The following is a 72,089-nucleotide window of genomic DNA, read 5'->3' as shown; positions in this document are numbered from 1 at the left end:
CCAAATTTACCAAAACAACATGAGAACCAAAACATACAAAGCCTTTGAAATTTGCACTTCTCTGAAATTTGATATGCCTTTCTCCTACCCAAGAATGTTTACAAAAATGGATTGTCTTAAGAGAAATTGCTTTTAAATATGTGCACATGAGCAAGAACCGCATACAAAAAAATGTGCCTGTTGGGAGAAATTCACACTAAAATGCTGGAGAATTTTCCTCATAAAATGAGGATTTTTGTTTTTTTAAGAAAATTCACAAATTGCTGGATAAATGTGGAGAACTGAAATTAAGATTCAAAAAATGAGAAACTTGGGAGAACCAAAATGGACAGTTCCTTCCACCCCTTTTCTGTCATCAGCCCCAGCCAGCCTAGCTGACCTGTCCTCAAGCTACATTGCCTTTCTTGAGTGGCAGGTTATGACCTTCGTACTTGAAAAGTAAAGCACTCAGGAAGCCACCTCCCACCAAGCCCGACCTTTGGTTCATCATTTAATTGCATGTCTGCACTTAGACACCCTGCCTCACACATAGGGCTATGTGGGGGTGGTGTGGAAAGGGAAAATCCTGTACGCCCACCATGTCACTTGTCCAGGTGACTGGATCAGAGCTGGATCACAGCATCCTCCCTCCATTCATTTTCATGGCTTCTGTCTCCTCAGCCCTTTGTGAACCTGGCTTTCATTCACCACTAACCTGTCTATTCCTCTGACTTGTTTATATATCCACATATTGTTGGGGGGAGGGTTGAGAGAGTGTGTCTTAAATCACACAACCACCTGATTTACATGCACTCGGCCACGTGGCCTCTCTCTCCCCCCTCCCCGTTCCCTCCAGCTACACACACTTGCCTTTCTGGAGCTTGGCACCACCCTCTGTGTACATTCCTCACATTCTACCAGCGGCTTTGCTTATATAACCTTAAACTACAGAACCTCCCTCTCCTCAAATTGGTGAGCTGCAAGCTTCGCTTCATTAGACCATGTGCTGTCCTTAACCCCCTTCCATCTGGGCTTCCCATATACAAATCTGTCCTCTGTTCCACTGGTTCCTAGCACTTGCTACAGACAGATGCTAAACCCTTCACATCTGCACTGCTGCTTCGCAAAAGAGCTTGTGAAGTGTAATACCAGCGTGTACTGGCGTTATGAGCCTCCGTACAATTTCATTCCTTTTCACAACTTAAAAAACAAAAGACATATGTTGTATCCTTTCTGAGTTTCATCTCCAAACTCAGACAAGACACGACAAAAACCTCAACATGCGTCTAACACAATCTGAAAACTGTTCACTTACTGCGATGGCAACTGGCCATGTTAAAATGTCCCTGACAAGGAAGAAAAGCATGTGGACATTGAAACCAATGGAAGGTAAATTATAAAGGATGACCAAGTAGAAAAAGCAGCAGCGGGGAGACAAAAGAGGGTAGACCATCTTCTGCCCTAGGTAGCACAATCCCGGCAGGGCTTAGGCAGTCCCTCTCTGCCAGACTATTCCACCCCCCCATAGGATTACTATTCCGATACTTCCCTTGCAAAAATTCTGTTTGGTTAATATTAACTTCTGTTTGATAAATAAAGGAGTAGTTCGCCCTCTGAGACTCTGGCAGGTTTGTATTTTAATTTAAAGCTGCAAAATGCATCACTTGACAGAGTTTCAAAGCCCTGACCCAACCTTTACTGGAAATTTCAGTAGCAAAAACAATGAGGATTCTCCAAAGGAATCCCCTGCTTGTCTACATTACAGCAAACACTGTTAATAATCTGGCAAGTTTATGAACGTTTGTTTCACTTAAAAGGGGGAAAGTCCCAAATGATGGTAGTGCTTCATCAGAAAGCATTTGCAGGGACTGAATAATATTCAAGAAACTGGCAGAAACAGTCTCTTCATATTTATTAGGTCCAGAATGTGATTCCCCCACCCACCCCTGTTTAAATTACACAGCAAAAGCTGCATGGCCAATCCACTTGCCAAATGATTTTCCATGTGGAGACATTAGGGCGACCAGTTGCACATTGCCAAATACATACATACATACATACATACATACATAGTACCTTGGGTTAAGAACTTAATTTGTTCTGGAGGTCTGTTCTTAACCTGAAACTGTTCTTAACCTGAAGCACCACTTTAGCTAATGGGGCCTCCCACTGCACCGCCACTGCACGATTTCTGTTCTCATCCTGAAGCAAAGTTCTTAACCCAAGGTAATATTTCCAGGTTAGCATTGTCCGTAACCTGAAGCGTATGTAACCTGAAGCGTACGTAACCCGAGGTTCCACTGTAAATACACACACACCCCAAAAAGAGGGCACATATTTGCTTAAAAATTGCTTCTCATTTATAGATGCAAATTTTAAAATAATTACTATAATTTAAATAAAAACTACAGTGGGTGAAGCTGTGATTGGGTTACCCACTCTAGGTGCTAACGCCTGTTGGACAACTTCAGAGCCCCTAATGCCCTCCCTTCTCATTGCTTGTTTGTCTTTAAACCAGACTTGGACCAGGGAGCCTTGTAAATAGAAGAACACCTTCAAATAGAGGGTTATAACATAGAAGGGCCACACAACCACCCTAGGCTATGCTGTAGCAAAATGAAGGCAGGTGCATAACTACTATCTAAGTTACAAAAGTGCAAAATGTAAGTTCAAAAATGGTTTTGGAGCTGCAGGGCTCAGACAGGCACATGTGGTCAGCCTGCAAGCATGTAGCGCTACAGCTTCCTGCTGGGGCAGACAAAGAAAACGATATCACAGAGTTCTCTTTAGAAAATGTGTGAGCCTCAGCCCCTTCGTGTGCCCATCTGGCAAAACATGAATTGTTGGTTTATCCCACATTTTGGCCCCCTGGTGGCTACACTATAGGGTGCCACAGAGGACTGTCTTCGCCCAGGTGCTATTTACCGTATTTTTCGCTCTATAACACGCACCTGACCATAACACGCACATAGTTTTTAGAGGAGGAAAACAAGAAAAAAAAATATTCTAAACGAAACAGTGGATGTATGATTTTTGTGGTTCATGCTGTGGCCACAGACATGTGATCTGACGGTGAGTTTGGGGTAGCCCAATGCAAAAATCCGGAGGATCCATGTGGATCCATGCTTTGTAACCACGTTTTTGCACCACTGCGGCCCCAGGCAACAGTGAGTGCGTGCTATGTGATCTGATGGTGAGTTTGGGGTGACCCAGTGCAAAAATCCTGAGGATCCATGTGGATCCGTGCTTTGTAACCACATTTTAAGTGGGGAGGAAAGGAAAAGCACTCAAGGGACAAGAAGCACGCATGGGGTGTGTGGAGAAGGATGCTGCTAATAATGCAGAAGAGGGGTATAAGAGAAGGCTCCTCTCCTCGCCCACTTTGCTCCTTTAAAGAAAGCAGGCTCTGCTTCTCTCCCTCCTCCCCGGCTCGCTGAAAAACTTTGCTGCTATTTAGCCAGCTGAGTGGGGAGGAGAGAGGGACAGAGAGCCTGCTTGCTTTAAAGGAGCCAACTGGACAGGAGCCGCTTACACTCGTTATGGAGCAAAAAATACGGTAATTATCAATATGAAGCCACTGGGAGCAGTCAATAGGAGATTCAGGATAAGGTGCCATCAGTATGCTAATGACACTCAACTCTGTACCTGTCAATCAGGAGATGTTGTGTAGTCCCTGACCCCATTGCCTGGACACAGTGGTGAAATGGATGAAGAAAAACAAGCTGAGCTTGAATCCTGGAAAGATGAAGGCCCTGTGAATAAGTAGCTCCCAGGTCTGAGAATTTGATCAGTTCCCTACCCTGGATGGAGTTTCACAGTTTCAAAGTGCTTCTGGATCCAGCTCTGTCACTGCAGGCTCAGTAGTAGAGTTGCCATACCTCTGAAATGTCCCGGACATACCCAGAATACTGTATTCAAATCAGTGTCCGGGCAAAAATCGGCTAAATATCCTGGAAAATCCGGACATATGGCAACTGATGCCAGCAGTGTCATTTTTGCTCATTTTCCTTTTTAAAAAGCTTTTAAAAGCCAATTTCTTTGTGATTTTGCAAAAATAGCTCAACAACATTGGGGGGCGGGGGGGGGAGCCTCAACAACTTTGCCTCCCTGCAAAAATAAAACTCAACAACTTTGCCCATAAGGCTCAACAAGCTTTTCTGTATAGATTTTCACTTTTTGAAATATGGCAACCCTACTTAGTAGCTTCAGTGGCCATATGTGGCCTTTTACCAACTGCAATCATTCCTGGACCTAGTTGCAGTAGTTAAGGCACTGGTTATTTCCCAGACTGGATTACTGCAGTGTGTTCTATGTGAGGCTTCCCTCGCACTTGAACCAGAAGCAGAACCCGCACTTTGGAACTCTCTGCCTATTGATATCAGGCAGGTACGTTGACTGTACTCTTCTCGGAACATGCTCAAGAGTGTTTGTTTAGGCAAGGCTACCCGGATGCTTAGAATGATGAGGTCATTTTAATAATAATAATAATAATAATAATAATAATAATAATAATAATAAATTATTTCTACCCAGCCCATCTGGCTTGGTTTCCCCAGCCACTCTGGGCGGCTTTCAACAGAACATTAAAAACAAAATAGAACTTCAAACATTAAAAACTTCCCTATACAGGGCTGCCTTCAGATGTTTTCTTAAAGCCAGATAGTTATTTATTTCCTTGATATCTGATGGGAGGGCGTTCCATGGGGTGGGCGCAACTACCGAGAAGGCACTTTGCCTGGTTTTAGTAATCTGTTTTAGTATTTTAACTTTCGTATGTTTTAAAGCATGGTTGTGATTTTTTTTTTTCTTTATTTGGCTATTTTATCTTTTTGTAAACCACTTTCAGGAGAGATCACACACACACACACACACACACACACACACACACACAGACAGTGTATAAACTTTGTTAAATAAATATGCAAGTGGATTCTCACTTGCCTGTTTTGGATAAAGAAGAAAGAGTCCTGCAGCACCTTTCTGTCCAAAATGCAATCCTCTATTTAATCTATGCATGTTCAATGTTCCCTTAACAAGTAAAGATAAAATAGATGGACATCCGGAGCCTTTCAGGAACAGGGCTATAAATCTGAAGAAGGAAATGAATGTATATTACAAGATGCAGGCTTCAGCAGTGCTAATTCCCTGTTTTAATTTTTTAGGAGTGTAAGGGTGGTGATCTTCAAGAACTAGGAAATCTACAGAGATCTTTTCCTATAGGTTTAAATGTGTTCTTGAGGCACAGTGTGTGTGTGTGTGTGTGTGCGTGTGCGCGCACGCACGCACACACACACACAGTGCCTGCCTTCTGTACCACACAGTGCCTGCCCACCACTCAGCTAGATTAGCACAATAAATCAGAAATCCTGTTTGGCACCAACTGCCCTTCCATTACTGCACTTGCTCTGTTTAACATCTTGAGGACCATCCAATTTATCAGAGTCGCATGCATGGGATTTTTAATCCTTTGATTCTCCCCCCCCCCCCCGTTAACTTTGTTGTGAATATTCTACCTCACATCTTTGCTGGCAGAGGAACTAGATAAAGATAAATAATTTCAGAGAGTCCTTGTGACAAAGCTCCCAAATACTCCAACCCCACTCCTCTTTTTTATTTTTGAAGAGGGGGGCGAGGATGGGGGGAAGGGGGTTAGGGGCTGGGCAAGCTCTCCATTTCACACAGCCCTTAGTTCAAACACTGACACGACAGCCTGACATCCAAGGAAAATTGCCGCAGTATAACTGAGCTCTGTGATGCTCTCCGGAGCCATTAGGAAGATAACCATCTTTAAAAATAATATTTGTTAACTAGATGAATAGCCTATCCGTTATGGCAAGACTTTCTGTCACTGATATGCCTATCAATGCTAATTTCTATGCCAAAAAAAAGCAAAACAAAAGTAAATGAGAATTGAATTTCATGTAATTGTTACACAGATGTGGCAAGGTTGGAACGGTGAGGAGAAATGGGAACTTTTCTGAATTAGGCAAAGGAGACAAGCTTCCTTTCTGGGGCACTATCTGTTTCAATATCACTCAGTGATTCACAGATACTTTGCTAAATTCTCACTGAAGTTCTTGAGAATGGCTAGCCAAACTGACTGGCTGATTTACAGAAGTATTTATATACCACCTTCTCTTGAAAGAGAGGTGTGCAGAAATATGAAAACGTTAATGGGTGCTGTACAGAACAATCACTAAACTCACTGCCTGCTAAATAATTTTGTGAAGCTCACAGGCCTGCCAATGTAAAAAAGGCTTCAGAGGACATTTGAAAACCGTAAGCAAAGATGTGTGCCAAATCTCTTCTGGAATCATGTTCTGCAAAATAAATTGGCAATGGTAAAAGCCCAACTCTTGATTGTCAGGCCCCAGTACTACAGGGACAACTTACAACCAGTGGCGAAGCTTCATGCTCTGGCACTTGGGGGGCAGAATGCAGGCGGGGGCGGGGCTGGAGCGCATCCCGGGGGCAGGACACGCCATCCACAGGGGCGTGGTGTGCATCCTGTGGAGGCAGCATGCTGCCTGCGCGGGTGGGGGGGCAGCCGCAATGGCGCCCCACCATAATTGCGCTGCTGGGGGCAGTGCGCTCCCCCCGCACTCCTATTCTCCCGCCAGTGCTACAACAGCTTCTTCAGATGATCTTAGCGATCAAGATGGAACGTAAGGGCTCCAGGATATCCTTAAGATTTCCTGCACCTAAGTTGTTCAGCGCCTTGTATAGCTACACAAGAGCCTGAAAGAATTTTGACTTATGCCCCCATTTGATTTACCACTAGACATGTGCTTAGGGCCTCGAATTTTTAATGGGCTCTAAAGTCTTTTATACACACACACACACACACACACACACACACAAACACACCACACTAACACTCAAGCCACACATTTAAACCACTGTACTGCTTTTAACAGTCCCAGCTTCCCCCAAAGCATTCCAGGAGTTGTAGTTTGTTCATTGTGCTGCTGAGATTTGTTAAAACCTCTATTCTTCTTTGCAGTTCCCGAGTGGTTTAACAGTCAATCCTTCCCCTCAGGAAACTGAGAATTGTGGCTCTGGGAGGATGAATGGGGCCTCCTAACAATTCTCAGCACCCTTAAACCACAGCTCCTAGAATTCTTTTGGGGGGAGCCATGGACTGTTCAAAGTATGTGGGACAGGGATCCCTCCATTGGGGCGCCTGGCTTGTACGCCCTATAAATTGTGTGCCCAGGGCTCCAGCCCCCCTGCCTCCCCCCTATGCTACACACCTGTTTGCTTCATTCAGAAGATGCAGCTATCAAGAGCAAACCAACCATCACCATAACATAGGATTACCTGAAAACTCCAGGCTGGAGCTTCATCTTTCAGGTGGTTTGCAGAACGGTTGCAGAACTGTTGAGAATATACCGTATTTTTCCATGTATAAGACTAGGGTTTTTTTAACCAAAAAGTTAGTTTTAAAATTGGGGCTCAGGTAGTACTGAGGGGTGTTTTCTTAATTTGGAGTCCCCCAAAATGGAGTCTTATACATAGGGGTGTCTTATACAAGGAAAAGTACAGTATGTGTTTGCCCCCAGCAGTGGATATATCTAGTTTTCTGTCAGCAGAGATCAAGGCCGTTTTGAGAACCATCTTCTGTCCACTAAGCTCAGATAAAACATTGATTTGGGAGAATCCTGGAGTTCCTCACAGGTGCATCAAGGGTTCTTCCATGTGGAGACAAGTGATGGGACTCCCCTGTAAGACAACTACCCTTTCACTGCCTTTTGTCCCATGAAATATACAGCTGCAGAAGAGTGTTGGACCTTGTTCAAAGCACATATTCTCAGTGAGGCCCAACTGGCCTAGTCATTGCCGTACTGCGACAATGCCCTACAAACTTCAGGTTCATCCACACCAGGTTCATTTTTTGTATTGTAACATCGCTTTCCCTGGGAAAACCCACTGTTTACCACTGAATCAGAACAAATGTAAGTCTGCAGAAAACCCAACAGATGTTCATTCTGATTCAGCGGTAAACACGGGAAAGTGGTGGTACAAAAAGAAAACCCCCTCAGACCCATGCCTGGAAATCATGGGACCAACGAGAGTGTAGATGAGCCCTGACTGCCCACCCTAGAAGGCACTCCAGAGCCAAATGTTTGAAAACCGATGAGGAAAAATGTTACCTTTTCAAAGTTCATCTTAAAAGCAAGAGAGAGAGAGATTTTCAAAGTACAGTCATACCTCAGGTTGAATGTGCTTCAGGTTGAGCACTTTCAGGTTGCACTCTGCAGCAACCCAGAAGTAACGGAGTGCGTTACTTCCGGGTTTCGTCGCTCGCGCATGTACAGATGCTCAAAATGACATCACGTGCATGCGCGGAAGCGGCAATACGCAACCCGTGCATGCGCCGTCGAATCTTATGTTCCATTCAGGATGCGAACAGGGCTCTGGAACGGACCCCGTTCACATCCCGAGGTACCACTGTATAATGTTATGTCTCAGATATTCAGGGCAAATCCACACCATACACTTCAAGAATATTCAATGCACTATTAAAACACATGACTTCCCCCTGAGAATCCTGGGAAGTGTCATTTAAAAGTGCTCTGTAGCTCTGTGGGGTTGGAGGAACTACATTTCACAGGATTCTTTGAAGTCACATGATTTAAATGTGTGTGGAATACGCATCCATCAATCTTGGGAGCCAATGGAAGAGTGGTAAAGTCCCTTTACAAGGGTAAAGTCAAATCATTGGAAGAGTTACAGTGCTTGCTGTGGCTGTAGAGACCGATTCGGGAGAGACATGTTTCATTGCTTTTAGCATATGGTGTAGATCCACCCAAAACCTTAGCTTGCCACTTAAATTCGTTTCAATTTCTGCCCACTTGCCTCATCCTTTTCTTGGGAGTAGCTCAAGTGAAGTCAATGGACCTGTTTCTGAATAAGTCATATTGAGCAAGTGCAGCCTTGCTTCTTCAATCATTTGTCACCACCGCAAATAAGAATTCCTTTGCCACTCCAGCAGCCACCTGCTCTGGGTACATATATATACACTCCCCCTTGATAATGGTAAGACCTTCTGGCTTTCCAATAAATAGTTTATTGACATGTGTAATGAATTCTAGAGCCGAATACGAGGTTACTAAATGAAAAAAAGAAAGTGGCCGTCTAGCCACATTATGTCAGAGGGAGTAACAGAAAAACTGAATTATTTTGTTCCTATAAATACAGTTTAGCATTTTCTTTCAGGTTAGCTTCCCAATGACTAGCAAGGTTAGACAGACCCAACAAGACAATTCTATGGTAACAGCAAAAATATCATGCCTTTTCAAGACTCCCCATGAAAGAAAGAAAAAGAAAAAGCTGTCTGGTATTTGCCACAGAGACATTTAAAGTGTTGTTTTCTACTGGAGGTATCTGACGTACTGCTAAGACATATAAAATGCTTGGTACTCTTTAAGATTTGCCCTGCTTTGGCATATTTGCACAGTATAAAAACTGCCCTTTTAATGGAAAATTTAAAAATAACTTGGAAAACACAGAAAGAGCTTCAAAGAATCAAATAATTTAATTTCTGTTGGATAAGGTGAAGACAGATGTAACATTTTTAGAGCAGCGCAGGTGGTTTGAAAGCAATCTTGCCACATTCAGCAGTATAAATGCACTTTTTTCTCTCCCAGGGCAAACTCTAAAAAACTTGGACGTTGCAAGTTTCCAGTTTGGGCACTCTGGGGGCAAGACGGTTGCGGAGAACACCTGTTACATCACAGATCCCTTTATGGGACATCTGCACATTCCTGCATTGTATTACAGGGGGTTGGACTAGATGATCCTCAGGGTCCCTTCCAACTCTACAATTCTATGATTCTATGATTGCCAAGATACCTCACCCACAACCACCAGATATTTGCTTTGGTGTTGTTGCTATTTAATGTGATTGGTCATAAGGGCTAGGTGAAACAAATCAATACTACTTTTTAAAAAATAAAGTAAAAATAAAAATCTGTACGCTACAAAACAGGAGGTGTCTTCCAGATTTTGATCATATCTGCACTATACATTTAAAGACTGGGAGGGGAATGCGGGGGGGGGGGTCCTCTTAACAACTCTCAGCACCCTTAACAAACTACAGCTCCCAGAATTCTTTGGGGGAAGCCATGTCTGTTTAAAGTGGTGTAACAGTGCTTTAATTGCATAGTGCAAATGGGGCAATTGCTGGATTTCAACTCCTATCTGCCCGAACCTACATTACCAATGGGATCTGTAGTCCAACATCGGGAAGGCAACATGCTAACTAGCTCTGCTGCAGTTGCTAGCTGAGAAGGACCACTCACCACAGGAAAAGAGCAGGAAGAGAGGAACAGGAAAAGAGGGGCCATCGCTCAGTTGCATAGCCCATATTTTGCATGCAGGAGGACCCAGTTTTCATCCTTAGCACCTGCCATTAAAAGAATCGTAAGAGGCCTTATGACTAGGAGAGATAAGGAACTTAGTTTTTAGGAATGTAGGAAGCTGCTTCTTACTGAGTCAGACCTGTTGGCCCATCTAGCTCACTATGGTTTACTATGCCTGCAGAGGAGGGCGCAGCCGTGTACACGTGCTCTGGGCCTTGGAGGGCTATACTGGCTTGGAGCGCCCCCACCAGGGACCTGCTTTTTTTGGTTTGAGTTCATAAATTTATTGTAACAAGAGTGCCACCCGGGCATCAGAGAAGCTCTGTGTGGGCCTGTGGTTTATGATGACTGGTGTAATCTCTTCAGGGTTTCAGGCAGGTGTCCCTCTCAGGCCTATCTGAGGATACCAGAGATTGAACTTGATACCTTCTGCATGCAAAGCAGATGCTCTACCACAGAGCTATCCTGAAGCAGCAACAGCTAGTGGTTCCCAACGTGGGCAGTTCTTCCCCCTGGTGCGCGGTGGTGGGAATACTTAGGCGGGCACTAAGAGGCAAGGGGGTGGCAGGGGAATGTTGGGGTGGCAATTTAAGACTCCTGCTAAGTGACTTTAAACCAGACCTTGGGAAACTGGTATCATTTCATCAGGTCCATACACCACAAAAAGAATTTGCTGAACCGCAGATGTTATTAATGGGGTACCTAAGACTCTTGCAAACTGACTTTCAGACTTTGAAAAGCTGGTATCACTAGATCAAGTTCATCACTTTTGTTAAATGAATTAAACTAAATAGTTTTAATTGGACTTTGAATGAATTAATTGTTGCCATTTTGAATTGAAGTGTTACTACCTTACTCAGTAGGTCATGCAAACTGCTATTCAGAATAATGTTTTTTATAGGGTAGGGGGCACTGGGAATGAGTTTAGGGAACCAAGGGGGGTGGATTTACGGCTGTGCGAGTTATGTGGATGCACTGGGCACTGAGCCAAGGGGGCGCTGTCTCAAAGCCCGATAAGAGAAGCACTGGACTTTGGGAAGGAAGCAGAAGACTCTGAAAGAATCCTTGAGTCCTCCTTCCTCCTTCCTAAAGCCAAGTTAGCACTTTCCCAGCTTCAGGAAGGAGGTGAGATGGTTCTAGCACCTACCAAAGCCTCACACCTCCTTCCCAAAGCCGTGCCTCTTTACCACACTTTGGGGGCAGGGCCGTCTTTACCCGGGGGTGCAAGGGGTGCGGGGCACCCGGGCGCCGAATTCTAGGGGATGCCGGGCACCTGCCACTGAAGCCACCTAAGCTCTAAACTGTCTACCTGTTATGAAATAATAAATAATTTGGATCAAGCTAGAAAAACACTCATTTACCGAAGACGTGCCATTCACAAAAAAAAGATCGCCCTCCTCCCCACCCACCCCCAGTGTCCGCACTCCCCCCACCCCTTTTTTTCCTTTTTGGCTGAACTCTGCATGAGCTGGAGACGAACAAACTGAAACCATGAAGCAGGAGCTGCTGGCTTCAGAGATGCCCGCTGGCAACTGGCCGCCAGGAGGCTGCCGGGGAACTTGGGCGCTGTGCACCCCTCTTAGGCGCCTACTGGCTTGGATCACCATGCCAGACCTGCCTGGAGCTTGGCATGGATGGGGCGGCTTGGAGGGGGGCTCTGGCCACGTTGCTGCTGCTGCTGGCTGGCTGGTGCTGGGGGCCGGAGCCTCGCTGACCCCTCCTAGAGCCACCCCGCAACGGGCACTTGTGTTTCTTTTTCTTCCCTTCTTTCGTAAACAATAGAGAAGGCGTAATTGTGGTGTCTGACATAAGCATAATAAAAGTTAATTTGGGGGCTAAACTAAATTTGGGGGTGCTGGGCTGATCTTTGCACCCCAGCGGTGCATATCCTAAGGGCAGCCCTGTTTGGGGGACAAATTTTGGCCTCGCGCAGGGCGCCAGGGTACCCAAATCTGCCATTGCAAGAAGGGGCAGGAGAAAGTTTGGGAACCACTGGACTAGATGTTAGTCCCACACATGCCAGGTTGTCCTCACTGGGTGGCTGATGCTGATGCATACTGCACAACCATCCCGATTTGACCAAGACATCCTGGAATTATAGAAACCATCCCGGCTTCTGTTTGGATCCCAGAATGTCCTGTTTTTCAGTCCTGTACTCTCACGCAGGGGGACACGGGTGGCGCTGTGGGTTAAAGCCTCAGTGCCTAGGGCTTGCCGATCGAAAGGTCGGCGGTTCGAATCCCTGCAGCGGGGTGCGCTCCCGCTGTTCAGTCCCCGCGCCTGCCAACCTAGCAGTTCGAAAGCACCCCTGGGTGCAAGTAGATAAATAGGCACCGCTTACTAGCGGGAAGGTAAACGGCGTTTCCGTGTGCGGCTCTGGCTCGCCAGAACAGCAATGTCACGCTGGCCACGTGACCCGGAAGTGTCTTCGGACAGCGCTGGCCCCCAGCCTCTTTGAGTGAGATGGGCGCACAACCCTAGAGTCTGTCAAGACTGGCCCGTATGGGCAGGGGTACCTTTACCTTTTTTTACTCTCACGCAAGTCAGCTGACTACTGTGAGAGCACAGGACAAAAAAGACAGCCTTCCTATTTTCAAATCAGAGAGGTGAATGGGGAGCAACGGGGCAGGGCACCTCTAAGGCTTCCAATGTGTTGTGATGGGGAAGCTGCCACCACACTTCTTCCTCTTTGTGAGAGAGACTGTCAGGTCTGGTGCTGGGAATGGCAGGCCCCATGCGACTCCAGCCACTTTCTCTGCTGCTCCTGGCTGACCTCATCGCTGCCTCTGAGCTGGAGACCAACCAGGACCAGGAGCCGCTGCCACTGCCTTAGCAGGATCAGCAGGATCTGCTGCAGCCTGTGGTGCAGAGGCCAGAACTGCCCAGTGCCAAGGTGAGGGCTGAGGTGAGGGAGTAGAATACTATTAAGATGCACGTCTTTTGGTCCCAGGAGCACAGTACCACAAGACACGCATCCCAGTTTTCATCAGCAGAATGTTGGAGGGTATGCTCCCATAGCCTGGTGGGTCAACAAAAGAGGTTTAAAGACTGTCTTGAGGCAAATTTTTAAAAATGTACTATGAATACCAACAATTGGGAAACACTTGCCTGCGAGCGCTCCAATTGGAGAACAGCCTTTACCAAAGGTGTCATGGGCTTTGAAGACACTCAAACTCAGAATGCAAGGGAGAAATGTGCTAAGAGGAAGGCACGCTTGGCAAACCCTCAACATGATTAACACCCGCCCAGAAACCAATGTCCCCACAGTGGAAGGACATGTGGATCCAGAATTGGCCTCCACAGTCACTTACGAACTCATTGTTAAAACCGTGTTTATGGAAGACAATCTTACTCGGCTACGAATGATCGCCAAAGAAGACAGGTGGTACTGGGTGGAGCAAGGATGTTCCATGCCTTCCTTCCATGCCTTTTTGCTGGAGAAGCTCTGGGCCACAGCAAGCAGCTAAATGTTAGTCTCTGCTGCTATCAGAACGCTGATGTCATGAAGAGGCAGCCCTAGAGGATCCTGTAGCCACTTCCTCTAACCACAGACTTCCTGTGTGTCCTGAGATGCCCTCCCAGGAACCATGGAAAGACAACCTAAAACAGGGTTTCCCAAACTTGGGTCTCCAGTTCTAGCTAGCAGGAGCAGTGTTCATGGATGATGGGAACTGTAGTCCAGAAACAGCTGGAGACCCAAAGGGGAAAAACCTGCCCTAAAATAATGAAGAACTAACTAATTAAAATGAAAATTGCTTTAATGACAGTTGGATAAGGTGACCCTGAATGAAATCCACAACCATTGGAATGAGTGGAACTTCTACTGTGTTTGATGGCATTCTGCATATACTCAAAGCAGCTGACGCCTGCTGAATTGCTAATTTTAATATACAAAGTCGCTCAAGATAGCTGTGAATATTCTTTCTTTTAAAAAAATAAAAATAGTTGGATGTGGTAAAAGTCACTATTATTCTCAGCTAAATAGGAAAGATTTTTTACTTTCAAGTCTAAATATAGATTCCAGTGGAAAGCCTCATTGTAACTTGAAGAAATTTGCCAAACATTCAATATAATGTGAATAGCAAGATCTCTATCCAGGTCTGGTCTGGAAATGTGTTATATTTTAACAAGTATTTTGCAGTGGAAAAGTTCTCCAGTCACCATAGACTTTTAGTACCTTTGGAACAGATGTTTTGAAATATATAAGGAAGCAGATCACTATAAAAGGGACATCAAAAAGTTTTACCTCAAAGCTCTCCAAAGCATCCGAGAAAAGCAGGATTAAAGTACGTTATATTCCCTGCTATCTCTCCTTTCATCCCATTGCTTTCAAAACACGAGGATCCCTTTTAATTTCTCATCCCCCAGGAATATCATAGACTTATCTGTACCCTCAAGTGACTTGTGGTCCTCATGACATTATTTTGCATAATTTGGCAGAATTACTTAGCATAATCTGACAGGGCCAAGCTAAGCCAAAGATTAATTCACTGGAGAGAATTTCCAACACAGGCCATCTTAGTTGGCGATGGCTGGGGAAACGGATGGCTGCATTTGGTGTTGTTTCCACTGTATATGGCTTATGAAGAAACGATTTTCATTTGTGGGGCTATGAACTTTTTCTGGGCAGCCTCTCTAAACTGCAGTGGCCTTCATTGAGATCAAGGGCGGGGTACCTTTGCGGGCCCTCCAAATGTTTCTGGACTCCAATTCCCATCAGCTCCAGCCAGCATGGCCACTGGTGAGGGATGATAATAGCTGGAGGTCTAACTGGAAACCAAGCCTTATGAGAAACAGGTGAGGGAATTGTGTATGTTTAGCCTGCAAGAAGAAGGGACACGGGTGGTGCTGTGGGTTAAACCACAGAGCCTAGGGCTTGCCGATCAGAAGGTTGGTGATTCGAATCCCCGTGACAGGGTGAGCTCCCTTTGCTCGGTACCTGCTCCTGCCAACCTAGCAGTTCGAAAGCACATCAAAGTGCAAGTAGATAAATAGGTACCACTCCGGCAGGAAGGTAAACGGCGTTTCTGTGAGCTGCTCTGGTTTGCCAGAAGTGGCTTAGTCATGCTGGCCACATGACCCAGAAGCTGTACCCCGGCTCCCTTGGCCAATAAAGTGAGATGAGCACCGCAACCCCAGAGTCGGCCACGACTGGACCTAACCATCAGGGGCCCCTTTACCTTTATCTAGCCTGCAAGAAGAGGAGACTGAGAGGAGATATGACAGCCATCTTCAAATATCTGAAGAGCTGCCACATAGAAGATGGAACAAGCTTGCTTTCTCCTGTTCCGGAAGGTAGGATCCAAACCAATGGTTTCAAGTTACAAGAAAGGAAATTCCGACTTACCATCGGGAAGAACTTTATGACAGTGAAAGCTGTTTGACAGTGGAATGGACATCATCAGAAGGTGGTGGACACTCCTTCATTGGAGGCTTTTAAGCAGAGGTTGGGTGGCCATCTGTCATATATTAGAGTTTGGGTTGTTGTTTTTTGCATTTTCCAGACGTATGGCAAGCCTATCATGGATGCTGTAGTTGCAACTCCTACTCTGCAGGGAGTTGGACTAGAAGACCCTCAGGTACCTTCTAACTCTACAAACCTATGATTCTATGAACATCAAAGGTCCTCACCCCTAATTTAGACTCTTCCTTCTAAAATACCTTCAGATGCAACATTTTCATTTGAATAAGTACAAGCTGGCTGTGAGCATTTGTATCGCATTCATATTCTTTCATTTCTTTTTTTATTAAAGGGTTTTAAATATCTTGCAATATGAATGCAGCCAACAGCAGCTGTTTTTGCACAATTTTAATTCCCAGATGACAGATTTACTTGCAAGACGTCAGATGAACTGTTTCCCAAACTTCTGATAACTGAGACCTGTCCCTGCCCCCCCCCCATATTAAAATTGGAGGCAAAGTTTACTCTCTTCAGAAAGGTTTACATCTGGAACATGTAAGAGTAAGAACTACTCTTCCAAAGAGGAACCCCACACCCCCAAGGGCATTGCCAAGGGGGCAGCTGCCCCCTCATCAAGTAAATAAATAAAAATACTTCGCTGAACAATTGTGTCACAGGCAACTTGGTTCTGCCCCCCTCAACATAAAGCCAGCCCCTCCCCAATAAATCCTGGCTATGCCCATGCGCCTCCCTTTGTCTGTATGAATCATTGCTCTTGAGGAACCTCCTAATGGCAAGTACAAAACAGTGATTTGCACAGAGACACAACAAGCACCCATGAGGGCAGGTCATTCTGCCATGCTCCTGCCTTGGGACTTCCTGAAAGTACCCAACACATTCAATGCAGTGGTTGGGCAGAGTGAAGGCTGATTGGAAGAAGGCAAGAGCATAAGAAGCTGAGGATTGCAATGGTTCCACTCCCTAATGAGTAGCAGGTTCTAGAGCAGCTGTCACCAATTTGGTACCCTCCTAATGTTCTGGACCACAACTCCCATCAGCCCCAACCAGTCACTGTAGTTCCAACAGCTTCTGGATAAACAGTGAATACATCACTACACTCACTGCTGGAAGAGAGGCCTGGGCAAATCATGCTTTGGTAGCTTCCAAATTGGACTTCTGAATATGGTTCAGAAGCCTTATTTAGCATTGATGCAGCAGCTGTGAGAATGTGGGCCAGCTTCCCCAAGTTCCATCTTCAAGCAACCTCCATGGCTGCTTGCCAGGAAGGTTCAGAATGCTAAGACTGTTTGCATTCCATTTGGATCTATGTCAATTCTGTTTGTGTATTAACTTATGTTACTGTTATGCTGATATGCAGTTCCCTTTCTTAAACTCTTACTTTTTGATGGTCTGGTGACTAGATGCAAATAAAAGAATCTCCAAAACTGAAACATGCATTAGCTTCCAAGTTTGGGCCTCCTGCCTTCAGTGTTTCTAAACAGCACCTTCCCCTTTGGTTCGGGGGGTCTACCTTGTTTACCAGCACTACCCAAACCAACTATAGCTCTTTACTCTAGGTTCATGGCCAGAAGGCCTAAATTTGATACAACACCAGCGTTTGAAGAATGAGACAGAGAACTGGAGAATAGAATCCTTCCGATCTGGATTTAATCCTCAATTATAGATTTGAGGATGAGAGATAAAGTGGGCAGAGCCCAGTACCCAAATAGAGGTGCAGATCTCCACTGCACCCCAGTCTGCGGATTGATTGTATGATGAGCGGACACTGGCATAGATTAGCTGAGATAAGGCAACTGTCTGCCTCACACCCACTGCCATGTGTTCCCCAGAGGGCTGGGTTGTGTGAATGTGGCCAGGGGTGTGTGGTGGTGGATTATTATTACATAATAAATAAGCTGTGAGCAGTGACCCAGCAGAGGACCAGGCAGAGGCAGTGACTATATAAACTCCTCAATCTGTTCTGAACTTTTGCTGGATTTGTAGCTCATTGATGCTCCAGTTCTGACTACATCATTGATTCCGGCTCCAGCCTCTCCACCTGCTCCTGGAGAGAGATGCTTTTCTGTGGGATTTGCTTCTGCTCTAGAAGCTGCTATGAAATTCCTTGGACAGTGGTACAAAAATAGTTTCAAATAAAAACAAATGTGAAAATGAATGACATAGAAGCACTGTGGAGACCCTCTGTGACAGGATACCTTTTTTGCCGGGGGGGGGGCTCACTGGATCATTTTAATTTAATTAATTCCTTCTGGCACACTAGTAGTTCACTTGTGGCACCCTTGTGTGCCCTGGCAATGGAAGGGGGAGGGAAAACAACCAGAGACAGTCTTTGTGGCCCACTGATAAAATATGCCTTGGAAAAGCCTACCTGGGCATATATGAAATGCAGGACTTCTGAACCAGAAGCACTGCTGAAAAACGAGACACTCAGATCTTATGATTATGCCCTGAATTAGCTTGCTGACAGCACTGAGATCGAATCTCCCCTTTTTATGGAACAGTTCCCAGGCCAGACAGTTTGGAAGCTTTGGAGCCTCAAGCTTATCAAATATGTAGAAAGAACTGACACACCAAAGATCCTACTTACTAAATGGAGGACTCTCACACAGATTAGAAAAAAGGTTTTTCTCATCATCTGTTTTGAATGGTAGGAATGTAGCACTACAAAGTGCTATATTTAATTACACTCTGTGGATTGCTTCATTCCTGGAGGTGGATAATTCATACATATGGAAAGTTTTGGATGACGATTTCGCACTGAAATTGTTAAAATAACATGAGAAGCTTCATAAGTTTCTCACTGACAGACAAGACAGAAAGTCAGTTTGGGGCCATACTCCTTTCAAGTTCATATATGTATTTCTACACACATTGACAATTATGAATGAAGGCTCATCTACACTGCTATTTGTCCCGTGATTTCTAGGTCCAAGAGAGTTTTCGTTTGCCCTGCTGCTTTCCTCAGGAAAACCGACTGTTTACCACTGAATCAGAACAAACATCAAACTACAGAAATCCCGATTGATGTTTGTTCTGATTCAGCAGTAAGCAGTGGGTTTTCCCAGGGAAAACCATGTGGGGCAAAAGAAAAACCTCTCAGACATGTGCCTAGAAATCAAGCGACAAATGGAAGTGTGGATGAGCCCTGAATCTTACATTCATGAGAACTAGCAGCTCATGGCATAAAAAGCCAGTTACATTTCAGAAACAACTACGAAATGGAAATCCTCACTCTTGTCAACAGCCTCAAAACACAAGAACATTTATAAGGTGTCAAGTATTGTAGCAAAACAGTTCATTATTTACTCATACATTTTAATTACATTTATTAATTGCATAACCTATTTTTTAATTCATAAAAAGACCTACAAGGACAATTAAAGCTTAACATCCTCTTTAAAAATGAATATAATATCGAAACACTAAAACAACTGTATAATTCATAAGTAACACATTTCACATTTCATAAGCAGAATCTAAAGTTGTTGTGCCACTTTTCTTTATCAAAGTTCTTGTCTTCATTAAGCAGCATCTGAACTCTTGCTATGCTTATGCAGCCACTCTTAATTTGCCAGGAAGCTGAACTCCTGCGTGAAAACTCTTGTGTGCTCTCTAAACTCATCTGTTTCAAAGTTCATCTCCTGCTTAGACCAAAGCAACATTTAGAGCATGAAAACAATTGCTAACCACAAAGAATCAGTGGGAAGAAGAGTAACCCTAATAACAGCTGATAAGAGCGTTGTTCATGCATCAAGATTCATATATGATTTTCTTGTTGGCAGACCCCAAAAGACAGAATGTTTAAAGATACAAGTTGCCAAATGTATTTATTTAAAATGATGAACACATTTAGAAAGAATGTTAGTTCCAGAGGCAAAGCATGACAGGGTCTGCAAACTGTGATTGTTGGATTCTGAAAGCGTTCCTTTCCGTAAATTATTTTTAAAACCCCACAAAGACGGAGCTACACATTATCACATGGGTGACTAAACCCCAGTCTGGATGAGTGCCTTGGCTCCCCAAGTAATTTTTCTTACTCCCTAGAACCCCACAGATTTTAGTGGTGGCAGTGAAAACAGAGGAGGGGGGTAGAATTAAAACAGACATGGGGGGTGAGGGGTTTAAGCTTCTTTGCCCAGCTCAGAGCCCGAATGGGGATGTAAATCCCCTCCCCCAGCCATCATTTATATGGGAAGAGGAGCTGTTTGTCTTGTAGGTCGGGTGCAAATGTGTGCAATAGAGTGGGGCAGTCATGCCTTCTTCTGTTGTGCATGCTCAAGAGCAGGTGTGGGGAACCTGTGCCCCGCCAGATGTTGCTGAAATACAACTCCCATAATCTCTGGCAATTGGCCATGTTGGCTGCAACTGATGGGAGCTGTAGTTCAGCAACATCTGGAGGAGAAGGGCAAAACTGCTGTGGCTGTGAACTCAGGCCCAGAAAGTTTAGCCACTTCTGCATTATAAGGAACACAGGACTGACACTGAAATGGCACCTCTGTCTCTAGGACACACACACATATCCACATAGCCAGTGTGGTGTAGTAGTTAGTGGTGTTGCACTAACACTTAGGAGACCATGGTTCAAATCCCTGCTCAGCCATGTAGCTCACTGGGTGACCTCAGGCCAGTCACTGCCTCATAGCCTAACCTACCAATGGAGAAGGAGAGCTATGTAGGCCACCTCAAGCTTCTTGAAGAAAGGGTGGAACATAAATAAATAATATTCTCTGCTTGACTTCATGGCATGATTTCAGCATGCATTATTTGTTTGTTTATTATTAGTGTAAATAAAATTTATACACTGCTTGATTGTGAAAAACCTTGACGTGCTTTACAAAAAGATAAAACAATAAAAAATATCACTAAGAAAAATTAACAAAACTAATTTTAGTCTTTCAATAAGTTCTGCGCATGCTGCTTTGTGATATTGAGACTTGGACAACCTACAACCACCAGAAGTGATGCCTCAACGCCTTACACTTGTGCTGTGTCAGGAAGATTCTTGGGCATCACATGGCAGGCTGTCTCAAACAAAGATGTGCTCTCCCAAGTCCACATTCCCAGCAAGTTCACACTCCTGCCTCAGCAATGTTGCTGGCTTGGTCATGTCCGCAGAATGGAAGATGGAAGGATCCCCAATGATGTGTTCTACAGGGAACTATCTGGCTTCAGGCACCAGGCCCATAGGCAGACCACAAAGATGTCTGCAAATGTGACATGAAGGATGGCAACATTAACCCTGCCGTGTGGGAATTCCTTGCAGATGACCACAGTGCCTGGAGACAGTCAAGTTGTGCATCCATAGCAGTGACCATCAGAGAAGAAATGATCCCTGGGAGGAGGGCAGAGAGAAGAAATGCCATAGTATACTCGCATCAGCACAACCAGATGCCTTCATCTGCCTACAGCCACAGCAGCGAGTGTAACTCTCAAATAGTTTAACTTCACCCCCGAAGGCACACTCTTCTATTGTCTCCCAGAACTGATGGTTGCCAACCACTGTAACTCTATTATCTGTTCTAGGACCTTCCCAAGTATTGAAGTCAGCCTGACCAGTCGGTAGCTATCTGGGTCTTCTCTTCCCCTCTTTTTGAAGATGGGAATGACATTAGCCCTTCTCTAGTCTGTACAGATCTCACCTTTTCTCCAACATTCTCAAATATTATAGACAGGGGTTCTGATATTACATCTGCAAGCTCCTTTATGGATGCAGCTCATTAGTTTTGAATTCATTTAAAGCAGCTAGGTGTTCCCTTACCACCTCTTTTCCTATCTTGGGCTGCTGTATCAATTATTCTATTATCACTAGGTTGGGCACTGCCTTCGTTTTGGGTGGAGACAGAGGTAAAGTAGGTTCCGCCTTCTCTCTGTCACCCAATGACCATGCATGACGAGCAATCCTCCCCATTTATCTTCTGACCAACATTACTGTTGCAGCAACTATTGTGGCAAAAGAGAGAGAAACACTTATGCCAAAAAGACAATGAAGTTCAGCAGCTATCAAAGGGGGAAAACACAGGGGAACAGACCCGTTCATATCTGTGTCCAAAATTTTGTTCTCTTTTTTTCCCCTTTTCATTTTTTTAAACTCATAATAATGATTAATATTATGGCAACACCCTGCATTGAGGGTAAAAAAACACCCCATAATCCTTTCCCAAAAACATGACTCAGCCTCTTCACTCCCAACTATCTGTGAGATTCCTTGGAAAGAATTTTAGGTCCTTTATGCACAGTAACACATCTTTCCAAAAAACTGTCAAATCTTTCAGTGCTTGATGGGTGGAAGCGATCCAACACAATCCCACACCTGTCGTTGTGTGTCATCAGAGTAACATGCCACAGTTCTGTTCCTTGTAGTTTCCAACGGGGCTTCCAATATTCCCAATCATCGTTACCAAGAATGTGATAGAGCACAGTGTCTGGAGCGAATAAATAAATAAACAAACAAAGCAAGTAGATTTCATCCAAAAGCCTGCTGAAATCAAACGAAAGAGGCCAGAATTCCTGGAGCCAAAACAGGGGAAAGCGCTACCATGGGAATCATGGGTGGGAGGGAGAACCTCCCTAAACAGCAAATTATTTTTTAACATCATCATCATCGTGATTTATATCCCACTCTTCTACTAAAGTGGGGAAAGAATTGTAAATAAAGCTGCTGATATCAAAATGTGAATCTATGGTGCAACCGCATTTGGAATACTGTGCACAGTTCTAATTGCCTCATCTCAAAAAGGCTTTGTAGAGCTGGAAAAGGCTCAGAAAAGAGCCAGCAAAATAATCAGACAGATAGAGCAACTGCCTTATGAGAACAAGTAAAAGGAGACATAATCGAGAGTCTCCTCCAGCACCATAATTCAAAAGCATCAATTCTTCGGCTATCAGCCTTCTTTATGGTCCAGCTCTCACTACCCAGTAGTGATGTATGGAAGTGAGAGCTGGACCATAAAGAAGGCTGATCGCCGAAGAATTGATGCTTTTGAATTACGGTGCTGGAGGAGACTCTTGAGAGTCCCATGGACTGCAAGAAGATCAAACCTATCCATTCTGAAGGAAATCAGCCCTGACTGCTCACTGGAAGGACAGATTGTGAAGCTGAGGCTCCAATACTTTGGCCACCTCATGAGAAGAGAAGACTCCCTGGAAAAGACCCTGATGTTAGGAAAGATGGAGGGCACAAGGAGAAGGGGATGACAGAGGACGAGATGGTTGGATAGTGTCTTCGAAGCTACAAACATGAGTCTGACCAAACTGCGGGAGGCAGTGGAAGACAGAAGTGCCTGGCGTGCTCTGGTCCATGGGGCCACGAAGAGTCGGACACGACTAAACGACTAAACAACAACAACATGCATGGCATGGAGAAAGCGGATAGAAAAAGATTTCCCCCCCTCTCTCATGACACTAGAGTCTTTGGACAACTAAACATTGGAAGATTCAGGACAGATAAAAGAAAGGACTTCTTCACACAGCATATAGTTAAACTGTGGGATAATCAGTCTCATATAGCCACATGCTTAAATATAGTTAATGCATGAAGGGGTTAAGACCATCGAGTAAGCTGTCCTGCCAGGCTTAGCTCACCTTGGGAGGGACTAGGTAACCAAGCCTTTGTTCTTCATTCTACTGAGAAGCTCAGCATGTGAGGAGGTCTGAGCTCGTTGCTCCAAGCTCAGACCTCATGTTTCTCACAAGTCACTTGTGGGTTCCTATAGCAATAATTTAGGAATTTTCACCACTGTAAGTAAGACACGTTTTACTGCCTCTGCAACCTTTCTGAGTGATGTATGGAAATGCACATGAACATGGCCTTTGGAGGATTTGTAAATAAACCATTTTTTAACTTACCAAAATGTGGACGTTTAGGAACTCACTAGGGCATATTTTAAAAGTCTAACAGCCTATATTGCCATGCTTTGCTTTGCCGCATATTTTGTGTTTTTAAATCTCTGCTGGGGTTCTCTAACCAAAGAGCACTTGCCCCAAACCTGAATCCTAGCATCCAATAAATTATCCATTTTTTTCTTTTCCAATAGCATAAACTACAGAACTCCCATAGGTGGTGGAGGAGAAAGCTATCAATAGCTCCCAGTCAGCATAGCTATGTTTTGCCTCCAAGGTCAGAGGAAGTATGCCAGAGTTGCACTGGTGGAGGAAAGGGGGGCGGGAGGAGCAGTCCGCCCCGGGTGCCATGGGGCTGTACAGTGAAAGCGGAGCTGTAGTGCTGCACTGCTCTTCCTTTTCCTGCTCTCTCGCCCTCCCTCTCCATCGGTGGGAGAGCGTGTGCCGCCGCCGCCCCCTGAACCCACTCAGGCATTGTCCTTAAAGGCGATAGGGGAAAGCCAGCCATCCCACCAGGGCTTGGGAGCTGCGCGGAGCCGCTTCTCTCTTGGCTGCCACACACTCTGTATCTCTTAAGCACCTACACTCAGGTATTCATGGGTTTCTTTTCCTGAGTAATGGGCTGTGTTTTTGAAGTTGCAAACAAATTAATAGGGCGACTCTCTCTCTCTCTCTCTCTCTCTCTCTCTCTCTCTCTCTCTGTGTGTGTGTGTGTGTGTGTGTGTGTGTGCCCCCTCCCACCTTTCCACATCTCCCCCCTTAATTCTTTCCTGCCTTGCCTTAAATCCTTTCTCACATGGAAAGACACCTATGGGAAGCGATTTTCCCCTGTCGGCTCCTTTCTCCTAGAATTTTAGTATTGTAGAGTTGGAAGGTACCCTGTTGAGGATCATCTAGTCCAGGGATGTCCAACTTCCAAGAGACTGCGATCTACTCCCACTAAAAAAAACATAAATGGCAGTGATCTACCCATTGCATTGACCAAAATTGTTGAGCTTTTTTGGGGAACGAAGACCCAACCCCCTGCAATGCAGGAATATGCAGCTGTCCCATCCTTTTTACATTTCCTCTCAACCCTTGTTCACCCCCTTCCTACTATGTAAGTTTACATCTCTCTCTCTCTCTCTCTCTCTCTCTCTCTCTCACACACACACACACACACACACAATTGCCTCAGATGCTAATCCTACTCAGAGTAAACTCAAATGAATTAAAAATCCAAGCATTAATTTCATTAATTTTGCTATTATAACCAAAGTATCTTACCCAAAAACTTCTGCATAAACCTGTTTATCTGAGTGCATTATTCTCGAGGGGGGGCTCATTTATTTATAATTGCTTAATCCTATGGGACTAAATTGCATTATTCTGTAAGGACCTTTCATAAAAACTTAGAATTGTAAAATTGGAAGGGACCCCAAGCGTCATCTAGTCCAACCCCTTGCAATCTCAACTAAAGCACCCCTGACAGATGGCCATCCAATCTCTGCTTAAAAACCTCCAAGGAAGGAGAGTTCCTTGCAAAGGAGTCTGTTCCACTCTTGAAGGGCTCTTACTGTCAGAAAATTTTTCCTGATGTTTAGTCAGAATCTCCTTTAATATAACTTGAAGCCATTGGTTTGTGTCTTCTACCCTCCAGAGCAGAAGAAAACAAGTTTGTTCCATCTTCCATGTGACAGCTCTTCAGATATTTGAAGATGGCTATCATATCTCCTCTCCGTCTTCTCTTCCCAGGTTAAACATACTCAGGTTCCTCAACCGCTCCTCATAAGGCTTGCTTTCCAGGCCTTTGATCATCTTGGTTGCCCTCCTCTGCACACATTCTGGCTTGTCAATATCCTTCTTAAATTGTGGTGCCCAGAACTACACACAGTATTCCGGTGTTGTCTGACCAAGCCAGAATAGAGTGATACTTGATCTAGAGATTAGACTTCTGTTGATGCAGCCTAGAATAGCATTACCTAAGACACCTAGGTCCTTTTAACATATACTACTGGTAAGCCAACTGTCCCCCATCTTATATTGGTGCAGCTGGTTATTCCTGCCTAAGCTCAGAACCATTCAGGCTGAAAGGGACTAGTGGGATTTAGAAGAACAGAAAGAAAAATCCCTTCTGATGGGCTCCAGCGTCACTTGCAGCAATTTGGGGATTTTTTAAAACATTGAGTTTTGTAAAGCACTGACCACACCACTCATAGGCGCCAACTCCCGCAAAATTAGGATGGGACTAAGTCCCCCCCCCCCCACCTTGAGAGGCCAGGTCTTGCTACAGCAGGCCTCGCCAGCCCCATTGGACTTTCCCAACAACAAGGGGGGCACAAGGGGGGGCACTGGTGGAGGAAGGCAGGTGGGGGGGGGTGCGGTGCACACCAGGTGTCAACTGTGAGGGCGGCTGACATCACCACCATGGCTGTCCACAGAAGCAGCATGCAGGTATAAGAGATTACATCCTCCCTTATTGCTCCAGCTTTGCACTATCCTTGGGTGCTTTTAGGTGCTTGAGCCCTGTCTGTGGTTGAAGCAAGAGAAACAAAGAACATGATGAAGCATTAAGTAAAGCAAAGAAGAGGTGGAGTCTGAGGTGGCAGGAACTGAGTTCCTTCCCACCCTGTGGGAAGCGGCAGGGGCGGGCGGGGGAGAAGGGAAGGATAGTCAGAGGAGAGAGGAGGACTGTGGCAAATTGGTGGGACTCACACATGAGGAACAGCGAGAGGGGTGGCAAACTCAGTGACTGCCCTGGGCAGCAAAAGCCACTGCAGCTACGCCACTGCAGAATTGGACCATGGGGAAATTAATCTGGCAATGCACATCAGGCCAACTCATCTCTGCTCCCACCCCCATCTGTACAGCAACATAAGAAAGTGATTGAAAGACTGATTTGTGTCACTAATGTGTGCATCACATCAGATGAGTTCAAACTCTTGTCTTATTATGAGGGGAAACAGAACTCAAATCCACTTCTCCTCTTGACTTAGAAAGTTTTAGTCTTGTCAAGCAAATCTGTGGGTGGATCAGTGAGAGAGAGACCATTTGGATTTTTTACCTCAGGTACCACAGGGTCTTTTGGCTGGACCAGCTTTCCTTTTAATTTTTAGTGCTTCAAAGAGAAAAGTTCAGGGAAAGCCCCACCTTTTTATCCACCCCTGTATTTTTGTAGACAGGCAGAAAGGCCTCACTTTTCCAAACAATTTTATGGCAATCTCTTCAAATTACCGAGCCCCATGTAAACTGTGAGATTTCAAAATAGAATTCAGAAAGAAATTGTTTTAAGGCCAGCCAAGTCGTGATACTGTATTTAATCTTTCCCAGTGGTGAGGTCATCTCCCATTACCAAACAAATACTCTAATCAAGAAAAGTCATTCTCCTAGGGAGGTCGCGACTGATGTGCGTTCTTCCTCCCACCCCACCCCACCCCCACCCTTCAAGGCCCTCTCCTGCATATAATAAAAGCAATGAAGAAATCACATTAACTTCTATGATACAGAATCTGGCCCCACATTATCACACGCAAAAAGAATGGGGCGAATGAAGGGCCAGACTTTTATTGCTCTGCCTGTGCGGATGAAAGAGAACAATGACAGCCTCACCCAGTAAACAATTCCATAGTACTTCTTCTCTTGATGACCACATCAACAACGAATCTAATTAATTCTGGCAACATTGCATAGGAAAACAACTCCAATAAACAATTTGACAGAACTGTACACATAGGTTAGCATTATGTTAATTATCATTATTATTATTATCACCTCTGGCCCAGAGGTTCCACAGAATTGCACTTTGCTATATGCTATATCCCCTTCATGGATCACTGCCTTGCCGTGGCGAAGGGGCTTGAAGAACTCAGAGAAGCTATGAACTATGCCGAGCAGGGCACCCAAGATGAACAGGTCATAGTGGAGAGTTTTGACCAAACGTGATCCACCTGGAGCAGGAACCGGCAAGCCACTCCAGTATCCTTGCCAAGAAAACTCCATGGACAAAGACAACAGGCATATAAAAGATATGACGCTGGAAGATGAGCCCCTCAGGTCGGAAGGCGTCCAACATGCTACTGGGGAAGAGCGGAGGACAAGTACAAGTAGATCCAGAGCTGATGAAGCGGCTGGGCCAAAGCCGAAAGGACGCTCAGTTGCGGATATGCATGGAAGCGAAAGGAAAGTCCAATGCTGTAAAGAAAAATATTGCATAGGAACCTGGAATGTAAGAACCATGAACCTTGGTAAGTTGGATGTGGTCAAAAATGAGATGGCAAGAATAAATATTGACATCCTGGGCATCAGTGAACTAAAATGGACGGGAATGGGCGAATTCAGTTCGGATGACCATCATATCTACTACTGTGGGCAAGAAACCCGCAAAAGAAATGGAGTGGCCCTCATAGTCAACAAAAGAGTGGCGAAAGCTGTACTGGGATGCAATCTCAAAAATGATAGAATGATCTCGATACGAATCCAAGGCAGACCTTTTAACATAACAATAATCCAAGTTTATGCACCAACTACTGGTGCTGAAGAAACTGAAATTGACCAATTCTATGAAGACTTACAAGACCTTATAGAAGTGACACCAAAGAAGGATGTTCTTTTCATTATAGGGGATTGGAATGCTAAAGTAGGGAATCAAGAGATAAAAGGAACAACTGGCAAATTTGGTCTTGGAATTCAAAACGAAGCAGGGCAAAGGCTAATAGAGTTCTGTCAAGAGAACAAGCTGGTCATCACAAACACTCTTTTCCAACAACACAAGAGACGACTCTACACATGGACATCACCAGATGGGCAGCATCGAAATCAGATTGATTATATTCTCTGCAGCCAAAGATGGAGAAGCTCTATACAGTCAGCAAAAACAAGACCTGGAGCTGACTGTGGCTCAGATCATCAGCTTCTTATAGCAAAATTCAAGCTTAAACTGAAGAAAGTAGGAAAAACCACTGGGCCGGTAAGATACAATCTAAACCAAATCCCTTATGAATACACAGTGGAAGTGAGGAACAGGTTTAAGGATTTAGATTTGCTGGACAGAGTACCTGAAGAACTATGGATGGAGGCTCGAAACATTATACAGGAGGCAGCAACGAAAACCATCCCAATGAAAAGGAAATGCAAGAAAGCAAAGTGGCTGTCCAATGAGGCCTTACAAATAGCGGGGGAGAGAAGGCAAGCAAAATGCGAGGGAGATAGTGAAAGATACAAGAAATTGAATGCAGATTTCCAAAAAATAGCAAGGAGAGACAAGAAGGCCTTCCTAAACAAGCAATGCAAAGAAATAGAGGAAAACAATAGAAAGGGAAAAGCCAGAGATCTGTTCAAGAAAATTGGAGATATGAAAGGAACATTTCGTTCAAAGATTACCATAATATTGGACAAAAGTGGTAAGGACCTAACAGAAGCAGAAGACATCAAGAAGAGGTGGCAAGAATACACAGAGGAATTATACCAGAAAGATGTGGATGTCTCGTACACCCCAGGTAGTGTGGTTGCTGACCTTGAGCCAGACATCCTGGAGAGTGAAGTCAAATGGGCCTTAGAAAGCATTGCAAATAACAAGGCCAGTGGAAGTGATGGTATTCCAGCTGAGCTATTTAAAATTTTAAAAGATGATGCTGTTAAGGTGCTACACTCAATATGCCAGCAAGTTTGGAAAACTCAGCAGTGGCCAGAGGATTGGAGAAGGTCAGTCTACATCCCAATCCCAAAGAAGGGCAGTGCTAAAGAATGCTCCAACTACTGCACAATTGCACTCATTTCACACGCTAGCAAGGTTATGCTTAAAATTCTACAAGGAAGGCTCAAGCAGTATGTGGACCGAGAACTCCCAGAAGTGCAAGCTGGATTTAGAAGAGGCAGAGGAACCAGAGACCAAACTGCAAACATGCGCTGGATTATGGAGAAAGCTAGAGAGTTCCAGAAAGACATCTACTTCTGCTTCATTGACTATGCAAAAGCCTTTGAATGTGTCGACCTCATCTGTCTCCTGAGAAATCTCTATGTGGGACAAGAAGCTACAGTTAGAACTGGATATGGAACAACTGATTGGTTCAAAATTGGGAAAGGAGTACGACAAGGCTGTATTTTGTCTCCCTGCATATTTAACTTATATGCAGAATTCATCATGCGAAAGGCTGGGCTGGATGAATCCCTAGCCGGAATTAAGATTGCTGGAAGAAATATCAACAACCTCAGATATGCAGATGACACAACCTTGATGGCAGAAAGTGAGGAGGAATTAAAAAACCTTTTATTGAGGGTGAAAGAGGAGAGCGCAAAATATGGTCTGAAGCTCAACATCAAAAAAACGAAGATCATGGCCACTGGCCCCATCACCTCCTGGCAAATAGAAGGGGAGGAAATGGAGGCAGTGAGAGATTTTACTTTCTTGGGCTCCATGATCACTGCAGATGGTGACAGCAGCCACGAAATTAAGAGACGCCTGCTTCTTGGGAGGAAAGCAATGACAAACCTGGACAGCATTTTAAAAAGTAGAGACATCACCTTGCCAACAAAGGTCCGTATAGTAAAAGCTATGGTTTTCCCAGTAGTGATGTATGGAAGTGAGAGCTGGACCATAAAGAAGGCTGATCGCCGAAGAATTGACACTTTTGAATTATGGCCAATACTTTGGCCACCTCATGAGAAGAGAAGACTCACTGGAAAAGACCCTGATGTTGGGAAAGATGGAGGGCACAAGGAGAAGGGGACGACAGAGGATGAGATGGTTAGACAGTGTTCTCGAAGCTACAAACATGAACCTGACCAAACTGCGGGTGGCAGTGGAAGACAGGAGTGCCTGGTGTGCTCTGGTCCATGGGGTCACGAAGAGTCGGACACGACTGAACGACTAAACAACAACAAACACCAAAGTGCCATTAATATTCTTATGAGTTGGGTCGAGATCAGTCTGGATGGTGACCTGAGTCCCTTCCAGTTGTTGGGATCCTGTAACTGTAGAATGTATAAGAGCAAGCTTGCCAAACCTATCCTTTTGTCTAGGAAATGTTTTTGGCTGAGCACCACGTTAGCATAACCAAGCATAGAGCAAGTAGGTGTGCCTCCTCCCTCCCCAGAACTGCACCTAGCTGCCAAGTAGGAGAACAATAGCCAAATTAGTGTGGGTGGGCTGAGCTGGAAGCAGGCTCGAAGCTGGAGACACAGATACCTGCTTGCTCCGTGCTGGATCCAAAGCTGTGGCTAATGAAGAAGCCAGATCCTTTGGGGTGTTGCTGCTGTGAGCCCCTCCATCCTATGCTCAGGTTGTATATATGTGTCAATATAACCATATATCCTAAGGACACATAGCTGTCAACCTTCCCTTTTTTTGCGGGAAATTCCCTTATTCCAGCGCCGTTTCCCGCTGCTTCCCGCTGCTATCCCGGTTTGTTACATATCCCGTAGACTGTCCCCGGAAGAGGTGAGGCTCCTGATCCCTTATTTTCGAGGCTGCTGGTCCCTTATTTTCAAATCTGAAAGTTGACAGCTATGTAAGGACACAGTCTCTGCTGACCTTCATTCCAAGGAAACTGAACTCTGGGCAAGCATGGGGACCCCTGGAATCTCTTACTTCTCACAGATTAGGGTGGCTTGTGACAATATGTCTATTTAAATCACACCCTGGAGAGCTTCACACAAAAAACCCAAAATCTTGGCAGCCAAACAAAGGGGAGGACAAAAATCATCGTCATTTATTTATATGCTGCCTTTCCATAGTAAACCATTTCAAGGCAACTCACAACATGAAAAATATGCGTAATTCGCTAAGTTAAAAATGCTCACTCTGGCTTTAGTTTACTGATATCAGCTGCTTTGAGTAAGCATGCCCACTTGAAGCAAAGCTCTAGAGGGGTAAAGGGAGGGACCTATTCAGCCCAAGGTCTGCATTCCCTCATAGGGAGCCTTTTCAGGGGGCGGGCAGGTACAAAACATGGACAGTACAGTGGATGTGACTTACCTTCATACATTCCAGCCAGGCAAAAGTCAGGGGCTTCTCCAAACACCTCAAGCACACCCTACACAGATAACTTCTCCGTTCACCATCCAGGTGAGCAGAAAGCACTCTCACAGCTCAAGGACACATTCTAGCCTGGAAAAACACAGAGCAGGTCCAGTGAAGGGTGTGTGGCCTGAGAAGGGTCCCAAGGGCTAAGCAGGGAGGACTGAGAGAGCACAGTTGGACCTCAGGCCTGTAGTTTAACATCAATGCAATAAAGCCAGAATGTGGAGGCATAACTGACATGGATGGGTTGGGAAGGGCCCTTAGTTTTGGTTAGGAAGAAGAAGAGACTGAACCTGGTTTCCAGGTGATGACAAAAGAATGTATCAAACTGGCCATTATGTATAAACTGTCAGATTTAGTAAGAAGAAGGGAAGGAAGAAATAGCAAACTGGCACTAGCAGAGAGAGAATTATTTGATCACTTACCGGAATGCGTGTAATGGGGATGTGCAATTCCACAGGGATTCCATGAAGATCTTTTTGTTATGGGATGGGCTTTTGATTACACATTTTAATGCATGTAGCAGTACTGATATGAATGGATCTCTATTATACTTTACCAAATTATGTTTCTGTTTCAGAAATATCTCCAGCCTGTGTCCTTTTCTATTGGTCCTTTCTCTTTAATTCATCTGTTTTATAGTAATGCTCTCTATTCTCTTGATGTATGTGCACCATGCTATTTTTGACTTGTTGCCTACATCTCCTCTGTTTATATGCTAAGGATAAAACTTTTTTAAAAAAAAATCCCTAAGTTAAACCATTTTGTTGGAGCGGTGGAAACCCCAAAGGAAGTATTGTGACAGAGAAAGTAACCTACACAATCTTTTCCCAAGTGCCTTGCATCACAGCTGGCAATGGGGAAGGGTGGGTGGATGCATCAGAGTCTGATAGCGCTGGCAAGGAGTAGCAAGAGTGCTTTAGCTGCTGAAAGTCTGGCTGGAGTGAGGAGCACTTCATGCCTCAACACTTTCCAAAGGGGATGAGGAATCCCACCCTTCAGCTGATATATGGGACCACCTGCATGCTTAGCCGTTTTGCAAAGGGCTGTGAAAGAGGAAGCTTTGCAATGACAGCCTAGCAGTATATTTACCAGGAATTCCTACGATAGTCTCTTGACCCCCTCCCTCAAACACACACACACAGTTTGCAAAGTTTGAAGCTTTGGCAACTTGGACAAGAGATGATAGCACTCAGGAAGCATAAGAACATAAGAAGAGCCTGTTGAATCAGGCCAATATCCCATCTAGTCCAGCTTCCTGCTTTCACAGTGGTTAGCCAGATGCCTGTGGCAAACCAGCAAGCAGGACTTGAGCACAAGTGCACTTTCCCTTCAGTTTCCAGCAACTCGCATTTGCTGTCTCTAATTGTGGAAGCAGAGCGTAGCCACTGTGGCTTGCAGCCATTGACAGCCTTTATCATGAATTTCCCTTCTATTCACCCCTCCAAATGTGTGTGTGTATATCATTGTGCTGCTAAAGGAATTACCTGGTTCACAATTAGGCACCCCAAAAGTAAACCTCCTCCACACTGAGGCCTCTGATAATTCCTAGCGGTCACTGTTGTTGCTTCTGCTGTAATTTATGGGAGTCTTTCATTAGAGTCAAGCTTAGCGCAAGGGCTAATTTACAGCCCACTTTGCTACTCCATAGATTCCTTTCAACTGAAGCGCTGTTAAGGCTAAGCCATTCCTCTCCTCCAACATGTGTTTTTGTTAAACATCTGTATTGTATCATTCACCTGGGGACACACAGACTGGCACGATGTATATAGCCTACAGTAAATTTTATGTCCCGAAAAATGCTTAAATTTAAATAACAAAGAAAATAAATAGAGCAGTCAACCTGAACGCTGTTGTTGTTGTTTGAAAATTGGAGCATTAAGTAGGTGTATTCAGCTTCATAATCAATGCAGTCTAACTTTTTAATGATACTTTACAGCACATCATGTGGCCCTTCAGATTCTATTGGGTCTCCAACTCCCAGCAGCCCCAGCAGCCAGAATGATCAGTGGTCACGCTGGAATCCATGACCAGTGGGCCTGGAATCCAACAACGTGTTGAGGGCCACAGATTCCTACCCCAATATACATTATCTCACTTAATTCTCACTTAAATTTCTACCCTGCAACCAAAGCCCTCTCTTTGTGTTTGATCTGATTCTTCCAAGGTGTTCAGGGCAGTATATATGAGTCCTCCCTCCCTACCCACCCTTAGCTGCCATTTTATTTTCATGGCAACTAAACAAGAGAGGCGATGCTGGCAGATGGTGACTGTCCCAACATCTCCTAGTGAGGGTGGGTGACTGAGCAGAGATATGAACTGAGACTCCTTAGTCTAGCCTACAACAATTACAGTTAATTAAGTAGCAGGAAACTGGCAAGAAATATTAATAACATCAAAAGTTCTATGGGATAAACCGATGCTTTTCCCCCAATAAATAAATAAGTGCTGGTACTCACCATGAAGTTACTGCAGTAAGTGCCACACTTTTTAACAACAACAACAACAACAAAAAAGAGGTATCGGTACTGCATACTCTTGAGTACTCCCAGGAAGAAAAAAAACACTGGGATAAATGCTTGCCTAGTTCTAAAATTGTCCAGTAGCACCTTATATATAGACCAACTAAGTTTGCTCTGGTATATGCTTTCATGTGCATGCACACTTCTTCAGATACATGTTACATCTAAAGAAGTGTGCAGGCACACAAAAGCTTATACCAGAACAAACTTAATTGGTCTATAAGGTGCTACTGGATTTTTTTTTTTATTTTTTTTTTTTTACTGCTTCAGATCAACACAGCTACCTACCTGAATCAAAGATCTGTCAGTTAGTAACCTAAGGGGTAATTAATTCTGTTGGCAGTGGGTCAACCAGGTGGTATTGCCTAGCATCCAGTCTGATTGGCGCAATCCTTGCTGAGATACAGCAGTGCAAGTTCTGATTGCCTGTTTAGTTCTGAGGCAGTTTGCTCTTGTATGTTAGTTGTAGGTCCCTCTGCTGTGGACCAAGCCTGAAATACTAAGACAAAACCTTTCCATTTACTTCAAGATATACACTGTGTTTTTGCCCTGTTTCCCTCTGTGTTAAGAGGATTTCTTGTTTCTCTGGACTCTGGTCTGCATTATTTAAGTTTCTTTGCTAACTTTCTGCGCATTATCCAGAGTTGTGGCTACTAGTCTTGATGGCTATGTTCTGTTTCCATGGTCAGAGGCAGTAATGCTTCTGAGTACCAGTGGCTGGAAACCACATTAGAGGAAAGGGCTCTTGTTCTCTAATCCTGCTTACCTGTTTCCCACAGGTATCTAATGGGCTGCTGTGAAAACAGGACTAGATGGGCCATTGGCTTGATCCAGCGGGCTCATCTTATGTTCTTATCTAGCATATATATGATACTAAGGGGGTGATATTTTGTGGTTTCTTTCCGGGGGCGGGGGGAGAAAACCCTAGTGAGGAAAACATTTTTTAATGTGAATTTTTGTTTAAATATAACACCCAGAAAATGTCTCTTAAGGGCAACAGCCACGATGGAGTACATGCCTATAGGAGTGTTAAACTTTGCTACCGTAGTAAAACTGTCAGCCCTGATTATTTAGAAGGTGGCTGCCTTGCAGTCTTGCCTTTCATTCCCTCGTGCAATTAGTGTTCCACGGCATTCTATGTGTATTGCACTTGGCTCCTGCTCACAATCTATCAGCCACGCAGAGACAAACGTTTGGCTTTCCCCTTTCTGGACAACAGTGATTTACTGCGCAGAGGCCTCCCACTGCGGTCAAATAAAATAGATGGAGACATTCTGCATCAAAGCGGTGATAACTCTGTAAGCATCAGTCAGAGACACTTTCAATCCAAAGGAGTTTCTGCCGCAATAAAAGATGCGTGTCCTATAAATCCTACTCAGCTGGGCCGGCCATGTCGTATGGGCTTCACATCACATCCAAGCCCTCTGCATCTCCACTTACTACTCCCTTCAGTTGTTCCCATATTATGTCACAGTGAGAACAGCCACAGTGAGCTAGTTTTGTGCCAAAAACTTCTCCTGCATTTTTTCCGACCATCCTCCATCGAGGAATGGAGTTTAATAAATTTAAATGGCCAAAGGCCACAACAATTATATTATAATGTAGCAGAATAAGAATATATGAAGAGCCTGCTGGATCAGACCACTGACCGATCTAGTCCAGTATCCTTTTCTCACAGTGGCCAGTCAGAGGACCTCCATGTCCTTTCCTCCATGAATCAGTCTAATCCAGGGGTCAGCAAACTTTTTCAGCAGGGGGCCGGTCTACTGTCCCTCAGACCACGTGGTGGGCCGGACTATATTTTGGAAAGAAAAAAAAATATGAATGAATTCCTATGCCCCACAAAACCCCAGAGATGCATTTTAAATAAAAGCACACATTCTACTCATGTAAAAACACGCTGATTCCTGGCCGGATTTAGAAGGCAATTGGGCTGGATCCAGCCCCCTGGCCTTAGTTTGCCTACCCCGGTCTAATCCTCTTTTAAAGCCATCCAAATTTGTGGCCATCACTGCTTTCTGTGAGATCAAGCTCTATAATTTAACCATGTGCTGCATGAAGAAGAAATCCTTTCTTTTATCTGTCCTGAATCTTTGAACATTCAGCTTCATTGGATGTCCATGATTTCTGGTAGAATCATAACATAACAAACACCAATCATATAAAAGAAATAAAAATCAGAAGTACCATCAGATAGCTCAACCTCAGGTTAAAGCTCTGAGTCTCCAAAACTATTGAAAGCAATATTATCTAACTGTCTCTTTCTAGGCTTTCTTCCAGCTGATGCAAAAACATCACCCTTTATGTGTCACAAGTATCAAACAAGGCTATTCTGTCTAAAGAACTGTTAACATTTTTACTAATCGCAGATAGATAGGCCATGGTGGAAGGAATTAGACAATCGTTCTATACAATCTGGGCATAAAAACATTTGGTTTAATGCAATCTCAGAAAAGATAACAAGTTAAGGCCGGTGCAGGGTAAAGCAAAACCGCAAGATTTCAGTGCAGTGTGATAGGGCTTTGTGCAATTTACCGTGGATCAAAAGATGTACACCTCTTTGCCAGAAAAGGCCAGATCTATACGGACATCATAGATCACACACCAAGATTTGGGTGATTGTTCCACTTCCTCCTTAATATATCATAGCCATAACATTGAGGGGGGCACACTTATAATATATAACAATATTGTATTTCGTGCTCACCTACATCTGTGTTGCAGGAGATAAGTCTGGTTACATGTTTTGGTTTCTTTTCTTTATATTTGCATTCTTATCTTGAATATCTATATCTATATCTATATCTATCTAATCTATATCATCTATGTCTATATCTTTTTTAAAAAAAATTGAAAGATAAGTATTTCTTTTCCTAACACCAATCATATAAAAGAAATAAAAATCAGAAGTACCATCAGAAGTTCTTTTCCTATTATCCACATGACCAGCATCACAGGTTGGCATTGCTGGAAAACTCCCAAGGCCTGCACTCATTCCCTGGAGTCTCCTTCCTGCTGCTGTTGTCTGGTCATTAAAAGGTAAAGGGACCCCTGACCATTAGGTCCAGTCGCGGATAGCTCTGGGGTTGTGGCGCTCATCTCACTTTACTGGCCGAGGGAGCCAGCGTACAGCTTTCGGGTCATGTGGCCAGCATGACTAAGCCGCTTCTGGAGAACCAGAGCAGTGCACGGAAATGCCATTTACCTTCCTGCTGGAGCAGTACCTATTTATCTACTTGCACTTTGACATGCTTTTGAACTGCTAGGTGGGCAGGTGCTGGGACCAAGCAACGGGAGCTCACCCCATCACAGGGATTCGAACCGCCCGACCTTCTGATGGCAAGTCCTAGGCTCTGTGGTTTAGACCACAGCGCCACCTGCGTCCCATTAGGTCATTAGGCTGGAACAAACAGAGGAAGCCATGTTCTCTGCTTTTTTGCCCTCTCCCTCTTAATGGATGGCAGAAGAGGGCAAGTGAAGAGGCAGTGGTGAGAGTGCCTAGGAGGAGGCGGCCCCACTCAAGGCATCTTTCTTGCCCATAAAGGCTGAAGCCAGTACCAGATCCGCCCTTTAATCCCCCTCAGCAAATGAACTGCAATGGTGTATCCATGACCAGGCAGGTTTGCTGGTTTAATCTACTGATCCTTTTCAGTATTGCTTTTTGCCAGGGGTGCTTCCAGGTGGGTGTTTATAGGAGGATTGATGTGCCTATCTATTTATTTCATAAAATTTGTACACCACTTGATTAAAAAAGAAAGCCTTCAAGGCAATTTCCAAAAAAATAAAAAAATAATTAAAACAATAAATTCATAAATTGGAAAAAAAACCAACAATAATTTAAGTCTTTTGAGAAGTTGACATAACAATAGAATAAAGGCAGATTGAAACTCACATCTACTTTCTAAACATCTGGATTGGCTTTTCTGGGGGGGGGGGGGGGAATGTTTTTAGCAGACACTGAAAAGAACACAGTGAAGCAGCCTTCCTCATATCATCCATGCACACTCTTTGCAGTCTCCATACAGCGTTATTGTTATCAGAATGCCAGCCCATTTCCCCCCAAATTGATCCAGAAACTCCCTTTCCAAGGAAAATCTGGGAAGTTTTTGTGAGTTGTTGTTTTTTTTAAGCTGTTGTTAATGACCCCTTTGTGATATCTCAAAATGCTATCTTAGTCTTCTTGCAACAACCTTATTTGGAAGGGAGAGACAAACCTTGTCAGTGCTCACACACTCAAAGAACATAGTGTAACCATGCAATTATGGACCGGTTTTGAGGTGAGATTCAGCCACATACCAGCAAATTCAGGCCACACAATTACAGTCAGTTAGGAGTTGTTGCACAACAAATCTGCTTCCCCAACAGATCAGATTTTTTTCCAGTAAGAAATGTGATGGGGAAAGCACTTGAAAGGGTGAGCTAGTGTGTTGCTTTGATGGAACATTGAACTTGTCCATATTGGAGTTTACTGTGCATGCACAGAAGCTTGTGTTCCCATTTAATTTGTGAAGTGATAGAACTGTAGAGTTGGAAGGGACCCTGAGGATCATTTAGTCCAACCCTCTGCAATGCAGGAATACGCAGCTGTCCTACGCAGGGATCAAACCTGTGACGTTGGCATTACCAGCACCACGGTCTAATCAACTGAGCTACATTATGCTACCCTCAAACAATGCTAGTCTAAATGCTTTTCTCTTTTTAATTTGGGTTTACCCATATGGGTATAATCCTGTAAATTGGGGAGTTAAGGCTCAATAGTGCTCCACTCAGGGTCATGAATTGTTTCAGTGTTTTGGTACGGGTGGAACTGTTGTCACTGTCTGCTACTCCCCTTTCCAGGGCCAGTGCAAGACATTTTGCTGCCTAAGGCAAAGGACAAGAGGGGGTGGGTGGGTGTGCACACACACACACACACACACCCCTGTTCCATGTACAGAAACTAAGTGGACTGGTAACTGAATAATGCTTCAGCTCTGGCCATGGGATAGTTGCCCCTGATGGCAACATGTAAGTTTAAGGGGGCAAGTGGCAGACCTGTGGTACACATAGCTTTGATCTCCAACAGAAAGGAATGGCCAGGGGCTTAGGAGGAATGGCTGGGGAGAAGTGGGGAAGCTGCCACAGATGCTTCCCAAAAACTGCCACCTGAGGCAATTGTCTCACTCTGCTTAATGGTAGGGCCTGTCCTGCACCACTGCTCCCTCAATGCTTTCATCTCTTTCATCTCTTTCTGGCTGCGCTCAAAACTATTTTTGTTGTGCTCCTAAACAGAACAGTATTTTTTCCCCTTTTTGATCCCTCAGATTTGCACAAAACCAGAAAAATGCACAAACCAATTTACAATCTTCTAGCTCTGTGCTTTTGCACACTTATTGGTGTTTCATTTGCACACTTTTGCACACTTATTGGTGTTTCTTTTTTTTTTAAAAAAAAAGGCACAGGTGCAGCTACACACAAGCAGTTTGTACTTAAGTGGCATAATAGAATCATGTGTAGGTGTTGACTACCCCAGTCTAATTTGAATGGGGGTGGATTATGCAGCTAAATAATGTTCAAATGCAGGCAATCCCATTGTCTAGTCCCCGTGCAAACAAATCAGAATAAATGCAAATCAGATAGTCATTGTTGTCTAATATCCTTTCAGACAAATCAGGACGAGTGCTCCATAAATATGTTGTCTGGAAGCGTTGTCTAAAGACTAAGGGTTGCATTTAGGCTTAGTTGGTTAAACAGTTAGTTAAACATCCTGGACCCAACCCTGCCATTTCTGCTATGGCACAAACTTCCATGGTCTAGTTCCCCAGATGCTTCAGGGGATTGCAGTCTGCAAAAGCTGATGCCACAATAAGGCTGCAATCTCAACCCCACTTACCTGGAGTAAGCACCGTTGAATTCAACAGGGCTTACTTCTGCATAGAAAATGGATGGGGTTGCATTGTAAGGTGGGTTGGGTCATGTGTGACCCTTCAGATGCTCCTGGACTATAACTCCCATCATCCCTCACCGTGGATCATAGAATCCTAGAACAGTAGAGTTGGAAGGGATTCCAAGAATCATCTAAGTCCAACCCTTTGCAATGCAAGAATCACAGCTGAAGAAAGCCTGGCAGATGGCAATCCAACTTCTGTTTAAAAACCTCCAATGAATGTTGAAGACTCACCAAGAGAAAGACCCAAGCTTCCCGTTTCAGGCAGTTACTGTATTTTTATTCCTCTTTTGTTTTCCTTCCACCATGAATAGATTGGTGTATTCTGGGAAACGTTTTTTGGTCAGCAACAACCCCCCACCCCAAACACGTAAAGTGATCAAGAGAAAGGGAGGAACTGCAGATACGGCTGGTGGTGGCAGTCTGATTATTATCTTGGTTTAGTAAGTGTGATTCCCAGGTTTAATTATCTATAAAACTGTTTTTTTAAAAGAAAGAAAGAAAGAAAGAAAGAAAGAAAGAAAGAAAGAAAGAAAGAAAGAAAGAAAGAAAGAAAGAAATGCATTGGAATACATAGACTAACTGGGCTGAGTGTCACCTGTGTGCCCCTTCCCTTGTTTCCCCAACCCTTTGGGGAGTCTTTGACAGGTCACAGAGGATCAACGGCTAGGATGTTTGTCAGGCCCCTTCGGAAAGTTCAGAGGATCTCCATGACATCATAGGCACGACCCCCTGGCTAATCACATTATACGCTGTTTAACTTAACACTGCTAAGCTTTGTCTGATAACACTGTAAAATACCATTTTATTCTAAATTAGATTATGCAAACCTCTTGGACACTTAGGTCAGTTCTCCTGTGAGGTCCTTGCTCAGATGCCTTTTCTTAACTCCCTCACCCCCCCCCCCCCATTCCCAGCCTCCCTTGCCCCCAAATTGAATCAGACAGCAAAAAAAAAAAATTGAAATAAAAGGCTGTCAAGTCTATTATCTGCTTCTATAACTCAACAACACTGGTTGCGGTTACATTGATGGAGACTCTGTGAGTCTGTTCTCGCTCTCTCCCCTCTTGGAAAAAATGTGGATTTTGTTTTCTCTTTCAGAGGTACTGGGTTTCATTACAACCTCCTTGTGAGGTAGCATGTTCCATAAGCCTGTCTCTTCCATCTACCATAGGACCATAAGGAGAGGCTACTGGATCAGGCCAATTGCACATCTAGTTGAGGATCCTGTTTTCACATTGTCCAACAAGATGCCTGTGGGAAAGCTGCAAGCAGGATTTGTTCCTGCATTGTGCACGGTGTAAGGAAAAAATCTTTCACAGACATTAAGAGTTGGCACGACCCACTAAAATGAAATTTCAACTTGATAAACGCATAGATTTCCCTAACACTTAGGAACCACTTTAAAATAATAATAATAGCAACAACAATAACAGCAAATGAAGTTGCAGCCAACAGAAAGGTGCAATTTACTCACAAGCTGCAGGAAATACTCTCATTATTATTTCCATTTTACACACATACACAAAAGTACAAAGTATGTAATGAGAAAAAACTACTTTACCTTACAGCAGCCCAACAACTATAATTGTTTGCATGAAGGTATTACAAATCCAGAGCATTTTTCACAACATGGAACAAATCTAATTCCCAAATGCAATACAGTTGCATCTTACATGCATTTAGCTTGCATGATTTTAACCGTATGGGGTTGAAGGCAGGCTGGCTGAATTTGTGCAAGATAAATCTAAGCAAGGCAGAGAGTATAAAAGCTCGTTTTGCACTAGGGCCACTTGAGTTACCCAATACAAAAGGAGCTTTTAAGTTAAGGTTACCAGGTTTTTTTCAGTGAATCCTGGGACACTTTTCAACTTCAGTAGGAATGATAGGATTTTGTCAGGGGACTGATTTGTAAATCCGGGGACTGTCCCCAGGAAACGGGGGTGTCTGGTAACCTTATTTTAAGTTCCCCACCATGCTTGCTGGGCAAGGCCCACTTGACATGCAGGTTCTAGGAGCAGGGGTGCCAACTTGAATAAAATAGGGTTGGGGCAGGTAAGCCCCACCCCATAACCAATCACAATGTGCAGCACAAACACACTATTTGAATGGCAATGCCCATTAACTTTGGTGGCCCCTGGCCCTCAAATATTTTACTGGGTGGGTGTGTGAAGGGACCTCAGCCGCTAGGTGTTGGCTCCTATGTCTGGGAGTGCTGGGGATTCTCTCTCCCTCAACCACTAGCTGTGGGAGAGGCTCCAAGGATCTGGGTACGTGATTTTCCAGTATATGTGAAACTCTTGGGACTGAAGCCCTATGTAAGATATGTACTGATTGTACTGTATCACAAGTTTCAGAACTTCAAATACTGTCTTCATTGTCCAAGAACCAAATGAGGTGCTTCGAGAATAACTGGATGGGATGCAGTGTGGGCCTGCCGGGCACTGGAGCAGAATGGGACTCTGGTGTGCCCTGTCCCACTCCATGGGCACCTCACCCTGCCTCCATGGGTGCCTTGCCCTACCCCCCCCCCTGTGCACACAGGGCACATGCGCCACCCCGAGCACCAAAGCGGCTAGCTATGCCACTGTGAATTAATGCAGGTTTGTACATACATGCTGTTTTGCACTTTTACCAAAACCTGGTACATATGCTAGTGAGTTCATATACTACCAAGAAAAGTGGGGGGAGGGGGGAATGGAAAAGAAGAACGCTTCTCTTTGGTGGTATTCCAAGCCGATCACATAACTGAGATGTCATCGCCTGCCTAATGCACAGCTAATGACAGAATCAATGGCTGATTGTGTTACATTAAAGCCACACAAATGAACACAGCAATTCGAGCATGAAACAAAATAAAAATAAAAAAGCCACCTTCCAGGGCATATGATGCTGGGAGAAATAAATGAAGGAATGATTAGAGAAAGAGCATTTATGTCAGAAAGTTATCTATCAAGTTTCTGAATAGCAAAAATTCACCTACCCAACCAAGGCACACAATTCAGATTCATGTTGGGGAAGATTTTAATAAAATAGGCCCTAGATCGAGCTCATTCCTTAGTAAAGTACTTGATGTACATAGGAGGAAACAGCGACATCGAAAGAGAAACATTTGGATGTTTATCTGCATAGTTCTAAGGTCATAAGGAGAGTCTGCTGGGTCAGGCCAATGGCCCATCTCACCCAGTGTCCTGCTCTCACAATGGTTACCCAGATGCCCCAATGGGAGATCAGCAAGCCGGACATAAGCACAACAGCCACTCTCCCCTCCTGCCATTTCCAGCAACTGGTACTCAGAGCATTGCTTCCTCCAACTGTGGAGAGCAGAGCATAGCCATTGTGATACCACCGATAGCCCTCTCCTCCATTCTTTTGTGTTTGATCCAAGGGTAGTTGTTGTGGCCGATCATTTGGTATTTGCTCCAGCTCCGATGGCCAAGCCTGTGCGAACCAGGCATAATGACGAAGGTTTAAAGAGAAAGAAAACTCATCTGGTAAAGGTAATTCCCTGCTTTTGTTTTATATTAGTTAAGTGCAAGGTTTGTGGATTTTATTTCACCTTGGATTTTATTCTAATGTTGTAGAATTTCCCCTGACAGTTTCAGGAACCTTCCTTCATCCTTGAGTGGATTTTGCTGGAGGATATTGGCCTTGATCCAAACCTCACTGAAGTTAATAGTGACGTTCTCATGCCCATTACAAAAATCATTCTTTTCACCCTTTTATCATTAAAAAAAAGAAAGAAAGAAAGAGCATCAAAACTTTGATATTCTTTTAGATATAATTTGCTTGTTCCTTCTGACTCAGAGATCACTGAATAAAAAAAATGGACTCTGACAATGTATTGAATCAGAATCAGAACTGTCGAACTGAAAGGGACCACAAGGGTTGTCTAGTCCAACCTTTCTGCAATGCAGGAATCTTTTTGGTCAATGTGGGGCGTGATCCCACCACCTTGATATTAGGAGTCTCATGCTCTACCCAGGGGATTATGTTTGCATAAGACCATCAGAACAGTCCTGCTGGACCAGAGCAAAGTCCCAACTAGTCATAGGAAGCCACCTTATGCCAAGTCAAACACTGGTCTCTCTAGCTCTGAGTGGTAGTGGCCCTTGAGGCTTTCAGGCAGGGGATTTGTCCAGCCTGGAGATGTTGCTGGGGATTGAACTAGAGTTACAGCCTCCCATCAGCATTATTGGCCAGCCAGATGCTTGCAAGAAGCCTCTAAACAGGACATGAGTTCAACTTCAACACAGTCATTCAGAGTGTCCAGGATTGGCAGGACTACGCAATCAACATGGAACGTTAGAACTTAAGAAGAACCCTGTTGGATCAGGTCAATGGCCCATCTAGCCCAGCATCCTGTTCTCACAGTGGCCAACCAGATGCCTTTGGGGAACCTGCAAGCAGGATTCAAGCATATGAGCCCTCTCTCCTCCTTGTGGTTTCCAGTCACTGGTATCCAGAAGCATTACTGCCTCTAGCCTTGAAGGCAGAGCACAGCCATCATAGCTAGTAGCTCTTAGTAGCCCTCTCCTCCTCCATGAATTAGTCTCACCCTCTTTCAAAGCCATCTAAGTTGGTAGCCATCACTGCCTCCTGTGGAAGTGAGTTCCATAGTGTAACTATGCAATTGCTTGGGGTGGCTTCATTGTCAGTGGAGCAGATAACATACACATTGGTTGACCAACCCGCTTTTGCCTCTAGCTCTGCCCAGCACAGGAATGTAGCCCCTGGAAGGTTGTCCAGAAGGGGATGCAGCCCTCAAACTGAAAAGTATTCCCTACCCCTGACCAAGGAGGACACCCAACACTTTCCTGGGTTTGCAGGCTACAAAGGAAGGTTAGTGAGAGTGATCCACCTGCTTTCCAGGAAAGCTATTCTGCCATTACAAAGAGCTTCAGACTTGGGAACTCCCAATAAGCTCTGCTGAGCCCCAGAGTTCCCCAGAACACTCCTTGAAAACAACTAGGGTAGCATATCCCGAGTTAAGCAAACTGCAGTTGCAATTTATTTTATACAATTTATTATGCAAATTATACCATTTTTATAACAATTTATTGTTTTTCCTCCAAAGAGTCCAAGGTGGTATACATGGTAGGTTAAGTGGAGAGGAAGTGGCTGGCCCAAGGTCACCCAGTGAGCTCCATGGCTGACTGGAGATTTGTGCCCTGGTATACCAGATACCAGCCCAACACTCTAACCACCACAACACTATGCTGGAAATGCCCCTCTTAGGAACAGCAGCAACGAGGAAGAGGCTCTGTGTGGATTCCTCCCAGAACTGCCTGAGGTTTCTGAAGTGGACAGGGTGCTGTGGGAAGGAGGTGGTTGCCCAGCGGTGATCAACTGGGGCTACAGAAATCTGGGCTGTACCATTTCAGAAGGCAGGTGGCTTGGTTCTAGGTTCGCATGCTGCCCCTATGTTAAAAGCTCTTTGCGTGCAAGCAAGGTCAGCCCTACTGTTAGCAAAGTAAGGCAACAGCCTCAGGCTGCCAAATTCAGGTGTAGCAAATCACCATTTAATGTATTCTCTCCATTAGTATTATTAGTATTAGTATTACATTTCTGTACAATACTGCCCTTCATCTGAGGATCACAGGGCAGTTTACAGCATCAAAACTGGAAAAAAAATTCCATAGTAACAACAAAAACAATTAACACCCCCCCCCCGCCCCCAGTTTAAAAGGCCATAGATTCTCCCAAAGGCTTGGGAGAAGAGGACCATTTTGGGCTGGTTCATCCCTAGGAAGAACGTTTCATGGGTGCCACTGCAAAAAAAGGCCTGTTCCCATGTTGCCACCCTTTTGACCTCTCATGGAGAAGGCACAAAAAGAAGTGCCTCAGATGATGATTACAGGGACTGGATCGGTTCCTGTGAGAACAGGTAAGGGCACTTGTGACAGGTTTGTCTAAGGCACCAAAATAATTTGGCACGACTGGTGCAATGTACCTTAAGAGAAGTGTGGGGCTTGTGGGAGAAAGCATCACTTGCCGTTCGGCCTCAGTCTGCAACATTTCTTGAGCGAACCTGCATGCAAGCTAGCACATCAAGCTAGAGAGAGTACACTTTTTGATACTGGTGCACTAGTTCACTACATGCAAGGAACTGGGTTTGTGCTTTCGAAGGCATTTCCTAAATCCGGCCCCAACTCACTCCTGCAGTTTGAAGTGGTGCAATCCAAGATCCTACCACCTCGTTCGTTGCAATGCGTGTAAAGGTAGCGAAGTAGGCAGGCGGGCCAAGGAGGGGTTGCAAGAAAGGCGATGCGCTTCAGCCCCTGAGCAACAGCGCCGCCTAGCCGCCAAGGAGGCCACGGCAAGCGGCGGGCAAGCGCCTCCAGCCGCGCGGCGTTGCAAAAATGCCGCCTCTTTAAAAGATCCATGTGGGGGTGGGAAATGCTCCTTTTACTGCATCAAATCAGGTTTCAGGGGGTTGGATTGTGCCCCCGCGCGCCTCCCCCACCTTTTTTTTTCCTTTTTGCAAAGAGTGCTCCCCTCCCCGCCCAACCCCGCAAGCCCCTCCGCGTCCCGATCGCTTGACTCGTGTCTGTCTGCAGTTCAAGGCAGCAGCTGCTGCAGCCAGAGATACGGTATCAGGGAGCTCGGAGGCAGGGGGCGGGTGAAAGGGGAGTAGAGGAGAGGCGGGAATAGAGCGAGGAAACACCTGTTCCCAGTACGAAAAAAGGTGGCCGGGGGGGGGAGTCCACAGCCGGCTTGGAACTCCCCACCCACCCCAACCCCACTCCCACTCCATATCTATTCTCCTACCCAACACCCCAATGCCGTTTACAAATGCACACACACTAGAGGGGTCCGGGTTTCTCCCCCTCCCTCAATAGATCCCAAAATGTGTTTGGCAGTGTGCTTCCCAAAGGTGGGGAGGGGAAAAAAGAATTAAGTGCAGCAGGTTCCTTTTGCCTCCTAGGGATACAAAGAGGAGGAAGGGAGGGGAGAGAGAAACAGCCGCGGAACGCGCGGTGCAAACTCGAGATGGAGATCTGCCGTCTGCTTCTGGGGTTTTCGCCCACAAGAAGCGCTTTCAGGGGACCCCGGGAGAGGGTATCCCGGCGGCACTCCGAAGTAGGCGCCGAGTGTTGGGCTCTGCTGTAAAAAAAGTTGGGGGGGGGGAGGGAAAAGAAAAACCAAACCAGCCCGTGGTTTTGCTTCCGTTGCCTTTGCAAAGGGCAACTACTTTGTTCCACCGAGAGCCTGTCAGAACTGAAGCCACGATCCGAGGCAGGCAGGCGACTGGCCAAAGCGAGGCTGGTCTTGGGGTCGCCTGGCTCAAGCGAGCTCGACGCCTTTCGCATCCCCCGCGCACGAAGTTTCATCATCAGCGCTCGGGAAAGGACCTGCCAAAAAAGCTCGCTTGGCTCGCTGCATTGTGGCGCGGCTTCCTTCCTTTTCTTTTCTTTTCTTTTTTAAAGAATAATAAAGGAGGGAGTGAAACGTTCTCTTCCCTCCCCCCGCCCCGCAAAAGAGCCAAATGGATCGCAGAAGAGGCGCAGGGAGCAGGGGGGACCGGGGCAACTGCCAAGGGGGTATGCCAGTGAGGTGTGGCTTGCATTTAAATATCCAATATGTCAATGTAAGGGGAGTGTGTGTGTACGTATATAAAGTCCAGTTTGCATCGGATCGCCGGACAGATCCAGCAGCTATGAAAGGCGGCAGGACGAGGAGGTGGAGGAGGAGAAGCAGGGGGGGACGCGCTGGACCAGGCGAGCCGGCGCAGGCGGCTTGAGCTGGGGAGCTAGCAAGCGCAAGAGAGCGGCGGCGACGCCGGAGGAATCGCAGCCTCCGAGAGGGCAAGAGCTACTGCCCTCCGCTGGACCCGGAGCTCGCGTGGCTCGTTCGCTAGTACGTTCGGGCTTCCCTGCTGTCTCCTCCGGGCTTTGCGCCCCCGCGGTGGCCATGGCCGAGGTCGGCGGCTTCCTGGGCTCCCTCGATTTGGATTTGCACGGATTCTCCTCGACACTTGGGAGCGTGGCGCTCGCCGACTCGCCGGGCTTTTTAAACGAGCGCCTGGGGCAGATCGAGGGGCGGCTGCAGCGGGGCTCTCCCACTGACTTCGCCCACCTGAAAGGCATCCTCCGACGGAGGCAGCTCTACTGCCGGACCGGGTTCCACCTGGAGATCTTCCCCAACGGCACCGTGCACGGCACCCGCCAGGACCACAGCCGCTTCGGTAAGCCACGGGCGGGGTGGCAGCGGGGTTGGGAAGAGGCGTGCGCGACGGCGCTGAGCGCTAAACAAAAGCAGCGGCAGCAGCGGCAGAACCTTTAGCTCCCTTTCCCCTCAAAGTTGTAGGGAGAGTTAGCTTGGGAAGAAAAAGCGGTTGAGCATGGAGGGGCAGTAGGCGCAAGGTGGGGAGAGGGCATTGGCAGCAGCTCGAGAGGGGCGCCCGCTGGCGTGGGGGAATGCAGCCCCTACCCGCCGCGTGGGAACGTACGCCCGCCTTTGCGCTCTGTGGAGCAACCTTGCGTCCCCTGTTTACAGCCTCTGTGCTTTGGTTCGCGTCCAAGCCACGTGGTCGCCTTTCCTTCTCCCAAACTCTTTCTTCTCTCTCGGTCCCTGAACCGAAAGACCCCCTGATTGGAATCTCCCCTCTCTCTCCCTCTCTGTTCCACCCCACCGCACCGTGTTGGTGGAGGAGTCTCCCGTTCCCTTCCCACTAGCGTCCCCACCCCCGTCTCGAAAGCAGGTGTCCTTTTTTGCTCTGCCGGATCTCTCGCGCAGTCACAATAGCCGCGGAGAGCTGCCTTTATGAACTTGTTCAAAGTGCCCCGCCGCCTTGTCCCACATACAGAACTAATTACACTAGTAATATAAATCATCCCGAGCATGGATATAATTAGAATGCTAAATAAATGCGCTCACTCCCCTGAAATGCCAGCATGTTAATTTTCAATTTCCTATTCTCCCACTGCTAAACCGTTTTGCAGGTGCACAAAAAATACTTTAAAAAGCAGGCTCTTTAAAAAACAACAACCGACAAAAACAAAACTAGAACCAAAGAGAAGCAGGCTAGAAACATGTTTTACACACACACACACACACACACACACACACAGGCCCATGCAGCTTACAATAGGGTAGTTTGGAAAGCTGAACAGAAAACATCAGTTCATAAGTTTATTGTTCTAGCCAAAGGCCGTGACAAACTTGTAGCTGTAGTATTAATAAGATAATTCATAACATAAGCTCGGAAAGCAGAGAAGAGACAGGCACGTGCTTTTGGAAAACCCACCCTTTGCACAATTTTAGACTAGGCACTGCTCTTCCTCCCTCTCATACCTAGTCATTAAGGTCGCAGCCCTATACCTGTTTGCATGGAAGTAAGCACCATTTGATGCACTCAGGCTTACTTATGAGCAATATGTGTGTAGGGTTGTGCTGCAAAGGGAATTTGAAGCATGAATAAAATGTGGAACCAAACCAACTAAAAATAGTTTCATAACTTTACATCCTTCATATGAAATGAAGTTTCATGATGGTAGGAATGTGATCAGAGCTTGGTAACTTTTATTTGGCAAAATATGCAGACTTCAGAACCCTTGGTTCACTGAATGCTGGGAATGCTTAATAATCATTTTTAAGAATGCAAAGAAGAAAGTGAGGTGCAGAGAAAGGAGTGGGGTCTGAGAACTACAGGTGTCTTGCAGGGACTCTCAAGAAGGTCCAACATGGAGACTTCAGCCAATCCTGGGATAGCTGTGAGCACCACCCCTACCCTATTAAGATGTCTGCAGTGAAACCAGTTTTGTTCTCTCTGTCTTGTTACACACTCGTGTTCTGCAAGAAATTGAACACTTTAAAAATATAGGAGTTAGTTAGGGGGAAAGAAAAAAGGCTTACGGCCCTGTCCACCACCCACCAAGCTGAATGGTGGTTACTCCCAAGTAAATGTGTACAGGATGTCAGCCTTACTATAAATGGTATCTGCTTGGTTGAATCAACAAGCAAAGCCCTAACCAACAGGTCAGTGGAAGGTACTAATAGGCACAACCAAACCTTGTTTAATTAGCTCCTGAAAGACATAATATAATTTCCCTGTCCCTAGGAAGGAGATGGGTAGAAGAAATGGTGTGTACACCTCAGCTAGCTTTGGTCCAACCTGGCTACTACTAGCACCTGCATACATACAAACACACACAATTTCTAAACAAGCTATGGATTTTCTACAGCTGCAGGTCAATAAACTGCGAGAGCAACCTTCAGTGAAATATATTAGGTTTGCTGGCAAGGATTGGCATGTAAGAGTCTAGAGCAGCTAGCCAGAGTTTAGAAATAAAGAAGAAAACCTTCCCTTTGTTCAGTGACAGCAACCCTCTTTTTCATTTGGTTTGCAAGCTGAGTTTGAAGAGTTAACTGTATGGCGCATTCAATAAATCGAAACATTAGCATTCCACAAGTGCTTCAAGCAGTTGGCATCCAGCTATGTAAATGAGACCAGGCTTCTGATATAAAATATTATAGATTTCTGCTCCAGGCTTCTCCCAAAGGCAGTGTAAAATAAATAGTTATTTGTTGTAATTGGAGGGCAGAGCCTCAGGGGGGAGGGATCAAACTGGAATCCTCAGGTGCAGATCAAGTTGGCTTGAACTCTAGGCCCGAGAAACTCAGCACCTCAGAGACCTGGCATGCTGTATTAAGTTTTTGCCCTCAGCCAATCATGAACAATTAAATTCTGGAGTTTGTAGCTTGCATTCAGGCTTCAAGTGGCCTTTCACTCTTATTTTACAAGAATTAAGCAAGTGGGGAGGATCTCAACAAATGTTTTGAGCTGGAGACTGGAACCTCCATGTTTAGAAGCAGATGCTTAGCATAAACAAATGAAGAGGGTTGTTATCTTCATTTCTGCCTCATGAACTTTCCATAGCCATCTTGCTGCCCAGTGTTGAGAACAGGGTGCTGGATCTCAGAACCGGCAGGCCTTTTCTTACGTCCTTAAGAGTGCAGAACACATTTGAAGCTGGATCACTGAGGCTAGCTAGCTGGCTGTCACTGAGGAAGAACTGGGCTGTGAGTTAAGAAGATGGACTCCAAGGAGTTAAGCATGGTGATTTGGTAGATGTAGCAATGCCCACCGACTTGGATGGCTTTAAAAGGCATTTGGGCAAATTCTCAGAGGTTAAGGCTATCAATGGCTACTAGTTATGGTGGACATGGCTACCAAGATCAGAAGCATTATGCCTCTGGGGAACATAAGTAGGGAGAATGCTGTTGTGTTCCTGTCCTACTCAGGGGACTTCCCATAGGCATCAGGTTGGTCGTGATGGGAACAAGATGCTATTCTAGGTGGGCTTTTGTCTGATTCAGCAGGGCTGTTACGTTTTTATTGGCTACTGCAGAGTTGTGAGTTCAAATCTTGTGTGCAGAGAGACAGGCTCCGTTTCTTTAGAAAGAAGGCTTATGACTCCATAGCAGAGCACACCCACTTTGTATGCATAATGTCCCAAAGTAGTCATTGAGAGATGCTGCTTGTTGGAGTACATGGTACTAAACCATGAGAATTGCCAGGCAACTTCATATATTCAATACTATTGATCTGCCATTGTTTATTACTACCCCTCAGGTAGTGTTACTTTACTTACCTATTACATGGAGAATCATTTGTGTCTGGATACTGATTGCCTGGTACTCTGAGTAAGAGTCACGGTAATATCCTGAAGCATTGCAAAGAAGGCAGATCTGCAGCCACTTCTGGGTGGGAGGGCTAGAATGGGAGCCTGCTTCAACAAGTTGAAGAAGGTCAGGTGAAATCCATATGATGTGCATGCTGTCCCACATCCATCCCAGAAGAAAAATAATCTGATCTGATCAAGTCTTGATGCAAGGAAGGGTGGTGGTGATGGGTTCTGTGGACCAGGAGCTTTCAAACTTTCGAGCTCAGTCTTGGCAAATTAGGTGCTTTCCAGATGTTGTTGTGTACAACTCCACCAGCCCTATCCTCCATATCTGTGCTGGCTGGTGCTAATGGGAAATTGTAGTTCAAAACATTCGGAGGGCGCCAGGTTGGTGAAATCTGAGCAAGCTGTTGAGAACCCTTTTCACTTTGAATCCTGGTACAAAGGATTATGGGAAGAGTCCTAGTGTGTGCAGTCCATTCAGTGTTGGCCCTCACTTTTGCTCTGTGTGAACACCTAACACTTCTCTGCTGGAAAGTGGAAGGGAGGTCTTCTCATGGAGGAATACCTGGTACGCTTCTGAGGAATCCCAAACACAGATTGAAAACCACTGCTGCAGATTGGCAGCAATTGGCAACAGAGCAGCAGTTGGCAACAGAGAGGGAAAGAAGGCTATGTATTGCAAAATAACCATGTGTCCCTTCATTTTTATTATTGACATGGTCAAGCACCCAAGAATGGTTGAAGTCCTAACCAGCCCAAGCATAACTCCTCATACACCACTATCTTATTCTCTTAGCAGCTGAGAAACCATCAGCAGAAGGTAGGAGGATAACAGATGCATAGTCTCACTGGCTCAAGTCCTGTAGGCTAAAATCCCACTGCCCCCTCTTGCCCAACTACCTGCAAAACTTCAAACCAGTATTGAATTCATTTGGACCTTCTTACAGCTTTCCAACAGTCTGTGACAACCTTTGAGGCTTCACCTAACTATTTGCAAATCACTATCCCAGCACAACGTCACAGCCTGTGATGTTCATTTAAGTGTAGACCAGCAATGAGGAGCCTGTGGCCCCTCTGGACAATGCTGGACTAGTACTGTCTTTGGGAAGGGTCATAGCTCAGTGGTAGAGCATCTGCTTTACTTGCAGAAGGTCCCAGACTCAGTCCCTGGCATTTCCAAGTAGGGGCAGGAGAGTCATCTGTCTGAAACCCTGAAAGAACCACTGCCAGCTAGTGTGGACAGTACTGAGCTAAACATTTCTCTGTCCCCCCTGCCTATTGGCCATGCTGGCTAGGAGTTATGGGAGTTGGAATCCAGCAATATTGGGAGGGCCACTGATCCTGCATCACTGCTATAGCCACATAACAGTGATGCAATTTTGGGCTAAAGTCTGTAGTTCTTACTTCAGGGCATCCTCAGAAGGTTCGTGAAGGAGCATTTAAGGTCTGGCAACCTAGGCTGCAGATGCACAAATTGACTGTACCTCAAAAGTGTACTGTTGTGGTCCCAGTGTCTGTGCTTTGTCAAGAGCTGAGTCGGAGCTGAACTGTGCCCAAGCCGCATTGCATTTCTTGAATGGCAGGTACCTTCATACTTTGAAAGTGAGACATGTAGAAAGCTACCTTCCACCAAGCCAGACGTTTGGTCCATCTGTCTATCTACATTGACTGGCAGGGACCCAAACAGCGTCCTTTCCCAGTCTCTACCTGGAGATGCCAGGGATTGGATCTGATCTCTTTTGTAAGCAAAATGCAAGTATCCGTATTTACAGCAAATCCCAGCAGTCCACTGCCTCAGCGTGGCAAAATGCGCACAGTGGTGTTAAGAGCCGTTTCAAGAGCCTTCTCCAACCTGATCCCTTCCAGATGCTTTGGACTACAACTCCCATGAGCCACAGCCAAAGGAGCCAAGCTCACATCAGCCCCAGAATCTTCTAGCTGTGCTGGCTGGGGATGATGGGAGTTGCTGGGGATGATGGGACTTGAATTACAACACTTTTCCATGTGTAAGTAGAGCTGGAAAAGTAGTCACTCTTACTTCTTAGTACCCCCTTTTAAAAATCCCATGCATCAGTTTCACAGTGGAAATGACCAAAGTAAAAAAAAGAAAGAAAGCATATTATTCAGATAAAGCAATTTACCTTAGTTCTCCTTTCCTTTAAAGAAAGGGGGGTACTTGACTTGCTGTTTAATGTTCCAGTTTTTCATACTTTTATTTTAGAAACTGAAAGCAGGATGGTTCATTAAGTATTTAGACTACTAGAGGCTTTGGAATATGTAGCTTGTAGGCAGTATAGTGCCCAATGGCAGCACCACCCCTGCTAGGGCAAACACTGCAGCAAAGTTTTGCTGCATCAATCAGACACCAGTTCTTGCCTTTGTCTGCGGTACTCTGCCCTCACTGATGTCTCCTGAAGCAGGTCACTCCTTCACCTTTTGCACAGCAGGGTCAGCCTTCTTTGTAGGTGAAATGGGAAGCTTGCAACGAAATTTACTATATATATGCTGTACACACACAGCACAGCACAGCCACACATACTTTGGAGGCTCACCTTACATACAGGATGGGTTGGATCCAGGCTAGTACTCAGAGTTCCATTCAGACTCATTGAAGAGGGATAAGACAATCAGTGGCTACTAGACACGTTAGTCATGCTGTGCCTGTACACCTGGAGGCAGCCATGCTTCTGAATACCAATTGCTGGAAACTGCAGGAAGGGAGAAGGCTCTTGTGCTTCGTTCCTTGGTTCCTGCTTGCTGGCTTCCTTTTGGGAGTATCTGGTTCGCCACTGTGGAAAGAGGATGCTGGCCTAGATGGGCCACTGGCCTGATCCAGCAGGGCTTTTCTTATAAGAAATGGGACAGGGGTGCAATTCCCCACCCCACTTCCCACTTCCCCATGCATCCTCCTGTGCCCCAATGGAAAACTTTCTGGGAGCCGGGCAGAAAAAATAGACCTGACTCTTGCCTTTGTGTCGAAGGCTACATTCCAGGCATGCAAAAGTCAGAGGTTTCTTATGCACTCATTACCACAATCCACCTCAACTGATGCATTATTGGACAAATCCATGGAGGAGGGGACTATTGGTGGCTACGTCATGATGGGAGCTATGCTGTGCCTCCACACATTTGGAGGCAGTAATGCTTCTGAACAGTGGCTGCTGGAAATTACAGGAGAGGAGAGGGCTCTTGGGCTTGAATCTTGCTCCCTGATTTCCCAATCAGGGACCTTGGCATCTTGGTTGGCCAGTGTGATTGCAGGATACTGGACTAGATATTCTTACTATTGTGGTTCAAATACACGGTTCAGCAGTCAAAATTGCTCAAGAGAGGCCCAAAGCAGTGTTAGGCAAAGAGCATGGCCTCTGGAAAGTCTCGTGGGCCAGATAGAGAAGCCTGGAGGGCTGCATTCCCTTGAAAATGGGCCTGAGATTCCCCTCCCCGGTTTATATACACCAAAATGACAATTTACCATTGCAGCTGTGATCGTCTGTGGTACATCATCAATAGGACTCAATGGCTATGAGTATTCGGAGCAGTAGATACTGTTGCAACAAAAGGCCTTGTGGTGGGTGGGCCTTGAGCGAATTGTGCCAGGGAGTGTGTAGCTGGTCCAAAATGTTTGAAAACTGCGTCCCTTGCCCACCACAGACCCTGATCCCCCAAACCATGAGCAGCAATTCTGCCTGCTCAGCAGGGCTTTGTGTGTGTTGGGTATACTCTTTGCTGCTGTTGAAGCTCTCCTGAGATTTTGCAGGCTTTGACATGGACACCCAGTGCACCTGTTTCCAAACAGTTGCCTGGGGGGCAGTTGGGGGGGTGCGAGAGAGAGATTTAGCTGAAAATTTAGATTTGCAGATACTAGTACAACATGCAACATTGTTCTGAAGCCCCCTTGCCCGTGGATATGGCTGTACGAGGAGAGACAGGTGCAGGCAGCTGAAGTAATCCTTAAACAATTGTTTTAGTAGTATAACAATGACTGGCAGGCTGCCCTGCTCCAATGGAAGTTCAAAGATAATTCAGCTTTTCAGACATCAGAAATTCCAGTCAAATCTCACAGAATGTGATCTGGAGAGGCTCAAAAGAGTGAGTGGAATGAATATCTCCACCACAGAAGAGAAGACAAGAGCTGGAAAAACAAATCATGTTTGGCCACAGAAAACTCCCCCTTGCAAGCAGAAAGTGAATTCTTGACTGAGTCCCAACAGCCACTCCCAGTACTGGTGAAGCATGGGTGTTGGAGGCTTCCCTTGCAAATTGAGCTAGATAATGGCAAAATTCTTTCCCAGACACCTTGGTTGGATTTGCATTGCCGTCATTCTTTCTTTAAAATCTGAAGCATGCTCCTCAGATGTCCAATTTTTTGAGGTTATATTGCAGCTTTTGCCAGCCTCTTTACTACAGCTCCAATCAGCCCTAGCCAAGACATAGAGCTGCAATTTCTAGAGTTTCCTGCAAAGAAGGGTTGATGGTTAAACTGTTCCAGGGGGGGAATGAAGGGGGGGGCGTATCAACTAACACTAACAACTCTCAGCATCCTTGACAAACTACAGCTCCCAGAATTCTTTAGTTGAAGCCATTCTTAATGTTCTTCTGTTTGCCAAATGTTTTAGCTGTTCCTATTTTATCTGTAAGCTGCCTTGAGTCACTGTCAGCATATAAATAATAATTAAAAGTATAATAATTGATTAATGCCTTTATTAAGGAGTCTCTGAAGGCAAATGACATATAATTCTTAAACATGAACGATTGATTTTGATTTATTTATTGTATTTCTATGCTGTTTTTCATTGAAATGAATCCTGAAGCAGCTTACAAGCGATTATGATTAACAAATCAATAGGGCATTTATCAGGGACACAGGTGGCGCTGTGGGTTAAACCACAGAGCCTAGGACTTGCTGATCAGAAGGTTGGCGGTTCAAATCCCCGCGACAGGGTGAGCTCCCATTGCTCGGTCCCTGCTTCTGCCAACCTAGCAGTTCGAAAGCACGTCAAAGTGCAAGTAGATAAATAGGTACCGCTCCTGCGGGAAGGTAAACGGCGTTTCTGTGCGCTGCTCTGGTTCGCCAGAAGCGGCTTAGTCATGCTGGCCACATGACCAGGAAGCTGTACACCAGCTCCCTAGGCCAATAAAGTGAGATGAGCACTGCAACCCCAGAGTCAGTCACGACTGGACCTAATAGTCAGGGGTCCCTTTACCTTTACCTTTATGGTATTTATCCCCCATAAAACAATATTAACAGCATTAACAAAATAGCAACTAAGAAAAATAAGCTCAGTGTTGTTATGTTCATACACACATGCCCCACGCCCCATGACTTATAATCTTCCACTCAATTCAATTCATTAAAATACACATAAAACACACATAATGCCCATTGTTAAGACAGCTCAACCAGATGTTGTGCCAGCTGGCAGCCTCGGGTAGTGGGCCATGGTGGAAATGGTGGGGCTCTTGGGCCTACCATCAGTGGCAAAGTGGATGTCGTTTGCCCAGGCACCATGGATGAGGAACTTGCCCAGATTGCTCTGGATAATAGGGAGGTCCGCTCCCACTCAAGGAAGTCCAAGACAAACTTGTCCCTCCAGAACAACAAATCACAACTGCACTCTGTGTAGCGGCTGCCCACAAGATCCAGCAATGCCTCCATTAATATTATTGTATCTAAATCATACGTGCAAGGATATTCATACATAAATTAAATCACTGTCATAAAACTGAAAGGAAACAGTAAACATCTGAGTGCCATGTACGTCCATCCCCTTCAAATTTTGATAAGCATGCCAACCTCAGTTTGTGTTCATAGCAGGGAGGGATTTGGTTTTTTTAATGTTCTCAGTTGTAGCAACATCATCTTTCTATTTTAGCTAGATATAGCTGTGTCTTCTCCACCTCAGTTTCCACCATGGTCTTCTTCAAATAGGTGCCATAAAAATAAATACAGGCCCTTAAAACAACAAAAACACCATAAACAGGCAGAAACTTCTAATTTTCAGTAACTTCACACCACACATTGTTTCAAATACATGCACACAATAACTTCACCACCAAACTGTTTACAAGAGGCTCAGCAGCCTACGAAAAGGAAGCAACAGGCATGGTCCTAGCTATTGTGAGGTAATACAGGGTAAAATAGGCTAATTGCCCGTAATAGTGGCCACTCCCTGACTCAACTCTTCCACTGAGCACATTCAGCCTTGCTAAAGTGGTATATCTCATTGGGTTATGAATGCACTAAGAAGCATCCTTGTGTGATGAGGAAACCTTGCCTTGTTAGGTGTCCTGATCACAAGGAAGCTACTGAATGCATTTGGCCAACATAACCTCCTTGATACTGTCTCAGGCAACACAGGATGGTCAGGCTTGAGTAGGTGTGCTTGGTGCATCTGAGGATGTTAGTACAGTGGGGCAGCATGTGTATGTTCTCTCTCCATACTTTAGTGCCATGTGCCATGTTCTCCGGAAGGCATGAAGAGGACTTTCATTTCATCCTATCCTTCTGAGGCAGGAGAAATTCAATGTAGAATGTTCGCTCAGCACCATAGCATTGCCAACAATAATTTCCGGGGTGGGGGTGCATGTGTCCTTTTTATAGAGATGCATCTTAGCATGTGTGAATACACACCCATCCTTCCATGTACTTAAACAGTATTTTACACGAAGGAAAAGCTTTATAAACAGTACCAAAAGTGCTCCAGGCATTTAAGGTTGTGGAAGGTGTTTGTATGACATGGAGCACTAGCCAGTTGGGATTTGTGGTTGGGTACAACAGATTTGAAGCAATACAGCGCAAACCAAATGCAGTGTAGGGTATGTATGCAAGGCAAAGCTCCAAGTGTTTCTCTCAGTGCAACTTCTGGAGCCAGAAGCATGAAAACCTTCTTTTCTGGAGAGTGATGTATTTAAAATGAATAAGTAGGGCATGCGCAGGCTCAAGCAACAAGGTGATACTATAATGAACATGGAGTGCAGCAAGGCAGTCACGATTACATACCTGTTCTATGTATAACCATGACATTGTCCTTGCACTTGAGGTCTTGCTAGTATGCCTTGTGAGCTCATGAGTGACTGAGCAATGAATGGTTCTTCCAAGTGGTACTTTGAGAATCTTAGAGCTAGCAAAAAAGCATGTAAGTGATGTAACCCAACCAGGGCGGGTCAAGTGTGCTTGTGAAGGGTTGGATGGACATTCTAGAGGCTCTATAAATAAATGGGAGGAACCATGTGACTGCTCTTCTTTCCCTAGCCTGTTCCCTTGCTGTTGAATGCTGTGTGCTGTTAGCTGCAATTTGGGGTTCCTCATTTGGAGGCCCCTTAAGGCCTCTATGAAAAAGTAGCAGTTCTGAGCTCCTCTCTGCCATGTGTCTTTCTGGCCTACCACACCAAATATCCTCATGTCTGATGGAGCTACAGCTGTTCTGGCTGTACCTAAGGAGGTAAGTGCAGGGTTTCCCAAACCTGGGTCTCCAGCTATTTTTTGACTACAACTCCCATCACCCCTAGCTAGCAGGACCAGTGATCAGAAATGATGGGAGTTGTAGTCCAAAAACAGCTGGAGACCCAAGTTTGGAAAACCCTACTTTAGTGGAAGGAATGAGACTGGACCTGCTGCTCTGGGCTGCTCCAGAGCTGTTCCCTACATTTAATACTTTACTGCTATGATTACATGGACCCTACCTTTGGGAAACATAAGATGCACAAATCATAGAATTGTAGTGTGGGAAGGGGTTCCAAGGGCCATCTAGTCGAACCTGTGCAGGAATCACAGCTAAGGAATCCCCAACAGATGGCCATCCAACCTCTGCTTTTAAACTTCTCGCCTCGCTCTCACTCTGGATGCTCCAAGTACTAGGAGCCATTGATAGCCCTCTCCTCCTTAAATTCGTTCACTCTTCTGTTAAAGCCATCCATATTGGGCAACCGGCTCATGATGCCACTATAGCTGCCTGACACAACATGGCAGCAACACACCCCTCTCCTCCTGGCCCTAGAAGGAAATGGGGAAAGGGAAATGGGGGAGGGGGGAGGCTAAGGGACTACCTACCCGCTTCCCTGTTTTATAAAATCAAGGGAGACAGGGAGGAAAAGAGAGGCAGCACTTACCAAGAGGGAGGACTGTAGGATTCACCATCGAGGTCAGCGCCATTCTGGCATCAGTGGTAACAAGCAGAAGAACAGGATGGGGGTAAGGCAGAGGGCCCACCCCTTTCTCAGCCCAGCTCTGGTCACACCTCCACATTAGACCAGCTAAAGTCTAAAAGTTGAGAAGCCTCTGGCTGACAGTACCAGCTAATGTTTCCAACAGCTGCTACAAACACCTGTGGAAAGCCCCCTTCCAATGCTCTTTCTGAACTGCTTCTACTCATTCTCCCTCACTTTGTAACTGCCTGCCTTTTTCCTGGTTTTTGAATAGTAGAGAGGAACATGGTAAACAATTTACCGGCCTTCCTTGTTCTCTCAGCAGCTCTGAGTTCAAGAAGTGGGGTGCTATTCCAGGGAGGGACAGGACTCTAGTAGGCAGAGCCAAGAGAGAGTTGATAGGAGGTGAGTGACTGTAGTGACTTAAGAATTGCTAGCTACTGTGGTCACTCAGAAGCTTTCATCCTTGTGGAACTTCATTCATAGTCTTCTCTGTTGAACTGGCCCATAGCAGCATAATACTAATCTGCTTTCATGCATTTGTGCAATTCTTACTCATTTTTAGGTTACTCTGTGTAGCATAAAAACAAATTGCTCCTCTTATTATATTTGTGACTTTAATTATTGTATTTGTGACTTAATGTATTCCTTCTTTGTGGTATTTTCCCAAAGTGTTCAGTTTTTCATATGAAAGGTTGGTTCCACCACCACCCTAATCCAAACGATATTATTATATCCACAAACTCTCTTTAATAAAGCTTCTCCAAGTACTGCTGCAAGAAATGGATTATACTGACCCGTTTTGTACTGGCTTCAGACCACATTTTGTCACTCAAGCTTGGTTTCTTTGATAGATGATCTTGATCAGAAGGGAAACCAGGAGTGGGAGGGGGAGGTTGAGGGTGTGTGGATTTTCCTTGATTTCAGCAGCTTGAGATACCGTCAGCCGTTCTGGACCAGTTCCGTGGGATGGGGTTGGGGGCATGATGATATGATGGTTCTGATCCTACCTGCAATGGTGGTTTGAGAAGGCAGTATTGGAGGATCTCTGCTGAATCCTATGGCACTTGTGTTGTGTTGTGTTGTGTTATGTTTTGGCACTCTCTCCTCCCACCCTACTCCCTAACATCTGTATGAGTAAAATTACCTGAGGATTTGGGGAGAGGTGCCGCAAATATCCATCTCAATTTCTCCTTGTCAGGTGAGGCTGTGAAGGTGCTGAACCAGTAACTGAATGTGGGAATGGGCTGAAAGCAGGCCAATAAATTGAAGCTGAATACTATTAAGGTAGAGGCACTGTGGATATATGTGCTTTGGGTTTGGGGAAGTGGTGAGCTAGGCTCTGATGCAGATTGTACCACCCACCACCCCTCCAAAGTCAGCAAATTCATAGCCTAGTGCCAGCTTTGTCACTAGAAGCCCAGGTTGACTCAGTGACACAGCTCCGGCTGGTTCACCAACTGTGCCTGTTTCTAGACAGTCTAGCAGGGTTATCCATTATCTGGAATCTTCCAGCCCTCAAGTTGACACGGAAGCTTCAAGTGATGCAGAATCTGGCTGCCAGACTTTTGATTACCACTGCTACATTTCTTTGTATACCAGTCATAAGAGAATTTCATTGGCTGCCTGCTTGCTTCTAAGGCCAATTCAAGCTGCTGACACTTGCCTTGAAAGGCCTAAATAGCTTGGGGTCCAAATATTTGAAGGAACACCATCTTAAGGTATACTGTTGAGGGTTTATTTCCCCCAGGTACTGTCTTTATCAGAGATACAATCTCCAATCTCAGGAATGAAGGCTTTTTCAGCTGTGGTGCCCTGGCTATGGAGCTCCTTCTCAAAAAAAGCCTTCCTGACAACTTGGTGCCAGGCAAAAACATTTCTATTTGCCCAGGCCTTTAAAATTCTTAAGACTTAGTCATGTTCATTTTAAAGATGATTTTTTAAAAAGGATATTATTTGTCCTTTTATTGTGATATGATATAAATGCGTTGTGAAGTCTGGATAGATTTTAAATGGTTTTATTTACTGTAATGATGCCCACCATGAGTGGTATTGTTAGTATTGAATAACTCTCCATTTTTAATTTCTTTTCAAAGGAATTTTGGAGTTTATAAGCTTGGCTGTAGGGCTGGTTAGTATCCGCGGTGTGGATTCTGGACTTTACCTTGGGATGAACGAGAGAGGAGAGCTGTATGGATCGGTAAGTTAGCCCTTCAGGTTTATGGAATATCAAATACTGTTGGAGTGGGTAACATTAAGGTTTTATTATGCCTTGATATTTTCCAAGATACCCACTTCAGTCTCTTGTGGCTCTGACTTCCACAGCCACTCTTTTGCATTTGGGATCCCCAGCAACTGATTAGTGACCATGGCACAATTATGGTACTGAAAATGAGCTACAGCTATGAGTTGCAGAAGTAGTAGGTTCCACAAAAAGCAAACAGAAGTGTAGCCCACATTTAAGGTAGCCACCTATGAGGTAGGCAGTCAATGATCAAGTAGGATGGGAGTTGTGGCTCAACAACATCTAGAAGACTATTATCATTATTTAATGTATTTATATCCCACCTTTCTCCCAAATAGGGATCCAATGTGGCTCACTTTTTAAAATGTTATAAATTACAAAGTTATTTGTATTTGACCAGTGGTCAACATCACCCACACCTTCGTTTTCTATGCCCTGTCTAAATAAGAAGGTCTTAGCTTGCTGGCAGAACGATTACAAGGAGGGAACCATTCGTAACCTCTGTCGGGAGGGAATTCCACAATATGGGAGCAGACACAGAAAAGGCTCTCTCTTGTGCAGACTTCACCTGCATGGATATGGGGAGGGGCTGTAGCTCAGTGGTAAAACACCCAGGTCCCTGCCACTGCTTTAAATGTAAGCACCAGTGCCTGCCTTGAGTTATACCCAGAAACTGACTGGTCATTTGCTGTCCATTGTTTGTTTGGGGAGTTTTTGGCAGACCCAAGCAGACCCAAGAGTATGACTGATAGTGTGTCTCTTTTGAGGTTCTCGTCTTGTTTAGGAAAGCCATGAAACACAAACCATTGTCAGGTCTGTGGGTATTTTGTGCTTATATTTAAATGCTGCATTCAAGATCACCACCAAAGAAAAGCCTGATTTTGTGACTCAGGGTTCATCCACACTTACTGTATATTTTGCCCTGTGCTTTCTAGGCACAGGTCTGTGTTCAAGCACTTTTTCTTTTTCTTTTTCCCCCTTCCACTTTCCCCAGGAAAGCCCACATTTTAACTCTGAATCAGAACAAATGGCAATTCGGGCTTTCCACAGAATGGTTCTCAGTGATAAGGTTTTTGCAGGGACAGGGCTGGGGCCCAAAAAAGTGCTCAGGCATGGAGCTTTAAAGTGTCTAGAAGCATTGCACAGAAGAAAGTCTGGATGAGCCCACAGTTAAAATGTGAACATTTAATAAAGATGCACATTTTTTCACTTGCATAATTTCCGCTGCTGTTTTACAATTATTTTGCTTAGTTTCTTCTGGTCTTGCTACTTATAGTGAACTATAAAAAGCCTCACACACAGCCAGTGGAAATCTTGTTCAGACACACCTCTGGGCTTCTGAGACTTCAGTGAACACATTTTGGCATATCTTCCCAGTCATCTGGGTCAGAAACTTTTGAAGTTTTTGAAGTTTTTGAAGTCGAAGATGGAACTCTAGGAAGTTCTATATTCTGCACTCCCCTATAGTTGTGACTTGCACATGGGCCTGGCTATCGCTTGGATGCGCTCTGCTTTGGAGCAGCCCACGATTTGGACTGGAAATTCGCCAGTCTTGTTATGGATCTTTCCTGCTCAAATTAGAAAATAAGTTAAAATGCTCACCTGGGTGTCTTGATAATGCTAATCTGATTTAAATCCCAATTCCAAATCAAAGTCCATTCAGACTAATTATAGTATCCAGTTATCCCTCTGTGATGTGTTCTCTTGGCAGTCTCAGCGGGAAAGCCAACCCCATGCTGATTTCCAGCTGGATGATTCCATGCCATAAAAAATCTCTTGACACATACAGGATTCTTACTGGATTCTGCTTTATGGCACAACACTGCAATGCAATTTGATGGGTTGGCATGGGAAAGTTTTGGATTTGGCTCTTTCTGAGCATCTAATGCAGCAGAAAAAGATTTTTAAAGACCAAACTAAACGCAGTCATTTTGACAAGGTCTGGTTGCCACATATCAGCAATGTAAAACAGAAGTGACGTTAATGTTAGACCTCCAGCCACTTACTTATGGAGAGGCTGTCACAGATAAATGAAGCCTTGGCGATACATTCTGTGATTCTGTTACTTGACAGCGTTCCTGCTCATTTTCTTTCTTATATGTTCTTTCATTTTATTAATTTCATAAAATATATACACCACTTGATTGTGTGTGTGGGACCCTCAAAGTGGTTTACTAAAAAGGATAAAGCAGTGAAATTATGAGTAAGAAAGAATGACAACATTGAAAAGTTAACAATACACTAAAAACAGATTAAAACTCACATCAGCTTTCTATACATCTGGGTAGGCTTGTCTAAACAAGAATGTTTTTAGCAGGTGCCAAAAAGAGTACAGTGACGGTGCCTTCCTGGTGTCAATAGGCAATGTATAGTTGCAGATCATGTATTCTATGGGAATGGAAGTGGTTCAGTGGGCATATATGGGGGTAAGGTGAAACTGAGGTATATGTAACTGATGTATGTATGTATGTATGTATGTAACATTCTGCAGGTTTTGTTCAAATGTCATTTTATTATAAAGCCAATAAAATATTCAACAAAATAAAATAACCCATCAACACCAAAATGTTCAGCATTTGCAAATTTTCACCCTGGTGGACACAGAGCAGCATCCTGCACAGGCTGGAACATAGGAAGCTGTAGTTCCATCCAACCCAATGTTTTCTGCTTTGAATGGCAGAGGCTCTCCAGGATCTGACACAGGAGCCTTCCACATCACTTGCTATCATTTTGCAGTTGGAGGTGCCATGGGATTGAGCTGGGACTTTTCCAGATGCAACTGCATCATTGCTAGTGTGTGATGATGTTGAAGCACATTATGAAGGAGCAGGTTCTCAGACACGGCCACTAATCCACACGCATTGGCTTTCTCCCTCATGGCTGCCATGGTGAAGAAGCCTAGTTTGTATGACATGTACAGTGCAGATTTTCCAACTGTCTTGCATGGGTTCCTCCATGAGATGTGTAGAGAGCCAGTGTAGTATCATGGTCAGGGTGTTGGTCTAGGTCCTTGGGGACCAGGGTTTGAATCTCCACTTGGCCATGAAGCTCACTGGAGTTGACGTTGGGCTAGTCACTGCCACACCTTGAGCTCTTTGTAGGAAAACATGGGAGATATATATATAGATATATATATATGAATATGAGAGAGAGAGTAACAAAGAGCAGGCTTCCCTGGAATAAAGATTGCTAGCCACAACCCCTCTTCTGTCACAGAGCATTGCAAGAGTTCTATCATGCTCACAGTCCATGCAGGGCATCTCATACCATCCAAGGACACTCCCCAAATAGGAAAATAGCAAGTTGCCTTGCACTGTCAGTTTAGCTCAATTTAGCTCATGTCCACAGTGCATGGCCTCAACTCTTCAGAGTTTCAGATGAGACATTTACAGCCCTACCTGAAGGTGTCATTGGGGATTGATGCAACGTATATGTTTATGACTAAGCTATGCTTCTCCCCACTCCCCACCCTGAAAAACAATTAGGAACATAGTTGGTTGTCTTAGCCTGAGTTAAGCCATAGCTCCAATCCTGCTCAATATTCTTTACACTGACTGAATGTTGGAAGATTCAGGACACATAAAAGTAAGTACTTATTCACTCAGAGCATAAATGGTCTCAGCCCTGTATACCTACCTGAAGGAGCATCTCCAGCCCTGTGTTCAGCCCGGACACTGAGGTCCAGCGCCGAGGGCTTTCTGGCAGTTCCCTCACTGTGAGAAGTGAGGTTGCAGGGAACCAGGCAGAGGGCCTTCTCAGTAGTGGCGCCCACTGTGTGGAATGCCCTCCCATCACATGCCAAATGGATAAACATCTAGCTGACTTCAGAAGACATCTGAAGGCAGCTCTGCAGAGGGAAGTTTAAATAAAAAAGTTTGATGTTTTATTATGTTTTCATATATTTTGGAAGCCGCCCAAAGTGGCTGGGGCAACCCAGTCAGATGGGCGGGGTACAAATAATAAAATAATTTATTATTATTATTATTATTAGAATATGGAACTCGCTCCCACAGGAGGCAGTGATGCCAACTTGGATGGCTTTAACAGAAGACTGGAGAAATTCAAGGAGGAGAGGGCTATCAATGGCTCCTAGTACTTGAAGCATCCCGGAGTAAGGGCAAGGCAAGGAGGAAGGGTGAAAGCATTCACACGCCTTTGTGCTGCGAGAAGGATGGGAAGCTTCTCCCACGTTTGATCTCGCCATGTCGCCATACACATATACATCATACACTCTATAGTCTGATAGGTGACTTTTGCACGCGTGCCCTCAAGCCTGTGCCTCCAGTGAGGGCCTGTTTCACCAACTCCTAGGTATGCCTCTGCTCTTACTGGTAAAAGCTCTCTGGGATTTCATGCTCAACCCTATCAAGAGATGCTGGGGACTGAACCTGGGACAAAGCAGCTGCTCATGTAAGAGGATCCTTGTGGAAAAGGTTGTGGAAAGGATTCCCTTAACACTGTGGGGCAGGCAGTAGCATGGCCAGCAGTATATTGTGCAAGGGAATACCAGTCAAGTGAATGGTTTTCTTAAACCCAAGGGTTGGGAATTTTCTTCCATCCAAGGGCCACATTGCCGATGGGCAAACTTCTGGGATACCACATGCCAGAGATAGGTAGAGCCGGAGGCAAAAGTGGGTGGAAGAATTGATGTGACTCTTAACCTAAGCCTTCTAACTTCTACAATGCACTCATCCCTCTTATCTGGGCAAGCAATAGTTCAGGGGCCACATTTCAGGTAGGCAAAAGCACCTGAGCAAAGTATGGAGAAGGACCAGTGAGAGGTGTAGCCTAGGAAGAATCCCAAGGGCCAGACAGAGAATTATGGGGGTCATATTTGCACATGCGCACACACACACACACGCACACACACACACACACACACATACACACACACACACACACACACACACACACGTTGTTCATAGAAGGCTCTTCCCAAATAGGTGGCCAGGCAGGACAAATTAAATCCTGGTCTAGATTACAACAGTGTGCCCAACTCCGGATCAGCCTGCTCGCCAACCATCGAAAAGGACCCTTCCGTGAGATATTCTCTTTGCAAGGGTAAGGCCATAGCTCAGTGATAAAAGCAACTGCTTTGCCTGCGGAAGATCCCAGGTTTGATCCCCTAAGGAATTTCCGTATATGGCTAAGAGAGAACCCTGCTTGAAACCCTGGAGAGCTGCTGCCAGTCAGTGCAGACAACTGAACTGGATGGACCTAGTCTAGCAGTGTTCCTGTGTCAAAGTCCCATGCTCAGATCAAGCCAGTACCATTGACACAAAAGGATGACTAATTCCGAAGGAGCTGAATCATCGTATCAATATCAGTCAACCATTCCTGGGCTTAACTATTTTAGGGATGTGACCTCAGGATATCCTTACTGTCTTGGGGCATGACCTCAGCCCATGGTTATGTTGCTTCTCGGAATCCCTGTGCTCAGGCGGAACCTCCCAGGGTTGTTTTGCTCTCTCTGCAGCAAAGTCCCTAGGAATTAAACCACTGCTATCATTTGCTCCCTAGGGCACCTACTCAAACATTTGCCACTAGCCTTGGTTCTCCTAAACACCATATGAGGTGCTACTCCTGTTTCTCAGGGGCTTATTTGATGGAAAGCTCCTCCATTCAAAGTCATTTATAACCATTCATTCAAACAAATCCTGCTGTCAGGGAGAATGGAGTCATGGAATCGTAGAACTATAGAGTCGAAAGAAACCCTAAGGGTCATCTAGTCCCTTGTGATGCTAGCATAGCGGCCTTCTTTCCATGCTACCTCTCCATGTGCAAAGTCAGCCCCACTGTGTTCTATGGGTCTTACTTCCAAGCAAGGAGGCACAGGGTTGCAGCTATAAACTTGGGGTACATAGGGATTGCTGGGGAAGGACAAATACAGAGCATCTCATGGGCTATGGCACCCATGCTGCAGATAGACAACAGAGGATGGGTACCACTTTCCTGCCCTGCTTGTAAGCTTCCACAAGGCAGCATGTGTTCAGGGGCAGAGCCCACTCTTTGCATGCCAAAGGTCTCAGGTAGCATCTCCAGGGTAGCAAGTGATGAGGGGCTGCAGCTCAGTGGTGGATCATCTGCTTTGCATGCAGAAGGTCCCTGGTTCAATCCCAAACATCTCCAGGTAGGGCTGGGAGAGGCTTCTGCCTGAAACCCTGCAGAGTCAGTATACGCAATACTTTGAAAGCCAATGTGGCATAGTAGTTAGAGTGTTGGATTAGGACCTGGGAGACCAGGGTTCAAATCCCCACTCGGCCATGAAGCTCACTGGGTGTGATCTTGGGGGTCGGTCACTCCCTCTCTGCCTAACCTACCTCACAGGATTGTTGTGAGGATTAAATGAGGAGCAGGAGAACCATGTAGGCCACCTTGAGTTCCTTGGAGAAAAAGGTGGGATATAAATGCAACAAACAAACAAGCACACACACACAGCATGAGACCCTGGAGAGCCACCGTCAGAGTAGGACCACATTGCCCAAGATGGAAAGGACTTTATAAACCTTGCTTCTTATATTCAAACGGCATGCTGAACAAAATGGGTCTTTGGGTTGATCCAGCAGGGCTGCCCATGTGAACAGAATGTTTGTAGATTATTCTTCATAAGTCTTTTTCTCCCCACCCACTCTCTCTCCCTGATCCCCTCTTCCACCCCACCTACACACACAGAAGAAGCTGACAAGGGAGTGTGTTTTCCGTGAGCAGTTTGAAGAAAACTGGTACAACACTTACGCTTCAACCCTCTACAAACACTCTGACTCCGAGAGACAGTATTACGTTGCTTTGAACAAAGATGGCTCTCCCAGAGAAGGATACAGGACTAAGAGACACCAAAAATTCACTCATTTTTTACCAAGACCTGTGGACCCTGCTAAGATCCCTGCAATGTACAGACATCTCTTCCACTACAGGTGATGTTCTCTGCAGCTTGAGCAGCCATTGTGTATATATTTACTTGGGTTTCCATGGTTTCTGCCAGGACGCTCCATCCCATAGCCATTCCATCATTCTTAACAAATCTGGATACCAGATAGAGGAAGCACTGCCTATTCCTTGGAGTTTTCTTTTCTTTTCTTTTCTTTCTAAAGGTATTATCTCAAGGTTGAGTTTACTCCCAGGACAGGTAAGGATAGGGGCAGGGTTGGAGCCGAGCTTGGAAAACCCTACATAAAACCATTCATTAGTTCAATTACTCTCTTTATCTGGTGGGCTAAGAGAAGGCAAAAATTGACACGGGGGAGAAAAGATTATTTCTGAAATGACAACCACCACCGCCAGCACCAGTTCCTAGCCACACGGCCATGGTGGCCACACCACAGAAGACCACAGCAATGACTTGTGTGTACTGCTCACAGGCTTGGAATGGTTATTAAGGGGGCCTACAGAATGGATGGGGCCTCTTCCTATTTGACACTTGGATTCTCTTGAGGTGGCCCTAGCAGACTCGTTCTATGTTGCTAGGCCAGAACTCCTCACTGTAGGCTCTAGCTGATAAGACTTCCATAGTGGGAAAATGGAGGGCAGAATCTAGAGTATCCAAACCAAAGCTTACATCTGGTAATCCTGGGTCCAGAGGGATGTGAGGGAGGGGGGCGTTGTGTGTGGGCACACACGTGTGCATGTTTCCTGCTGTTGGAATAGGAGCAGAGGAGGGTGGGTCAAGGACCTTAACATTCTTAACACAATCCTGTTCCTAAGGGGAAAAAATCTATTTATAAAATGTATATGATATTTATTTTATATATTTATTTATTTCAAAAAAAAATCACTATTTTTAAAATGAGAGATATTATGGCCCAACTTTCATCAGGAAGGGTAAGGTCCTATTGGAATAGGAGGGAGGAAAGGGGGTGGGGAGAAATGAGTTTTAAGAGCTTTTCGGCAATAAAATTGTCTTTATATATTGCGGGTGGCTTGCTAATTTATTCCAGTCACATCCATTGTTAATTATGAGGCCCCTCCAGATAACATTTTTTTTCTCTTCACACGCATTCAAGATGAGTTGTTCTCTTAATGGGATCGATACTCCCATGTTCATAGAATCATGGAATTGTAGAGCTGGAAAGGGACCCAGTCATGGACTGGCTAGACACAGAGGAATGGTGGGAGGCAGCAGCTGGGGAACCTCCAAGGGAAGAAGGCTCAGAGTCCAGGGAGTGGTGGTGGGACTATGGTATGTGGTCAGAGGGAGACGATGGAGCAGACTGGGAGGAGGAGGTGTCAGGAGCTGAAGAAGTAACAGGATTTAGTTAGCAGGGGGAGGCTGTGGCAGAGGGCAGTCTAGAATCAGAAGCAGAAGCAGGAGATGAGGGGGGCCAAGAGGCAGAGATGAGGCAGGCTGCTGAAGAAGCCAGGGGGTCTCCCCCTTCTGCTGCGACCAACTCCCTTCTCCCCTGGTCTCCCAGGACCCGAAGAGGTATGAAGAGGTCGGAGCAAAGACGGACGCGCCGGCGTTGTCTCAGATTGCTCAGGAAGGACCCAGGAGAGGAGGAGACTTAGTCAGCTGTGGGAAGGCGGGGACCTTCAGTCTTCACAACTGCCTTATAGGGGCAAAACCTACCAAGAAGAGTTGCTGTGCTCATTAGGCCTGGCACTCCTGAGCAGGCCTTGTCTCTAATAAAGAGTTAACTTCACTTACTCTGTGTGATTTATTGCTGGCTGGCTTCCAGACACCCCAAGGGTCATCTAGTCCAACACCCTGCAGTGCAGGAATCACAGTTAAATAATCCCTGACAGATGGCCATCCAAGTTACGCTTAAAAACCTCCAATGAAGTAGAGTCCACCACCTTCGAAGGTAGTCAACTCCACAGTTGAACAGCTGTTCAAGTTGATTTGCACCCTCAAAACTTTCAGGATAGTCACTTTACATGAGCAGCAATCCATCTGTGAACCAATATCCTGAAATCGTTCACTTAATAAATTCTCCAGGTTTTAGAATGTGCCCCACCCCTACCTCTGTTGCACTATAGCATCTTGGCAACAACCTGATTTGAAGTTGCTTCCTTGTGGTTTAGCCACTCCCACATACTTCCTGTTTCTGTTGTTCTTGTGGAACTGAACAAAGGTTTAGCACAGCAATTGTAGCCCAAACATTAAGACTTAAAAAGTGGAAGTATGGTGCTGGCATGCTGTCGCAAAGTAAATCATTTACACTTAATTGAAAGAGGTGTGGAGACAAAATTGCTGCCCACCTGCTCTCTTTTGCTGCTGAGTGGAAGCTTGGGGGACTTTGCTTGCGTGTGAAGTCGTGATGGGGGAGACATTCAATTCAGTCCACACTTTAAAAGCAAACCGACCTGATATGAACTTCCTGAAGCAATATGAGAAGCAAAACACAGCCAGGTTTTGAAATTGACACTTCTCTGAATTTTGCAAGGCAGTTTCGTCAGTCAAGTAACCTGTATGAAAATGCATACTGCTAGGAGGATGTGTGCATAAACACGCATGGACACATGAAAACAACATAAAAAAAATGTGTTATGTATGGGGAAACTGCTCAATAAAAATGTGCGTATCAAGCAAAAGTTGAATACAAAAGTAGTGAGTATATTTGGATAAAATTGCCTTCAAGTGAAAAGGATGGGACAAAAATCACACACTGGTGCGGGAACATGGAGAATGGAATTTAAGACTGGAAGAATAACACTGAGATATGGAGAGAAACCAAGGTTGACAGTTACATATCCATTGTCAGGAGGGTCAAGAGGAAGCTGATCCCATTAGGGTTTTGTTTTGCTCAGGGAAAGTGAATGTAGCCCAAGCAGAGGATACATGAAACACACATAGCAAGGGGAGGGCTGTGAGTGTGTGTGTGGAGAAACAAGGGCAGTGTGTGTGCTGTGGATAAAGAAGCAACTGAGTAGTGGGGACCAGATAGGTATTTTCCTCCCTCTCTCCTTTCCCCGCTCAGCTGCAGGGTGCAATGAGGGAAGGAGAAGAAGCCAGATCTCCTGTTGCAGGCAAATGAGAGACAAGAGCAGCAAGAGTAGCAGCCATAAGAGGAGGAAGAGGAGG

The 72,089-nt window shown here is 45.2% G+C and overlaps 1 protein-coding gene and 1 long non-coding RNA gene across 5 annotated transcripts; one reads left to right on the top strand and one right to left on the bottom strand.

The window, feature by feature from the left end:
- Positions 1 to 47,399: 47,399 nt before the first annotated feature.
- Positions 47,400 to 70,707, top strand: FGF16 (fibroblast growth factor 16). Of its 4 annotated transcripts, none has more exons than XM_083424084.1 (4): positions 47,400 to 48,236; positions 61,923 to 62,026; positions 68,747 to 68,985; positions 70,480 to 70,707. In XM_083424084.1, the coding sequence occupies exons 1-4, from the start codon at positions 47,963 to 47,965 to the stop codon at positions 70,571 to 70,573; spliced, it is 711 nt and encodes a 236-aa protein (XP_083280210.1). In that variant the 5' UTR covers positions 47,400 to 47,962; the 3' UTR covers positions 70,574 to 70,707. The 4 variants fall into 4 exon arrangements, 3 of the variants coding, with proteins under 3 accessions (XP_083280210.1, XP_083280209.1, XP_083280211.1); XM_083424083.1 differs by having other exon boundaries at positions 47,410 to 48,236; positions 68,744 to 68,985; XR_014507247.1 differs by having other exon boundaries at positions 47,412 to 48,236; positions 68,744 to 69,197; positions 70,480 to 70,579.
- Positions 54,957 to 59,936, bottom strand: LOC310669740. The gene is made up of 3 exons (XR_014507343.1): positions 59,791 to 59,936; positions 58,682 to 58,802; positions 54,957 to 56,136 (listed from the first exon to the last, which is right to left on the bottom strand). It is a non-coding gene; the product is annotated as an uncharacterized lncRNA (long non-coding RNA).
- Positions 70,708 to 72,089: the final 1,382 nt, after the last annotated feature.

This window comes from Podarcis tiliguerta (assembly GCF_965153285.1).
Source record: "Podarcis tiliguerta genome assembly, chromosome: Z".
NCBI classification, from domain to species: domain Eukaryota; kingdom Metazoa; phylum Chordata; class Lepidosauria; order Squamata; family Lacertidae; genus Podarcis; species Podarcis tiliguerta.
The sequence above is the reverse complement of the archived record's forward strand: the minus strand, read 5'-3'. Positions and strand labels throughout refer to the sequence as shown.

Excerpts from the sequence above, each read along its gene's own strand:
- FGF16 (XM_083424083.1), top strand. The coding sequence starts at position 47,963 with ATGGCCGAGGTCGGCGGCTTCCTGGGCTCCCTCGATTTGGATTTGCAC. Across the intron at positions 62,027-68,743 it reads GAGGAGAGCTGTATGGATCG|AAGAAGCTGACAAGGGAGTG; the intron begins GTAAGTTAGCCC and ends CTACACACACAG. Across the intron at positions 68,986-70,479 it reads AGACATCTCTTCCACTACAG|GACCCGAAGAGGTATGAAGA; the intron begins GTGATGTTCTCT and ends CTGGTCTCCCAG.